Raw genomic sequence first — 72,089 nt, forward strand, 5'->3', positions numbered from 1 at the left:
ACGCTGGTGCTGCATTGCAATGGGGAGATAAAACCCAGGGGATATAAAGCCCTGGGAGGCTGCCCTTCCCCAGAGTGTTGGGCAGTGGGAGTAGGTGGGAACCTTGTGTGCTATTATACTTCTGCCTTAGCCTCAGCGCTGGCTGGGGGCTAAAATGGACACCGGGGAATAGTGGGCGGGGCCAGCCAGTGGTATGTAGCGCGCGGGGTCAGTGCTGGAGGGAGACGCACAGCCCGGCGGAGGGTGTCTGGAGACCTGTGGAGCCCCCCGTGAGTCAGACTGAGGGGGGACGGAGATCCCGGCGCGTGCACCGGAAGGGGGGGAGAAGGATCGCGAGCCGCTGTGTGCCACGAGGCACGCTTGGGGTGGTGCGACTGCTGGGCTGGAAGTGAAGGAGAGGGGATGGAGGTCCCGTTGCGCGCGCCAGAGGGGAGGGATGAGTGGAATAGCAGGCTGCCGGGTGCCGCTAGACAAAACTGGGGAAGGCGCAGCCGCCGGGTGGTGCGCTTATTAAGCAGAGTGGTGGAGGTGAAGGGGGTAGCAGTTACGGGGAATGGTAGAGGGTACACTGGGGTTGTAGGCAGGGAGGGGGGGCACCAAGGTCAGCTGCGCTGGGGCAGGGGGCGGAAGGACACACTGGGGTTTAGGCTGGATGTAGGTGGCCATTCAAGCAATGCTAACAAACACAGTGGACAGCAAAAGATAACCGAGGTTCGGATAGAACATAGGGCACATAAACCCCTAGGCAGGGATGCATGGGGTTAATAAAGTTACAGGAGGTAGGGGAGTGTTAGTGTTTTATGGTCAGATTGACATTAGGTTAGGATTGGTGGAGTGTTGTGTAAGGGGTGTGATTAATAGGAATGTGGGTAGGTCAGCAATGTAATACTGCCTCTTTGAAATCTGATCTGCAAGCTGCACAGTCACAAGGTTGTAATACTCTGGTCTTTGTTTTTGGTATTTTTCCCCCTTTTTCTTCTCATACATGTCTTTCCTGCCTTCATCTTTATCTCTTATTCTTCTTATACTGATCTATTCTTTCCTGCTTTGCTGTTTCTTTATCCTATCCATTCCTCTCTACAGTACACCTTGCCCCTGGCACGCCCGTTTTTTCTCCCTGGATGATGCTGCAGATCTGGGTTTCATAGTCCCCCCCCCCCCCCTTCCCTCCTCACTGTGTGAGCTATAACTGCTTGATCTATCTTTAGATGAGCTAATACTGCATGGGCTATCCCTGTGTGAGCTATTACTGCATGGGCTATCTCTGTGTGAGCTATAACTGCCTGATCTATCTTTAGATGAGCTATTACTGCATGGGCTATCTCTGTGTGAGCTATTACTGCATGGGCTATCTCTGTGTGAGCTATGTTTATGTGAGCTATTACAGCCTTGTACCCCTCACAGCGCAGCAAGGCATGCTTGCTGCCATGGGTTTCCCATTGCCTTCAATTGTAATATAGTTCCAGCTGGTCGCACTGGTGCTGCCGCACTGGATTCTCTGGTCTATTGCCGGACAGTTGGTGGCAGTGGGGGTGCCCTGACACCCCTACGGTCTCCGCAGTCTGGGGGTGTGGGGGTAAGACTTGGCACCTCGGCTGCACCTGCGGCATACGTCACACGGGCTCAGCAGTTAAAAAAAAAAAAGTGTGCGGCCTCTCCCTCCTTTTCTTTTATACAAAGCAATAACTATTAGCAGTGCATGCATATTCAGTAATAACAGGCTGAATTATACGCACAGTGTAAGGACGCTATTAAGTTGGTCCTTTCGGGCATTAGGTATATGGTTATGAATGTTGTAGGTTATGTATCGATAAGCCATCAGTTTAATATATTAAAAAATGACTTTAGGTAGGCAGCTGTATTCATATCTGGTTGCAGGCAAAAAGCAGTTCTCCAGCGCTCATGTCAGCCGCAGCTCCTGGGCTAGGCTGTGGGAATATGTAATGTACAGGGCTGGGAGGTTCCCTCGCTGCTCCGTGTCAGGAGACGGTGGTCTTATGCTCGCTTGTTGTTTGTGTTATTGTGAGGGCTCATTTCATACATAACCCACGACTACAAGGCCGTGGCGTATCTCGTTTCTCGGCCATATGCCGTTTCCTCAGAAGCTTACCAGCCCACCTCCGCACATCTTTTTATTTGGTCTATTCACAGCGGCTGGTCATTGTCAACAAACCAGTTTTTTTTTTTGTTTTTTTTTTATTCATCTAGTCATACAGAACAGTTTTATTAATCAATACTATTGGTAGAGCACTTATTTCATACATAAATGCAGTGCATTTTTTATACATGTTAAATGCGTTACAGCACGTTATCATTATTACCAGTTATTATTATTACCAGTTAGTTATATAGCGCACACATATTCCGCAGCGCTTTACAGAGAATATTTGGCCATTCACATCAGTCCCTGCCCCAGTGGAGCTTACAATCTATGACCCCTACCACAGGCTCACACACATACACACTAGGGTTAATTTATGTTTGGAGCCAATTAACCTACCGGTATGTTTTTGGGGTGCGGGAGGAAACCGGAGTATCCGGAGGAAACCCACGCAAGCACAGGGAGAACATACAAACTCCACACATGTAGGGCCGTAAGCCAGCATGTCAGAAACCACGGTGCCTTTGGCCCTTTGTTCTTCGGTTCTTCTGCATGGTTCCTTATTAGATTATTGCGTTAAGTTTTTGTCATATGACCTACATTTATTACAGCAAACATTCATGTTATAGTCATGCACATAGTTGACATTCGAAAATTATAAATCAGTACGCACAATGAAGTTATATAAAACATTCATGTTTAGTCATGCACATAGATAAGAAAATAAGTGCGGCAGAGAAGTGTGGATAAGGAAAATATGTATCATGGAGTATTCATCAGTTAATCGATCACAAATGTGTTCTTGCACACTATTACTAATATCACGCTATTACATACTTTCTATTTCATAAATGTACTAAATTACATTACATGGGTATCCCTAAGTTTCATAGAGTTTGGGAGTGTCTTGGGACCCTATGACCACTTAGGGACTTGAAGCGTGTGCCGCTCCCCCTCCCACCATGCACTCAAGTTGGAGTCAGCTTGTGAATGGTATCTTGGGCTCATAGTCTAAAATCAAGTATTAGGAGCCTATCATCTCCTATTCTGTTATTCTTCACTTGTTTACTCTTTCTCTGTTATAAAATGTTTGGACCACCCTTTTGGTCATAAGTGTGCATGCATAGGAACACCACGTGTCAGTGCGTAATTTTTCTTTTGTCCATATGATTTACCCTTATACTTTCTGTAGTTGAATTGTATTAATCCCTGTACAGTAATTTATGCTCTTTACATGTAGCCGGTGCTCGTGCATGCATAGGACCACTTCGTTCTGGGATAATTTTTCTTTTGTCCGTATAATTTTCCCTTATACTTTCGGTAGTTTATTGCATTTTATTCACGTAGAGTTTTCTGGCTTTTTCCCTATAGCCGGCGTCTGCGGTTGGTTTTTCTTACCCATGAGTGGGTGCTTTTCCATACCGTTTTAATTTGAGAGCTTTGTCTAATACATTGTGAAGTCATACATAAGGTACATTTATGCGATAACTGCTGGTGTGATTTCAATTATCCCCTCAGTGGTCCAGTTCCTCCTCAGACTCAGTATCTGGCCTTTGGGAATATTTGTTTTATACTTTACTTTTTGGTTTTGAAAATGTTTTATATGCCAAATATGGTTCATATGATTTAGGCAAGCTACACATTTTTGCATGGTAGTCTCATCCCTATTCCAATTGAGACCTATACATATATATTTATTTTATATACAGATACAGGTTCGAACCGAGTCCACCCCCACATGCAACGCTCTTCAAAATACACCATATCTTATACACGCACACCCCCCCCCTTTTTATTTTACAAATACATGTTCATAGGATTTAGGTGAGCTACACAGCTTACATTGCATCTGATCCCCATTCATATATACCTAATCGTATATTTTTATATATAAATCTTACATAGGGAAACAGGTTTGACCCGAGTCCACCACCCCCACATACAACGTTCTTCTAAGCACACCATATCTTATACACAGCCCTATGTAATAACGGGACACGCCCCTGGCTTGGGTTTCCCCGGGCGGTGGGTTGTGGTCTCCTAATGGCTTAGAGAAGCTCGGTCAGTGTTTATGTGGGGTTGTCTATATCGGGGAATACTACATCCCTGGTTTCAGGAGCCATCGCTGTGTTGCTTGTGTCAGTGGGGGTGTTTTTGAGGCCCCTGCTGTCATAACAGTCGGGGGCTTTGTTTACAACAAGGGTTTGCATTGTTTGCTCCCCCAGCATCCGATAAGTCGGCGTGCTGAGTCCACTAATTAAGCAGCAAGGTATGATTTGAGGCTGTTGTTCTTTTTGCTCGTTTGCTCTTTACACTGCTGCGCCTGCGCATACGGTTCATTGCCTAATGCAAAGGACCCTGAATTTCGATACTGCCCATGTTTTTCTTTTGTTTCAGACATCGATGTGGCCGGATCCCCTCCTACCACCACCCCAGGGATCGATATTGTTGCTTCTGTGGTTGCCAGGAATGGAGTCATCAGTGCAGATGATACCCTGTTCAATTCTCAAGCCGCCATGGAGAGTTTTTGCATGTCGGTCTTTGGCTCCTCAGTCCTATGATTGCCTATCAGACTTTGTGGCAGCATTGAGAGTCTTTCTGGCAGTCTCAGCTCGGCAGGAGATACAGGCTCTATGATGATGGAAGTCCTATGCCTATATTCATGTGGACTAATGATGTGTAATGTTTGTTGTGGACTTGAGTGCTCCGGCCAACTTGCCACCTTTCCGGTGGGGGTCTCGAGGGATTTTGCCCTATTTTTTGCCCTGCTTAGGACAACGTTTGGCTAATGCTATAGTTTAACTTCGTGTGAACAAATAACAAAAATATGAGAATGACATTACTAAGCAATATAAAAAGATCCAGCAGGTTTTTTGTAGGTTTTTACCTCGGGTCAAGTCCTCCTTCCCCCCCTTTCCCTCCCCCCCCATCACCTCCCTCTGCAATATGTCATTATCACCATACTCATGTGTATTTCATGTATTGCAGGTGGTTTACAGGATTACAGCTCATTTTGTTTATCGGACACTTGTATATATTTTGGGCGGGTCAATCCAGCTTGGCTAGTATGGGTTGGGAGGCATTAGTGCCCTGTATATGGATGTCAGCGGAGGACTTTGGTTCTCCTTTGGTCTTGGCAATTCACCTGGGAGGGAATGATTTGTGCCAGCAGATGTCGCATTACTTGCGGCGCACTATTTGTCATGATTTGGGTGGGTTGCTTGGCTTTGGCCAGATGTCGTGATAATTTTGTCTGATATTGTGCTAGTCTTTGATGTAGGTGCATGGTTGGGGGGGGTAGATTTGTGGAGCATCACCCTTTAATGGGGTACAAGATGCCTAGCAGGGACAAATTTCATTTATAGTGTTTTTTGTTCGGTGTTGGGAGGTTTTAGAGGGTAGGTTGTATGGTGGCGGGCATGTTCCATCATTGGGAACTTGCGTGGCGGGAAAGAGCGGCAGTATCTATAAAGCGTCCACCTTGCTGCAGTATGAGCGGTGCGCCCCCTTCTATGCATTGGTTAGGCTGATTTTACCCTACTGGGGTCAGAGACACCTCTCGTCGGAGAGGGCTAAAATAGTGCATTGGGATGGGGCTGGATACCATCTCACTTGCCAGAGAGGGATATCGGCCCTTGCAAGTTTTATATCACTATTACACTTGAATTGGGATTTGGCACGTTCAGTGAGTGTTTTACATCCTTGCATAAGTCAAGTGTGGGGCGTCAGGTTACTGGCCGTTCTTTCTTATGCCACCATACTCTGATTGTAAAATAAATAAAGCTGACCATATATTTTTGATCGCATATATACTTGGTCTGTCTTTTTATTTTATTTAAGCTTGGTTTAATAACTTTGTGGTTGCACGCATTATCTGCCGATAGGGAGTTTAAGAAAAGCAACAGTGATACTTAGCCACAGTCTGGTTCCAGAACTGGAAAAGAGGAAGATGTCTCCTCTTCCAGGCTATTTATAATGCATAGTATGGGCCTTGCCCTTTAATGCTGCCATAGGCTATTGTTTTGATGGACACAATCCTGGCTACGCCCCCTCTTTCCTTAACCCCTGGTGAACTAGCAATATTCCATCCTAAACAGGGTACTTATCTTTCCTCAAACTTATTCAAGTATTCGGATCTATGAGTGATGCACTTCATTAGTCTCTGCATACCTTCAACTCTCTGTTCAGATTCAGACATCCTATGTTAGCATTATCTGTGGAATAGCTACAGTACTTTGCATAAAATCGCCTGGTAGTCATAATATTTTGATCACTCTATCCTATCTATCTATCTATCTATCTATCTATCTATCTATCTATCTATCTAGGGGTAGGTTAGGTTCAGGCACTAGGGGGGAGGTTAGGGTTAGACACCAAAAAGGGTTTAGGGTTAGGGTAGGGAGAGGGTGGGGGGTTAGCATAAGACCAACAAGTGTCGGTATGTTAATCCTGTCGGGCTCCCAGAGTCGGAATTTTGACCACCAGGATCACGATATTGCAGAGATCACTGAAGGAGGAACAGAGATTACATCATCTCTGGATCTAGTAGCACTGAGCTGATATTTCAGTAGATTTTATAATCTCCCACTGCCTTCACAAATGTTTAACTGCACTGAATTTGTTATTAGATGATTATGTGGGAAGTAGAGTACTGAGCTGATCTAAAGTGCAGTCATAAAAGTTAAGTGCATCTAGTTTTGTTGAGAGCAGAAATGTTTCCACTAGTACAGTACAAGCTAGTCTGTGTGAGGGGTTATTATATTTTTAGAATTTGAAGAGTAAGATTAGAGATATATTGGGATTGATTGTTCAGACCTAATGCTATGCCTAGTGTGGTTCGACATGGACTAGATCCGGTATTAAAACCTAAATTTAATATATTATATTCTTTATTTTGAATTTTTTACCTGTCTGTTTCACAGAAATGGGAAGGCTCTCCCAAAATGTATCTGCAGGTTAGATGGTAATTGGTATTTAGAATAGAATTTCCATTGGTAGGACACGTCATGATAGTACCCCATGTATCTATAGGCCCATAGCATTCCCATTCTTGCTTATGCATTGAAATGGCCCTGTTCCCTAACCTGCACTTACTGTACTAGCAGCTCCAATCAGTATGGGAAAAATGTTGCTTCCCCAAAATAGACACCATTTTGGCAATTAGCATGTACATGCACACATGGATGCAAATACACAGAATAGACACATGACATTATCAAATAAAATGAAACACCATTCCTGTATTTTTCTAAATTTGTATGGAATCAGTGGGTCAGATACAATAAGCCATGGGATGAGTCTCGTAGTCTGTTCTCCTGGGTAAAGTTCCCAGACCTATTCAATTACAGACCTGTAAGCAGCTCTGAAGTAGTAGTTAGCTTTTATATTTATTGACTAGGATGATGGCTGTGTTATGTTAGTGCCTCTCAGAGTAAATCTGGGTACACACTTGCCCAATATGCATTGAATCCAACCCCAGACCGAACAGTTGGTCCAACATTAGATAAAGTGTGTACTCTCACCGACAGATGCTCTCATCTGAACCTGGTTGCCTGGCCAAATGGTTTTTAAACATGCTTAAAAATCAGGAGACCCAACTTCCAATCAGTGTAGAAGTGAGCAGGCTGCTGAGATCAGAGCTGGTGACCAATCTCCTGACCCAGTGGCTCAGCACACCATTGACAGCAGTTGTCAGCTGGGCAGATACCATCTTAACTAGAGGGTTAACATCTTTTGCAGCCATGTAGCAGAGTCCAGTGGAAGTCCCAGGGCATGGCGATGGGCCCAGATCTCCAGAGTTCCCGGCACCATCTGACAGTGAAGTGGGACCTGGCGGAGGCTGCAGGCATGGCAGCAAGCCTAGATCCTGGAGGATCCAGTCCCCATCAGCCATTACTGCAGAGTTTGGTAGCAGCCATGGGTTCAGTGGTGGTGGGTTTCCATCACTGCCCTAAGTACACAATGGTAGATTGGCCTACTTAAAAAATGGCACTGCGAGCCAGCCAATCACAGCTCACCGGATCATCGCACCATGACAAGGCAGCAGCTAGGAGTCTGTCAGCAGAGAAGAAGCAGAAAAGAGCTCTTGAAGATTGAAGCAGAAAGAACATGCCAGAAGTCCTGGGGGGTGGCAGCCATTACAAAAGAGCTTAAACAGGCCATGGCCCAACAGGTAAAAATGTGTTCAATAAACATTCGGTGTCCTGTCTTTATTATAATATTTTCTTTACAGTCGAAATTATAGGTGCCAGTGGGCGCTTAGTGACTGGGCATGCTGACGCCTGTTGTTTCACAAGTGCCATCATACCGGAGCAGACTTGCTGGGACTTGTAGACCGCTTTTAAAGAACAATATTAGTTAACTATGCAACAGGTCACTAAGGGGGACGAGGGTTTATCATCATTAAGCCCCATCTACTTGCAACGTAATGCCACAAACTGTAGGTCCCTGAAGAGGGGGTGGCGCAAAGATGACACGATTCTTAGGAAGTGGGGGGACATGGGAGGGCCAAATACTCTTCTGGGAGCATATGGGACTCCCTGAAAATTCGGGAATCTCCCAGAGGTTCCGGAAGAGTAGGTAAATATGCTCTTAACTTAAGTATAATGCTGTGCTGGCTGAGTACAGTATGTACATACTGGCAGGTATGAGTCAGATACGTGTTCCTACTTCATATACCCTTCCGTAGTTATACTCACAGCCAAATGTTGGCTGTGTCACAGCTGCTAAAAGCATCAAAGCTCTTTGTCACCATAAAAGCCTTTAGTGAATTTATGAGACAAAAATAAAAGTGCTAGCTAATACACCAGAAAAGGAAGGTAACATTGACTGCATAGACATTTGATATTTATGATGAACCTTTTATTCCTACACACACAAAAAACAGCAAAAAAGGGTCTAATTATGAAAGATTTCAATTATTTTAAAACCATGCATCTTGCAAAAATGTAAGGTTTCTTTATCAGGAACATGACAAAATGATGTAACTGGCCTATATATTAATGCTATAATGCTAGAGATATCACAGATATCTGTAATCTTTTAAATACTGCCTTACCCATAGTTCTCTTTAGGGATGGTGCAACAGGGCTATTTAACAATCTTCACTTATCACACCTTTTGTGGGGAAAGGCAGTCTGGGTAGGGATCTTCTGATCTCTCCATAGCAGGCTGGATGCTCCTCCTCTCACTCCTCCGTGTAAAGTTTATATACACATACGTGACATGATACCTGCATGTGTGCAGTAAGTAAGTTGGCACATAACCTGCAAGTATAGTGGCATGGAAATGACATATAAGAAATCTAAATATTTTAGATGGCAGCAACTTGACATAAAATAGCTGCAATGCTAATAAATGATGTACTGTACTATCAGCTGGCTGAGTCCAATATGCTAAAAGCCTATCAGAAGTGGTTAGATAGTGCTGCTCATATAATCATCATCCGCATCATGTACAATACTTTTACAGTACATCAGGACTTCAGTTCCCAGAAAAGATACAGGCCTATATACTTCAATCTGCAATAAATGAGGGCATGCATCAGTAACTTCCTATTGGTCCTTGCATTCATTTCCCTAGGCTGCGAACACAACACCTGCTTTTTCTGTGGCTGTCTAAAGTTTGGGGGTGCCACTTAGTATCCCTGTATGCAAACCAGAGACATTGATTAGCCTGTAGTTGTCATTTCACTAATGTAGTTTAAAGAAATGAAAACAAACATCTGATTGGTTGGTAGCGGTTTTCATCCAAGTAATAATTACCGTAAGTCCCAGTATAATAAACTAGTGCATATCTTATGTAATTAAATTACAACAATCTTTTAACTATGCAGGGTCAGTACAAATATGTCACTATAGAAGCTCTGTCTAATGTATTATCTGTGTCAACTTAAACATTTTTATGAGTACATGTTTTAAGTCAGGACTTACAGTATACAGTATATCTGAGGATACATAGATATTCATAAATAGCCTGTCACTGTATTGTTATGCTGGGGCACGAGAACTTTCCATCACAACTACGTGTGTAATTTCCAATAATAGCACACTCATGCCAGCTGCTAAAAATAAATGCTTTGCTCTTTATAAAGCAGCTGCACCTTCCAAATGCCAACAGCAGATTGAAGCACAGACACAGCAAAGACAACTTGTCTAATAGACCCACAAGCAGAAAGAACAAGATCATGTCAGAACGTAGAATACCCTTCACTTTCCTCCGCACCCCAAGCTGGGATCCATTCCGGGACTGGTACCAAGGCACAAACCGACTGTTCGATCAATCATTTGGTATGCCACGAATACCTGAAGACTGGCACCAATTCCCTAGCACCAGCTGGCCAGGTTATGTCCGTCTCTTTCCAAGTCAGTCACTGGATGTTGTGCCGGCTGCCACTACTCCAGCTGTTGCCTCACCTGCTGTAACAACTGTACCTGATTTCAATAGGGTCTTGAGCCGGCAACTCAGCAGTGGAATCTCAGAGATCCGTCAAACATCGGACAGCTGGAAGGTCAGTCTGGATGTTAACCACTTTTCTCCAGAGGAGTTGGTTGTGAAAACTAAAGATGGAATTGTCGAAATCACAGGTATGTTAATCTGACAGTGATATAGCCATTTATTTATACACTGGCCAAAAATGCAAGAGTATTCTTAAAGGGAAAATATTAACCTTGGAAATAATGATGAAAAATATTTATTATTTATTTTTCTAAGATATACTTTATACTGGTTATTCATATCCAGGCCTTGTCAGTCACTTTATTTCTTACCAAACTGGTTTAGCAATGCAATGTGTACAAGCAACTAAACATTCATTTTGAAACAGATCCAAATTGTATCTGATCAGATTATATTTAAGGGAATATAGGGAAAATAACTTTTAGCTACTTTCCACATGATTTATGTAACCTGCCTATTTGAGAAGAGCCTAATGCAGAGGATATCTAAATATCTCCTGAGTTAGGCAAACTAAAGTACAATGCTGTCCCCATTTATCTCAGTGGGGATTGTCTCTGGCCCAATTTAAAATGCTTAGCTTTTCCGACCTTGTTTCTGATAGGTAACGCTATCTCCAGACGTTAGCAGCTCTTTCTTATGAAAAGCAATTGGAGTATAAAGGGAAATTCTTAGATCGCCCCACTCCTTCCAGGCCCTTTTTGTTCCTCGGGACTGCTGCTTATTGGAGTTGCTGTAAATTGTCCAAAACCCATGGCAAATGCAAAGGGGGTTTCCGGTTACCTGGAAACCCCCCTCTCAAGCCCACACCATGACCACAATAGAAATAGCAATATAATAGAATTTTACTAGTGCTGCATGTTCTTCTCAGTATCACAAATGAAATAATTAGCAACACCTGTGGATATTTTAATATGTGTCAGCTACTAATAAATACACCTGTGCACCAACTAGGAAATCTGGAAAACATGCACATAGGGTACAATGCTATAGACCATCAATAGGAGTAATTATTAATACCATATTGTAAAATACTATCCAGTGCATAACGAGACCAATATGTACACATACGTCCAGGGCAGTGCTAGGTTCTTCTGCTGCTCCCCCAGACTCCCGGACTTGCTCAAATGCTTTGTAATGGTGCCTACATCTGTAATAAAAACTTTCAGCTCAGGCAGGATGGCCCTACTGCCACATCTAATGGCTTACTGTTATCACTGGTCCTGTATATGCTGGATTTATGACACACAATACACTGTGTATGACGCATATTAGAGCTGGATAAGTGCTAATTATGCCCTCTTCATGGATTGGCCACATTCGCTCTAAAACCAAGCATTTGGAAACCCCCCTCTAGAAATGCTGCATTTGCCACTGAAACCACATCTCTTCTTTCCACAAATAGCGTAGTTAAGAGATGTTATTAGGAAAAATCTGAGGATATAAATATGCCCCATAGTCTGCAGAAGTTTGTTAAACTTATTCCCAAGGACAAACTGATATCATGGCTAATAATATACTTGGGACATTTATGAAAACTGGAGCACAGGGAAATGTGACTATGGTCTACATTCACAGTCTGGCTCACTGGGGATCTGCTGCCAGTTCATGTATTCTGAGACAATGGTTAGAGGTACCTAGCTCTTTGCACCCACTCCCACACATACAATCGGCATTGCTGACGTCACAATCAGCGATGCCAAGTGTAGGTATCTCTATACATTGTCCTGGCATACACTGACTGGCATTGGCTCCCTGGTGAGAGAGTTTATCTGACTACATTACAGCCAATTGTTGCTGCGGTCCAGTGAATGCGCAGTAGCTCTGGTGGATCCAAACCTGGAAGTAAAGTAATGGCGTAATCTATCGCTGTACTAATGTGTCTTTGTAGAGGCAAGCTCCTATCAGAGCTTGTGTCCCGGCAACACAAGTTTAATACATTTCCCAGATAATGTGTTTCTTATTGAGCAATATGCAGCAATAAGAAATTAAATTCTGGGGTTAGAACACAATTTATAATAAATATGCCCCTTAGATTAGGGAAATCTAATTATAATATAATGTTATTTATTACAACTCCAATCCATAAAATGCAGCAGGTTATGTTTTCATTCCTAACAGGTAAATAGACAGTATTAAAATAACTGTGTAATGTTTATAAGTGTAATGTTCATAAAACCTTATTGAGCAACCTTAACAATAACTGTAAATAAGTGAATAATAAAACACTACCAGTACAGTAGTGTTCTGATAACACCCATTACCATCTGTATTTCTGTTGCATATCCTTAGGTGTGTGTCTTTAGATTGCTCCTAACTCAACATTCAATTATTTTGTTTTTTCATTTTACAATACCTACGTAGGCATTCTCTTTTATAAATAAGCATTTGCTTTCTTGTAGGAAAACATGAGGAGAAACAAGATGAGCATGGCTTTATTTCCAGATGCTTTACCAGAAAATACACGTGAGTAGACATTTGAAAAAGCACAGATGAGAAACGTACGTCAGTCAGACTGACGAGCCGGCAGCTCACTCTTCAGTCTGAGCATTTGCAGGAGATACGGTTTTGTTATCTGGTAAATAGCAGTAGTTAATAATAGATACACGTAGACCCGGATGTATAACAAAGTCAGTGTTAAAAACAAATAGAACTGACTTATGGTGAGTACACACGTAGCAGAAATATCTACAGAACGAGTGATCTGCAGATATATCTGTAGATGATGGTCGTTTATATACACTGAACGACCATCATCTTCCAGGCAGCCGAGGAGTCCCGCTGGCCAGGTCCTCCCCCCTCTCGCGGCTGCATGTGTTGATCTGTTGATCGCCCGTACACACTTGCCGATGGACAGATATGGTGGCAGATATATCTGTGCATCGGCTGTACAGCACAGCCGATGCGATATGTCTGTGACCGATGTCATTCACAGACATATCGCTGGTACACTCTGGCTGACGGGCACCTGATATATTATGGCCGATCAATTGATCGGTCAATATATCTGTCAGCGTGTACCCAGTTTAAGACTACTGTATTGTTTATAAGCTAGACAGGTGATCTTTTTTTTACATATTACACTACATGTGCTGTAATGTCCAAGAACGGACTAAATTAAATCATCGGTCATCTGACTAAAAGAATCCTAATATTCATAGGCCTGTGGAAAAGCCGTCACACCTCCTGGCAGGGGTAATACCTATGTTATTACCTGCTTACGTCATTACATTAGCTGTGCCTATCCTTCCAAGTTATTCCTCAGTGCATAACACCAGTGAAAGTCTAAACTAGGGATGTGCAGGCTCGGATAGGTTCGAGTTTGCACGCCGAGTTCGGATTTTTCCCTCCAAAAAAACGGAACTCAGAAAGAGGCAAAACGTCATCTTGCATGGACAAACAACATCGTTCCTACTTTCCAGGAATGATGATGTTTGTCCATGCAAGATGACGTTTTGCCTCTTTCTGAGTTCCGTTTTTTTGGAGGGAAAAATCCGAACTCTGCATGCAAACTCGAACCTATCCGAGCCTGCACATCCCTAGTCTAAACATGACAACTGTCTCTACATGGATTACATTCTATATACTGGTCAACAATATACTGTATTCTGCTTCTTAATTTCCTAATACTTATTAGGGTAATAATTATTTTCCTAGGTTAGGATTTTGAGATCAGAACTTGCTCTTAGCTGCCAATAAGACTTGTCTTTTAACAGTTACACATTTCCATATTATATTTTTTATTTTATATTTCATCACCTATGTTTTTTATATTTCGCAGTTAGTCATTACCAATAAAGGTTATATTTTAAATGTTCATGACAGTTAATGTGTGGACCGTAATTAGAATACTTGTCTTCTCTCACACCTCTTTATGCTAATTACCCCTTATTCTAGAGAGTACCACCCTTACTAATGAAGTGATTATCTCACAATATATTTTTGTTAAATATAGGGGTGTGGTGAATACTAGATACTTTAATATTGTGTAACTATCATTCTCTTTGTGCAGATTTCCCATTCTCCTTTCCCCTATCCCTAATATTACGTACAAGCACAGCTGTCTGCTTGGATTGGTGACTGGCTCACATACCTCTCAACAAGTCATATGATAAATCACAGACACATTATTGTATCACTCATCAGACCAACAACTGTAAATCTAGGCCATTCTGCACACACAACTTAGCATTTCATTTTGAATTGATAGACTATTGTACACATTTACTGCTAACATGTTCTACTTTACAGTTTACAGTACAAATATACTGAAATTCACATGTTCACAAATGTGCACAGAATAAATTCGCATTCAGCTCTGCTTGGAACAACTTGCAGCTAAACACGTGGTCCGGAGTAGGCAAAGAGAGGGATCTAAACGTACTTTCTAGTAGAGATGAGCGGTTTGGTTTTGGTTCAGATCTTCCCGCCAGGTTCTATTTCGGAACTAGGCAAAACGCTATCTTTCATGGACATCTGTGCTGATATGTCCGTGAAAGATGATGTTTTGTCTTGTTCTGATATCCGAACTTAGTGGGAAGATCAGAGTCAAAACGAAACCGCTCATCGACACTTTCTAGCTATTTTGGCCACACAGTCATTTAGGGCCTGATTCAGAGCTGCACATAGTGTTTATGCCACAAGCAAGTGGATGATGTTTTCAGTCTGCCCATACATCTGAGTCATATTGCACATGTGTCCTAATGGTTACCACATACATGCCGACTATCTGGCTGCCCCTTCCGGGAGGGAGCAGCCAGATCGGCATTACTGGGGGGCGTGGCCAGCAAACGGGGGCGGGGCCGGCCAGATGGCAAGTTTTTGCAGGCGGGGCGGGGGCGGAGCCACACGAGCACGTCATTTTGGCCCCGCCCCCGCTACACAATGCCGATATTACAGACAGTGTGAAGCAGGGGGCGGTGCCAAAATGACGCGAATCGCGTCACCGCCCCCCTTCGTTGCCAGGGTTTTTACAAGTTATTGCGGTGGGAAAGGAGGGATCCGCGGCAGCCGGGAGACTTGCCTACCATCCCGGGAGGTCGGGAGCAGCACCCGATTTTCGGGAGGCTCCCGACCAAATCGGGAGGGTAGGCAAGTATGGGTTACCGTTCTAAGGGCCTGATTCAGACTTGGGAATAGAGAGAGATATATCTCTCTCAAGTGATCATCTTGGTGAAACCATGCTGCACTGCAGGTGGGGCAGATTTAAAATGTGCAGAGATTTATACTTGGGAGGGAGATGTCCAAACTGACATCTAAATTCTAGAGTAATAATAAAGATGTGCAGTATTTGTGAGCTACATGCAAAAGCAGCCAGTATTTACATGGTTTGCCCGGGGACACAGTTACTGTAAGTGCTATCTCTCTCTCTATTCCCAACTCTGAATCAGGCCCTAAGGCCCCCATTTACTAACTAGTTTTATCACCAAAATGAGTGATAAATTTCACTGTGTATGATAAATGGTGCTCCAGCCAATCAGCTCCCAACTGTCATTTTTCTAACAGTTGGGAACTGATTGGCTGGAGCACCATTTATCATACACAGTGACATTTATCACTCGTTTTAGTGATAAAGCTCGTTAGTAAATGAAGCCCTAAGATGCAGATTGAAATTGCACACAGGGAGATGGAATTTTGGTGGACATTTCTCGGTGGTAACAGGGGGGTGGCTAGCCAGACACGGGCAAATTGCGGTCAGCAACTAAGGCCCGTATAAAATTTTGTGCGAAAAGTCAGTTTCAGCAGAAAAGTTTCGCCGTATTCAATTTCAAATACTTTTCGCCGATGCGGAAAGTCAATGCAATGGACCTGGCGAAAAAGTTTCGCCTATGAATAGCAGGTAGAAAAAAGTGCAGAATTGGGGTTTGGGGGTGCAACGTTGAGGGAACCCCCATGCAGGCTTAAGACAGCCCCCCAAAGATAAACTGTGTAAAAAAAAGTTTTAAAAAAATACTTCCGTAGACCCCAAGAAAGTACTTCCATTTTGGGGTGAAAAAGACCAAAGTAGGGACACACACTTAAAAACTAAACTTAAATTAATTAAACTTAAAGGTGTTTTTAAGTTTGCAGGTGCTTGCGGCAGGTGGATTTTTTATGATTTTGAATTCTTCACTTTAGCAACTTAAAAATATGCTACCCCCATTTTAGGTACCCAAAATTTGATGGGACTACTTATTTTCACAAAAACAACTTCTAAATGCTATTCTTCACTCCTTATGCAAATACGCAAAACAGCACCTATTGAGACCATTTAAAATCCCCAAATACCTTCAGCAGGCCAACTCGGGGCTATCCATAGCGATCCCCCATGTCAGTGCATCTTTTAGGGGGTTGTCAAGCTGATTACCCCATTTTGAAGAGGACTTTCCGCCTGTTCAAGTTTCGCCGGGTGCCGTTTTAGCTTACTTTCAAATTGAATACGGGGAATTGCAGGGACGCACATGAAAAGTTTTCGCACCCAAAACATGTGATATAGGACAAAAGTTCGGCAGGCGAAAAAGTATCGCGGGTGCGAATCTAATTTAATACGGGCCTGAGTCTTAAGACAGAGAATCTGTGCCTCCATAGGGCTGGTGCAATCGTCAAGTGTGTGACCGATAGTGCGCCTTAATATGCACAGCGATGGATTAGCTCCATAGACGGTGGGCGTCTCAGTAGGTAGACCATCAGCCGCGACATAAGCATAAAGACACAGTCACGGCTGCAGCTTCATCCACTACTGAATGTACATAATGTTTAATGTTCGGTGCCAGGTACAGAGAGAGATAAAGTGACTTGTGTAAGATGAGAAGGAGCCGGCACTGGGATTCCAGCCAAGGAGACTCTTAAAGTTCTTTTCCTCTCTGTTTCACTCTAATTTAACTTTTTATTGAACTTATTTTAAACTTAAGAAGTATGTGGCAGCCAATAATCTTCCCTATTGTAGAACCAAAGGAAAACATACCCAATTTTAATCACACTATATAAATCTATTTTTCAATAAAAAGTATGATGAAAATATGGACACATTTGGGGTGACTCAAAGTTGAGCAGAAAGCAAAAATAGTAGTAACTTAGGCCCTGATTCAGACCCACTCGCAAGCGGCTGTCCGCTCGCAAGTGGGTCGATGGTGTGCACTGCGCATGCGCACGACGGCGGGAGCTCCGTCGTGCGCATGCGCCAGACGCGACGAGCGAAGGACTTTCCTTCGCTCATTGTGTCTGATCAAAGGGGGCGTGCTGTCAATGTTGATTGACAGCACGCCCCCTTTGGTGGGCGTGCCTCCCAGACGGGGGCGTTCCCAAGGGACATCACTAGTGATGTCAGTGGGAGTGATTTTGGCTCTGATAGAGCCAAAATCACTCCGGGCCTTGCAGTTGAGAAATTCAACCGCAGGCTCCGGCTCGCAGTGGCGATGGTCGCGATGGTCAAGACCATCGCGGCCATCAACCTGCACGCTCGTATAGGCTGTAGGTGGTGACCCACAGCTATATGAGCGTCCAGGAGGACGCTCCATAATTATGGAGGACGGCCCTCATTCAGAGCGTGCACTCTGCTCAGAGCGTCCGGCTCTGAATGAGGGCCTTAGCTCCTTGGCAAAACCATGTTGCAATGCAAGGGGGTGGAAATACATTTTCTTTTCTTTATTTGTATGCAGGGTAAATACTGGCTGCTTTTACATGTTGCCCACAAATGCTTTACTTTTACACACCAAATTAAATGTTAGTTAGGACACGCCCCTCCCAACTACAAATCTCTCTCTTCACATTTTAAATCTGCCCTTTCTGCAGTTCAACTTGGTTTTGCTAAGGTGTAAAGTTACTGCTTTTTTTCTCCCAACTGTAAATCAGCTTTTCATCCATCTCCCATACTTGTTTCAGATAGAATTAGTGGTAAAGAGTTTCCTTGTGTGAGGTGCATGTCCTTTCATTGCATTCTAAAAAGACCAAACACAAAATGGAAACAGAATATATAAATACTGCAAAATGTTTTATTTTGATGAATGATGTCCCATTGGTTCCTTTATTCTCATACTATTGTGCTTATCAGTTCCACATCAGACCCAGTACATCAAAAAGGGCTGCATCTGTAATTATTTAGCTCAATTTGGATTAATGGTCGGATTGAGACTCAGAAGCCGTGGCGGAACTCCCGGAGACAATGGAGTCATTTGCCGCCGGGCGCCAGCCTTGAAGGGGGCACCTGGCTCCATTGTTCCCCGGCCGTTCCGGGCACTGCATGGAGAAGGAGCGCCGCTGATCGGTGCTCCACCTCCATTGGCGTAACTACAGGCGGTGCAGGGGGTGCAGTAGCACCCCCTGCACCCTCCATATGCCGGGCGCCCGCTGAGTGTGTTGCCAGCGGGCGCCCGGCTCCTTCTCGTCCCCCCACCGGCGCCAGCGGCAGCCGGATCTCACTCCTGAGCTCTGGCTGCCGGGTCCCGCAATGCACTATGGGAGTGACGTCATGACGTCACACCCATAGTTCCGAGGAGCAGGCCGGACGGCAGCAGCACTGGAGCGGGGTTCAAGGTAAGTATTGTTTTTTTTGTGTGTGTGTGCGCGAGTGGGGTGCTCAGTACAGGGGGCATTACTGGGCTTACTACAGGGGGCATTACTGGGGGTACTACTGGGGCTTACTAAGGGGGCATTACTGGGCGCACTACTGGGGCTTACTACAGGGGGCATTACTGGGGTTTACTACAGGGGGCACTACTGGGGCTTACTACAGGGGGCATTGCTGGGGGCACTACTGGGGCTTATTAAGGGGACATTACTGGGGGCACTACTGGGGCTTACTACTGGGGGCACTACTGGGGCTTACTACAGGGGGCATTACTGGGGCTTACTACAAGGGGACATTACTACAGGGGGACATTACTACTGGGGGACATTACTGGCACTACAGGGGGCATTACTGGTATTACTAGGGGTATTACTATAGGGGGCACTGCTGGGGCTTACTACAGGGGACTACAGGGGGCTTACTACTGGGGGCATTACAGGGGGCTTACTACTGGGGTCAAGACAGGGGCTTACTGCTTGGGGCACTACAGGGGGCATTACAGGAGGCATACTACTGGGGGCATTACAGGGGGCTTACTACTGGGGGCATTAGAGGGGCCTTACTACTGGGGGCACTATTGGGAGCACTAAAACTGGGGGCACTACAGGGACCCTTACTACTGGGGGCACTTCAAGCGGCATTACTATTGGGGCACTGCAGGGAGCATTACTACTGGGGGCACTACAAGGGCATTACAACTGGGGGCACTACAGGGGCCCTTACTACCAGGGGCACTGCATAGGGGCACAACTACTGGAGGTGCTGCATAGGGGGACCATAACTGGGGGGCACTACATAGGCGGGCACTGCATAGGGGTCCTCTACAGAGGGCACTGCACAGGGGGACCACTACTGGGGGAACTGCATAGGGGGGGTGACAGCAGCTGGGGCTGGCATAGGTGCTGGGGGGGATGGTTAATTTTTTTTGGTTAATTTTTTTGGGGGGGCCACCAACATTTATCTTGCCTCCGTGCACCTAGGATGAAGTTACGCCACTGCTCAGAAGATGTATATTTTTAACAAACACCAGTCCTCTTACATTCTTAGGCAAATAATTATAATAATAATGTATTTAGAAGGCCCACAAACTCAGCAGTGACGGACAGACAGGATTACAAATAATAGAAAATACCAATCGCACAAAAAAAAAATATAGAAATAATACATTGGTACATGGTGATTGGTGCCACGGAAATCACCGGGAAAATGTCAGCCGGGTGCTGCTGACATTTTCCCAAAGATCTGTGCAGTAAAGGAGTCATCGGGAACATGGTGCAACCACCATGTTCCTGGAGACCTGCATCTGTGCAGTAGAGTTTACTGTGCAATTGCGCTGGCGAATGGGGAGGCTGCACAGAGACTGAACACGGCCCACCTCCTCTCTTAACAGCCCCTGGGTTGATAAAATGTTACGGGGAGGTAAGCACTCTGATTGCCCCTTTCACCTCTGGACCCGCCACTGCTGCTGGTGACAGCTTAAAGTCTACTTTAAAAAAGGCAGATCTGAGACAATATGAGCTCTATGGACATGGAGCACAAATGAGACTGTAGCTGGTGGAACTTGCAGAGGGACTAGTACCAATTGTGAGTAGGATAGGCTATAGTGAAGATGTGGATTGTAAGAGAGTGCTTGAAAAATTGATGTTTGAGGGAGTCTGATTACAAGGAAGGAAGTTCTAATAGTGGCGAACAGCATGCGAGATGTCTAAGAGGTGAAAGTGATAGGTGAGTATCAGAGAGGAGGTGTAGGTTGAAAATGGAATGAAAAGACAAGTTGGAGTGTATCCCATGATGAGATCAGTGTTGTATGAAGGAAAGGAACAGGTGAGGGCTTTGAAGATGAGAGTGAGAAGCTTGAATTCAGCACTGAAAGTAATAGGGAGCTAGTCTAGGGAATTCAGGAATGGATCAGCAAATGTGGAACAGAAAATCAGTGTCACTGTTATATTTAGGATGGTTTGTTAGGGGATGGGTGGGTGAGGGGAATGGCAGAAAGCAGATTGCAGAAGTCAAGACAGGAGACAGTGAGGGAATAAATAAGCGTTTTGGTAATGTCCTGAACGAGAATGGTACATATTCTGACAAATATGAAGCAACGAAAAATATTTGTAAATGTACTTAAACTTTTCAATATTTTAAGTTTCATTTACTACTATGGCCTAATTTCGGCATGGTATAATAAATTGCAAGTGTCATCCTGGTGTGTCACAAGACCAGTAAGGCTGGGAATCGCTGTGTTACTGTGAGAATGTCGTAATCAAAAAGTACTATACTTATAATATATGGATTTTTTGACTGGGCATGTCAGTTGTTCAGTAAATATAAATAACATTCATTAACAGGGTTTATGTAAATACCACTCTAAAATAAGAGATTACATATATTTGAATAAGATGTGATGTGTCTGCCAAGTGATTTATATGTCATTCAACAAAATGAATTATGATCTCTCTCTTCAGTCTTCCACCAGGTGTAGATATTTCTACTGTGGCATCATCTCTTTCCCCAGACGGTATTCTGACAGTAGAAGCACCTCTCCCCAAGCCAGCAATCCAGTCTGCAGAGATCACTATTCCAGTAACTTTCCAAAGCCGGGCTGAGATTGGTACATCCGAGGCAAAGAAAGCAGAGGTGGCTGCCAAGAAATGAGGGGACCGGATTTATTTCACTGGGTTTCTGTTTAATATCACATCTTTTACACGCATAAAGTAGTTTTGAAATATACATTTTGAAAAATAAAAGTATCTGCCTTCTTTTTATTTATTGCATGTACTACTAACAGTCACTATTACAGAGCACTTAGCGCCAGTCCCTGCTGTCCATGAATAGGGTAGTTTTCATGTATTTGCATTTGAACATGTAAATGAATCACTAGTAGATTATTGACCATTATAGTAGCAGAAGACATGTTTATCTGTGTATCTTCACAAGGCTACGGAACTGAGAGATAAAATCTACATTTAATATACTAGTTGGTACATTATCATAAATATTAAAACCATGTGAATCATACAAATTAATGTACACATTCATATCTTATAAGGGCAAAACTGGGGCTCCCACGTGTGTTGTTCTAACTAGAACACCCCTTTTTTTCTATATAAAATATTAAACACACAATATTTTCTCATTATTCAGGCACTTGAGACACTGAAATTAATAGGTTTCCAATTATTATTATTATTATTATTATTAATAATAATAATAATGATAATAATTATATAGTAATTTGCACTTTTCTCCCAAAAGAACTCAAAGTGCTTTACATTTGCATTTAAAAAAGAAACAAAAAACTTATCTAATAGCCTACAGAAAAGTGAGCTATGCATTGGGATTCATCTATTATTTTTTTATTTGAAAGAACCTAGAGGAAATCCTTGAGTTAACTTGTAAATCTTGAGTCTGTTCTTGAAGGTTTCCTGGAATGGCTGAACCACCATCAAGTGGTTTTTTTTTTCGTTTTTGGTTTTAGATTTTGGTTTTGGATTTTTGATAAAATAGCTAAAATCATGTAACTTGAACCTGTTTTTGTTCCTATAGTATTATTAACATCAATAGCATTCATTTCCAGTCAATTGTGACTACCTCACAGCACCTGAAATCATGAGGAAAACACATAAATGCTATCCATAAGAAGCGTAATCTGGTTTTTATATTTGACTTCCAATCATGACGACACACTGAGGCGATGGAGTGTAGAGGATGCTCCCGGCATCTATGCAGCAGAGCTACTTACTACAGGGCGCCATTCCAAGCACCCTGTATGCCAAATGCAGGTGCCATGGGACAGCAACAATGCCAACTCCCGGGCCCTGCACCATGGGCGATAGCACAGCTCGGCCAGCGCTAGTTATGGCCCTGGCTATACATGCAACCACTGTTCTCTCTTAATACTCTGAGCTGTAACACTGCACAATCTGTAGTTGTTGCATGTAGACTGACTCACATGGCCACACCATATACTGTAGCTTGCAAAACTTTATAGTTTAGCGAGATTGTGACTAGTTAGCAGATTTTTTTATTAGTTTGTAATATATATATATATATATATATATATATATATATACATATATATATATATATATATGTACAGTATATTACACACACACACACACACACACATATATATATATATGTGTATATAATATATACAGTATATATAAATATATATCTATGCAGATTTTTTCATCATATAATATGATAAGAAAACAGTGCCATCTAGTGTAGGATATTAAAAGTCCTTGAACTTCAAAAAAGTTATAAGGTGCATATGTACAATATATAGAGCTATATCTTAATTCTTTGGGTCATCCAGATGATTTTGTGACATAGCAAAATAATAAATATATTCACACAGAAAGAATCTGATTAGTGAAATAATATCAAGAAGAGTAACAGAAATAGAATCCCACACCTGTGCAAATCTCCAGGTGATACCAGATTAACACTTCAAAAAAGTGTATTACAAAAAATTACTGCAAAAAAAGTGCAAAGTTCTTAAAAGTTAATTAGGAGTCACACTACTCCATATGTAAAAAACCCCCCAGTAAAGTGCATGTGCTCGTACCATATATAAAGATGATAAAGGCGCTCTCTTATATATTAAAATAGATCCAGACATCCACAATGCCACTCCAAATTTGTCTTTGTAAAATGGAAACAAATGGTACCAATAAGTGTAATATATTTAAAACACACATTTATTGAACAATAAAATCACATACATTAAAAAAGGGATAAAGATTATCTGAAGAACCAAGTCACATTAAAGGTTCCTGGTGGCAAAGGGTGCAGGTCATGCCCTGGATTGCCTGAATGCATTTCGTCTCTATGCCCAATGGCTGAACTTCTTCAAGAGGGTAAACTACCTGTTTAGGTTATGTTCTTTATCTACCCATAACTAATAATCTAATTGGAATGTAATATTGGTATTTCTTCCCATACTGTGTATGTGCCCCGCATAGTATTCTGGGAATAAGGTCATTTCTGTATCCAAAAGACTTAACTGCGCAAGCATGCCAGAGCCCAAAGCCTCATGAGAATGAGGTCATGTTCTTTCAGCAGTTATATGGGCGCTATTTACATATCTCAAACCTGCGCTGCATAGCAGTTCTGTGTGAGGTGGTGATTGTGGTGCCAATGTAATATTCCACGGCTGTCAATAATTAGTATAGGGCTTAATTTCTTAACAATTGTGGCCCTTATTTCTAGCACTAGAGTATATCCATCAGCCATTTGCAGGAGATCATAGTACTTTATGATAGCCACCATTTTACCTATGATTTACTCATAGTTATACATAATCGTTTCAATGATAGCTAAAAGCAACTCCAAAATATATTTATACACTATACACATATTGGTAGCAGTGATGGGTATATAGTGCAACAGGATACTATGTGGATAACAACATAAGAATTACATAAATATATAAAAAAGATTACAAATAAAATGGTCTCTCCATACATCAAAAATGAAATAGCTAACAGTACTAGATTACAATATTACGCCATTAAAAACTCATAAAAAGGGGGCAATCTCATAATTCTCATTATGAGCCTGAGGTATTAAAATTTTATTTTTTAAAATTCTGCCGCAACCACCCGCAATGAAGAGAACACCTGCCACATACTTGGGGACCCTCCCTGACTCTATTTTGCTAGTTTTTAATTGTGTCCCCCTACTTTTTATTTCACCCCCAAAATTAAAGTACATTTGTTGGGGTGTCCTAAGGAATCTTTCTTTTTTTTTGACACAGATTAAACTAAGGGGACATTCTAAAGGCTGCAGGCTATTTTTTTTAAGCCTGCTCCCCTAAACCCCAATTCTTCACTTATTTTCACCATGTATTACATGATGAAAAGTTATCCCCATTTTTTAACAAAGACTTTTCGCACCGGCGAAAATTCTTTGAAATTGAATATGGAGATAATTGAAACAGGCGATAAATTATCACCGATAACGGACTTTTTGCCTCAAATTGAATATGGCCCTAATTTTTTTTTCATGGTTATTATTAGAAGTAACTAAATGAATATTCTCAGATTTGTTCTTTTCTTTAGTTTTATATTACAAAAGTCTGTTCCTGTCAGTATTCATTTTTATGATACAGTAGCTTCATTTATCAGGTCATTTGGATAACACTCTCCACAAACCTGTCTGCATAAAGATTTAACTGTTTTTTACATGATTCTTCTTAGCTACAATTACATTTTGTCCTACAAAATTGGGATGGTAGATTGATTTTCCATTTATTCATGTGTCCACTTTTATAAGTGGACATAACTGTTTGTATCCACAGGCTTTTTTTTAATAGTTTCTAGTATTGATTTCAATATTTTCAGAGGTTAAAACCAAGTCCAAATATACTATTTAAATTACACTTGTTTTAGATGTAAATTATAAATTATCACAATGAATTCTTCCAAGATCTGAGGTGAGCCTTTCCAGATGATAATTATATAATTGATATTGATGTTTATATAATGTAATATTCTCCATAAAGGGATTGTCACCATAAATATATTTCTGTTCCCAGCTTCACATGTAAAGATTAGCAAAGCTGGGTCCAAAGATAGTACCCATGAGTGTTCCACACACTTGCAAATAATAATTAACCAAAAATGTAAAATAATTATGTTTAAGGATAAAATCAATTAAACTACAGATAAATTCATTATGGGTGTCATTCAAAGTGGGATCATCCATTAAAAAGTCTTTACAGAACATTATACCCTTCTCATGATCAATGGAGGTATAAGACTGTACATCTATTGTAACCCATAGCAAATTATCTTCCATTATGACATTTTTGCAATGTTTGAAGAACTGCAGTAGTGTCCTAAATGTATGATGTTAGTTCCTTTACATACTAATTTAGAAAGACCTCCACATATTCAGACACATTAGTTGTAACAGAGTCTTATCCTGCCACAGTGGGTCTACCAGGAGGATTCTCAATTTGTTTATATATCTTCAGCAGAAAACAAAATACTGGTATAACTGGGTTGTTTTGTATCAGAAATTGAAATTCTTTATTTATTTCTTCCTTCTGTAGGCCTTCTCTAATACTCCTTTCACATTGTAATGCCATGTCGCAACCAGGATTTTGTTCACATGTCCATCCCTGGTGCTACCCGGCTGAGAATCTTTTCAGACTGGCAGCCCGACCCGGTTTATTGCCAGGTCAATGATGTCATTGCCATCACATGCTGAGCTGGTGCTTGGAGATGAGATTACCTCCAAATGCCAGCTCTTCCTATGCTGTGAACAGGACCCGTGTCGCATAGACCCGGGTTACCTGTTCACACTGCATCACGAGCCAGGTTGAACCCGTGTTCAACCCTGCTCATTACCAGGGTAAAAATACCAGGGTTATTTCAACAGGCCCTTTCACACTGCACAGTAACCCGGGTCGTTCACATGCAATAACCCGGGTACCTAACTAGATCTAGATCCCCAAGTAATCAAAGTGCCTCTTTCTCATAATCTGACCGATATATAATTACCAGGCCTCCTCCTATATCTACCTGTTTAAACACCAACTGATCATTTGCCTTTAATTTTTTTTTTATTGGAATTTACTATTGTTTGATATTTTTAAATTATCTTTACACAGATCTTTCTTTACCATTTCATAGAAGGTGTCAGTGTGAGTACTTTTTGATTCCAAAGGGATTTTGAAGTAAGTTTTAAACCTGATTTAGATAAACTGTCATAATTTTTAATAACGCCTGTCTTTTTTCAGAAAGTGCCTGTTAAGGATTAATTTACAAACAAAATTGTTAAGATCTATAAATAATTGGAAGCCATTGAGTTTTACCGTGAAAGCAAAAGATAAACCCTTGTTTAGAAGTGATACAACAGATTCTGATAGAGGTTGATCAGATAAGTTAAAAATACCAAGGGTTTCTGGATCCTTTTCCTTGTTTTCTGTATATATATATATATATATATATATATATATATATATATATATCTCTATATCACACAAAATTAGGCTGCTTTAACAATGACACTAAACGCACACGTGACCCTCTCCCCCTATATGGCCTCAATGATGATTAGGCCCCTAATAGTGATTGTAATAGATGATCTTGGCAGACAAGCTTAGAGAGAAGTTTATTAGAACTCATTTCACTTTCGTTGCTTTGCTTTTTATTTTGACGCAGTGCATAATAAAATACCTACAATAATACTGTAGTACACTAGTCAATTCCCTTATTAAGGCTTCAACAAAGTAGTGTATATGTGAGCAAAATGAGTAATGAGGTGTGTCTGTGAAACTGGGATAACCCTTTCCTCCATTTAATTTGCCAGAGAGAATATTATTACTGCTTACTCCTATCTATAATGAGGGATACCGCAGATAAATCACAGATTTTTCTTGCAGCTCCTCTTTTTTCAGTGATTGCTGTGTCCACCAAAGTTTGCTTTGGGAACTGTGGAGTCTATTCTACTTATCTTATTGAGATGGCGTTACTATATGACAGAGACAGACAAACTTTGGCCCACTCACTGCCGAAATTCAGCCCCCCTTCCACTGTATAGGATTCCTCTGGAAAGCCCTGACTGGAGGTGGTGTATGCTTAGTTGGCCCCCTCTACTGCTTCATCTGCAGAGGAGTGAGGTGAATGGACTCATAGGAGCAAGTTAGAGAAAGATGGTGGCCAGGAGTATGTTTTTCAAAGTTTGCTGGTGATGTAAGTAAGACAAGGTCATGAGGGGTCACTGGGATGGCATGAGGGTGCTCTGCGACTAAGGCGTATAGAGGGCTATGACTGAGGGTGCTCCGTATTTAAAGGACCATGACTGAGGGGGTTCTGAGAACTAAAGGTGCATATCCACTACACAAGAGTGGAACGACTGTACGATTACAACATTGTAATCGGGTAATCGGTCTTCATCCTGTGCAGTGGATAATGTGCGCCCTCCCTTATCTCCGAACATGCACAACCTGCCCATACACTGACATTACCACAACCAAATGCAGGTCCTGTGGGGCAGGGACGGTGCTGCCTCCAGGGTCCTAAACTTTGGGCAAGGGTACCAATCATATACCCTTAGTTATGGCCCTGCTGTGTGGTATAATATCAATTGGAGACATTACCGTGTGGCATATTATCAATTGGGGACACTACTGTGTGGCATTGTATGCATATTGTTTCAGTGAATATAAATAAAATCTAAAATCATTCAAAATATGTTTATTTCAAGATATTTTTGATTAGTTTTCATGTTTCTTAGAATAACATTTACTCAGCAAAGAACCCTTACCTAATATCTGGAAGGCCATATTTTAGAAAAATTATGTGGCCCTTTGTCCAAAACTATTTTCTTTAAACAGCACTCCAAGAAAAAAGTTTGGACACCCCTGCCCTATATTCTCCTAGAGGTCCTTCAAGCCTTAACTTTTCAGGATCCACCCCATGTCATCTCTGTGGCCCCATATTGCCTGGACTGCTCACTGACAGAGTTAGGTTACTTCTGTGGCACCCCTAGTTAACAGGATACCACTATTGAGTGCCTGTAATGTAAAATGCTTTTGTTTAAATAAGATATGTATTTTACTGTATACCTATGTGTAGGTAGTGCCCTAAGGCTGTATTTAGTAATGTATGATTACGGATAACTGATGAAAGCACTTATATGTAAATTATTTTGTCTAGGCCTAAAAATTTTCAAGGCAAGACTGGCCATGGGGGACTGAGGGCAATTATACCCAGTCCTTTCTTTTACAAGATTCACATGGAACTTCCCAAACACTACTGTGAAAACATGTTCCAAGAGGGGGAAGTGTGTATACTAAATAAAGCTTTGTACGAATTAAAGCAAAGTGGTGATTGTTTGTACATTAAAGGTAACACCAATAGCTCCACTCTCCACTAGTTCATGGATGAAGTGGTATCTAATAGCAACAGGGCCGGATTAAGGCCCACATGGGCCTGGAGCTGAAAATGTTCAAGGGCCTATACTGAGAAGGGGAAGTGCTGTGAACGGTGCTGTGTGGCTGTGGTCAGAGTCACCTTGGTATATACACCCCCCTAAACTATGACCACAATGTCTCCCTAACTACATAGAAATAGAAAAATTGCATAATTTTGTTTTTTTGGGGGGGGACGGGGGACTAGAAAAACTATTTAAATACTTAAAATTTATGGCCAGTTAGGTAGCTGGTAATCATGCTGTCATGTTGATGGGCCTATTTTTATTTGGAGGCCTGGAGCTGTAGCTCCATCCGCCCCATTGTTAATCTGGCCCTGAATAGCAATGTGCCTGGACTATCTGTCATGCTTGCTGTTGCAGGACAGATCAATTGCACCTCTGTTGTCACTTTCAACATTGATAATTTCATCCTGTTTTTAAACAGTTAGTTCACACAAGATTGCATGTTCATTGCTTTTTGAAGTTTGAGTGGCAGAAATTCAATAGGTTTTGAGAAATTTCAGATTATGTCTAAGAAGCCTTAATGGGACATGTGAAACCGTAAGGTTTTTTGTCTATGGAATAATTATATATTTTTATTGAAGGAAGTGGGGCACAGAGTTCTGTAAGAGTGGGGAGCAGTGACTGGAGGAAGTGGGGCACAGGATTCTTTGGGGGCAGGGAGCAGTGACTGGAGGAAGTGGGGCACAGGATTCTTTGGGTACAGGGAACAGTGACTGGAGAACGTGGGGCACAGGATTCTTTGGGGCAGGGAGCAGTGACTGGAGGAAGTGGGGCATAGGATTCTTTGGGGGCAGGGAGCAGTGACTGGAGGAAGTGGGGCACAGGATTCTTTGGGGGCAGGGAGCAGTGACTGGAGGAAGTGAGTCACTAAGTTCTGTAAGTGTGGGGTAGCAGGCTAGTGAGGAGTCCTATGGATGTGCAGTGAAGCGTCCTTTAGGAATGGGAATCAATGAATGGAGGAAGTGCAGTGAGAAGTATGTTTTTGACAAGAGTAACTGATGGAAGTATGCCAGATAATTTTGTACAGGATGGATTGTTTATTGGAAGTGGGGTAAGGAGTGCTGTAGAAAGACCAGCAGTAGGGACATAGGGCCTGATTCAGAGATGGACCGCAATGCTGATATTTTCACAGAATAAGCATTTGTTTGGTATTGCACATGTGCAAACGCCACACTGCACACACACTGTGATTGCATTGTGATTACTTTCATACACAGGAACCACCTGCAAAGTGAGTGACAGGTAGTCAGCATTTGGGGGAGGTAACAGGGGGGGTGATTAGAAAAGCACAGGTGTGTCTGACTATTTAAATGCCATTACAGGGGCGTGCATAAATTAGCCATTGCTATCTCCTACGCCACATGAGAGCTGTCTGAGTGTCAGGGGAGCTGCAGTGATTGTGGCTGGTCAGACTTGCCTTACATGCTACGTGACTGCCCGATGTGCCTTGATAGTACCAATGTTAATGCTGTTGCACGGCGTCGGGCAGATATGAGAAGGCAGCAGTTGGCATTCATGTGCTCGGCTATGCTCTGGAAGGCATTAGCATATTTTCGCAGCTATGTTCTGTGCAAAATTGCAGCTGCATTTGCATTAGAATAATTCTCTAAATCAGGCCCATATACCTATGGTAGATTCTTGAAAAAGGGAAGGCAGGATAAACTACTGTACTATCTCACCACTGTGATTCTGGGATTCCCACTGTGCTTTTGGAACTGCTGGCATGTGTGTACTTGATAATGTATGAGGTTTTAAAATTTTTCATATATTTTTTAGTAAATGATAACATGTCTCATTATCTTATGTGGGAGACCTTACTGTTTATCAAGTGCAGCAGTAATGTCACTGCTGCTGCGCTGATTACTTAGCGCCACAGTGCTATATGCATTATGTCCATATTTGAAAAATGGGGGGGCACCAATGCTCTTTCTGGAACAGGTCACCAAAATGTCTAGTTACGGCTCTGTCACACAGCACTATAATTTCCACCTGGTGGTGCTGTATATGGGTGGCACAGATATCCCCAATGATGGAGTTAGACACACACTTTGGGTGAAGCAGGAGAAGCTTGCTTTGGCAGTGTACCTAGTTGCTTCATGCACAATCTCTCTGAAATGATTTTACAAAAGAAGGCAAGTATTGTATGCAGCCTGTTTTCAAAAACACTCCAAAATTCAAATTGGTTGGTATTTCTTTTTATGATAGCAACAAACCTAACGGAACACCACTAAAACTAGTTCAAATCATGTGTGGAATTCCATTGCTATTTGGATCAATGAATCATATAATATATTTCATGGTTATAAGCAGCTTAACAACAACGAGGAGCACATTGTATTTTCATTAATGAAACAACAAAAATGTTAATTTACTCGCAATTTTCCAAATTTGCAAATTTTCTTTGACATTTTGAAACTGTATATGGTATGCAATGATTTACCAGTAGGTGGCACTGCATGAAAATACTTTGAAACAAACAACTGTGATGCTTCGCTGCAGTTGAATTGTGCCACTCCTTGCAGGTTCGCACAAATGTTTTCTAGCAGAGAAGAAAGGACAGTGACCTAGCAAGGGAAATGTATATATGCTGCAATCATATATCAGATTCCTACAACCCAATATTGCATTATAGATATGTCCTCATACACCTAGAATCTATAAGCCATTCAATGTGAGACGCCCGGTGCAATTGAGACACTCTCAGTCATACTTGTCTACTTTTGAAAAAGCATTTCAGGGAGATTGTGAAAGCAGCACCTATGAGAGTGGCAGTAAAGTGGGCATGTACTGCTAAATCTGAGAGGCATGTCATAAAATTGATTTACATCAAAATGTAAATGAGCCCCAAAGCAGTTAGTAAGATCTACTTGGTGATGAAAACACACTGATACTTTTCAGAAATTGCATGTAGCCATAGGGATCACTGTGCCTTATAACCAATGCAGGGAAATTATACTAATAATCCCATTTGGAATTGGTATGTAATGCTGCCAGATCTATGCCTGGCAGATGAAATACCTACGCTGGAAGGCTGAAGCATGAATGCACAATCCCGACTGGGGCAGGTAAGTATTCTAACCCTCCCCTTTAACCCTTACCCTCCCTTAGTGGTGCCTAACCCTAAAACTCCTGGGGTAGTACCTAACCCCCCCTGGGGTGCCTAAACCTAAGATTCTCCCATCTCAAAAAGGTTCTGTCATGTCTGTGTAAGTCTTTGTTAGAGAACCCATGAAGTCTGTGTCAGTATGTGTCAGAGAACCTGTCAAGTCTGTGTAAGTCTGTGTTAGAGAACCAGTACAGTCTTTGTAAGTTTGTGTTAGAGAGCCCATCAAGTCTTTTTTAAAATGTACGGTTTGGGATTCCTGCAATCCCAACACAACCAAACTTAGGGGTAATGAGTCAAATCAAACTGGGCTTGCATCTTCCTGCCTTGTTTGGATCTCAAAACGAGGCAAAACATCATATTCCTGGTGTTGGATCTCACATGTTTTGGCTTGTTTTGGGGGATGTAGTTTAAATCTCGGCTATCAGGATGTCAACATCCAGAATGCCGGTGCCAGAATCCTGACACCAGTCAGAATCCCGTCACCAGCATCCTGACCACTGGCATCCCAATGGTAAGTAGTGGGGTTAGGAGGAGGGTTTGGCAAATGTACTGATCCAATATCAATCCCTTTGGTCCAGGGGAAACGAAAAAGAACTTGATCTACAAGTCCAACATACTTAGCAGAATTGGTTAGTTTCATCTCCTCCTTTAACCTCTCTAGCTGCTTTTCCAGTGGTTTAATTAAGGGTATGACCTGACTCAGACTTGCAGTGTCTGAACTCACTTCATTGGTTACAATTTCAAATGGTTAAAGTAGCTTGCATAAAACAGACAATATTGTCCACTGTGCTGGACTAAGGTAACATGACCCCCCTCTCCCTATCTCATATTTTGATATGTATGCTTGCATAGCTTGTTACTGTTCCTCCAATCGCTGAAGCATATAAAGGATGAAATTCCACCTGAATACTACCTCTTGCTTCAGTTGGTGGCATGGCAATTATACTGTTGTTGCAGCTTCTGCAATATTTTACATGCAGTTGATGCATGCCAAAAATGGGCAGAAATTTTTGGACCACAATCAGTATATCCTGCACACACCTGTCAATTTTTAAGAAATTCTGAACTACCAGGTTTATTGTGTGTGCAAGTTCAAAATCACCCAGTTGTAATGCTCATACAATGTTACTTGCGGTATCAGAAATGACAAATCCTGAGGAAAGTCTTAGTAGTGTAAGCCATTTTGCTATCATATCCCTGAGTTTTTCCAACAGATTGACACCGATATGGCTCTTAGTGAAGCAGATGAGACAGAGAGTAGCCTGTCTGTGAATGAACTGGCATTGTGTGTTAGATAATGCTGCTGTTGATGGTATGGACTGTCACAGTCATGTAATCTTAAATTTGACCAGTACTGCTAGATTTGGTAGAATGGAATTTTCTAGGCCAAAAATAAGGTTTTATAAACATCTCAGAACAGGTGAGGAATTACAGGTCTGGTAAAATGAAATCAAGTTGGAATTTGGTAGCAGGGGCACATTACCTCAACCAACTGTCTAAAACCAGATGTATTGATGGTGGATATTGTACGCAGGTCTAATGCTAACATATCCATTATGGCTTCAGTGATCCGATGCGCAACAGGATGACAGCTGTCATACATAGTTCCTCTTGCAAATGCTTGTTTCACAGTCAATTGTTGTTTGAAACTACTAGTCCACTTGGTCCCCTTCTGTGATAAAGATTCACCCAATGGCGAGCAAGGATTCTTCTTGGCAATCCTGGATAGGGGAAGAGTCAGTCAGCCTTTGCAAATTGGAACCAGGAGTACTACTTCCAATCATTAATTAGGAAGTTGATGATGAAGGTTTTAGCGGTGCAGATGGCATGCACAAGAATTATCACATTACTGCTGATATTTATAAGTTCAACTTATTATTATTATTGATTTATGTACATGTACATGTTTATTGTGAATATTGGTGCCTGATTCAGAGATTTCCGCAATGCCCATATTTACGGAGATTGAGCGAGTTATATCCATTGTGCATGCGTGAAAGCTGTACTGTTCACGTGCTGCAATTAGTTTGCGATTACACTCGCTCAGAGGATTCACTCGCAAAGTAAGTGACAGATGGTAAGCATTTGGGGGGGTAACAGGGGAGTCATTAAGGGAATCCAGGAGTTTCTGACCATTCAAATGCTGTTTCATGGGCTTGCATATATCAGTGCCTTGCAAAAGTTTTCTCCCCCCATTTGCATTTTTCAGGTTTTGTTGCCTCACAACCTGGAATTAAAATGGATTGTTTGAACGTGTGCATCATTTCATTCACAGAACATGCCTACAACTGTGCAGTTGTTTTTTTTTATATTGTGAATCAAACAACATTTAGGACAACATAACAGAAAACTTAAGCGTGCATAACTATTCACCCCCCTAAAATCAGTACTTTGTCGAGCCACCTTTTGCGGCAATTACAGCTGCAAGTCACTTTGGATAAGTCTCTATGAGCTTACCACATCTTGCTCCTGGGATTTTTGCCCATTCCTCATGGCAAAACTGCTCCAGCTCCTTCATGTTGGATGTTTTCCGCTTGTGAACAGCAATCTTCAAGTCTGACCACAGATTCGCAATTGGATTGAGATCTGGGCTTTGACTAGGCTATTCCAACACATTTAAATGTTTCCCCTTAAACCACTCGAGTGTTGCTTTAGCAGTATGCTTCGGGTCATTGTCTTGCTCCAAGGTGAACCTCCGTCCCAGTCTCAAATCACAGGCAGACTGAAACAGGTTTTGCTCAAGAATATTCCTGTAGTTAGCACCATCCATCTTTCCCTCGACTCAAATCAGTTTCCCAGTCCCTGCTGCTGAAAAACATCCCCACAGCATGATGCTGCCACCACCATGTTTCACTGTGGGGATGATGTTCTTGGGGTGATGGGATGTGTTGGATTTGCGCCACACATAGCATTTTCCTTAGTGGCTGAAAAGTTACATTTTAGTCTCATCTGACCAGAGCACCTTCCTCCATACATTTGGAGAGTCGCCCACATGCCTTTTGGCAAACTCATGGCTTTTTTTCCGGCAACTCTTCCATAAAGCCCAGCTCTATGTAGTGTACGGCTTATTGTGGTCACATGCACAGATACACCAGTCTCTGCTGTGGAACTCTGCAGCTCCTTCATGGTTACCTTTGGTCTCTGTGCTGCCTCTCTGATTAATGCCATCCTTGCCTGGTCTGTGAGTTTTGGTTGGCGGCCCTCTCTTGGCAGGTTTGTTGTGGTACCATGTTCTTTCCATATGATGATGATGGATTTGATGGTGCTCCGGGGGATCATCAAAGATTTGAATATTATTATTGTGACACAGTCAGATTAGGGGTCCCTCTCCTGGGTAGAGGTCTCCTTCCTTACACACACAGCAGCTGGGAAACAGTACGACAGTCTGGATTCGAGTACAAGCTGGTCGGCGCCAGTTTTTATTGTGCAAAACAGAAACAACAAAAAGAAACCATAAACATAAATCCTAGCCCTGGCTGGGCTCTAACTTTACAGGTGGTTCCCTCACTACAAGAACCTGGCAGGGCCTAATGCCCTCACCAGCAACAAAGGCACAGCACAGCACTTACAGATAGGTTTTTCCAGTGTCTCTGAGCAAACTCCCTGTCTGCTCTCCCAGGTGAGATACTCAGCCCTAAACAAACTAGGCTTATATTGGCCACTCTCAGGTGGAAACCCTAACAAGCCTGTTACCAGGCTGCAAGGCCCAAAACCTGGAGTGGCCGTGGGTGGAGCCCTCCCTCTCCTCTCACCCACAACCCCCAGGTCCCAAACCGGCTTTTCAAAAAGCCGAGACTCAAGCCTGCTACACTGCAGACTTTCTCCTGGAGGTTTAAAACACATAAGACAGGAATCTGGGACAAATGCACCTGCCACAGACCACTTTACCAGTGAGCCTATCACATATCCCCCCCCTTTGTTTTGACCTATGGGGCGGAACAACTGAAGCCCCCAAACAATGAACGCGTGACAACGCGTCTGCTTTAGACAACAGGCCCCTAACGCCCACTTTATGGCCAACGCCTCCTTCTCCACTGTGGCATCGGGTAGGCATCGAATTTTGAAACCCTGTTCAACTTTCGGAAGTCATTGCAGAAACGCACACTCCCTTCGGGCTTTGGAATCAACACAATGGGACTTGACCATTCACTATGTGATTCTTCAATAACCCCTAACTCTAGCATATTTTCAATTTCTTTCGACACCGATTCTCTTTGTGCTTCTGGTAACCTATAGGGCTTTAGATTAACTTTAACCCCTGGGTCAGTGATTATGTCATGTTTAATGACCGAGGTTTTCCCAGGTACGTCAGAGAACAGCACCCTATTTCTGATCAGAAACTCCTTGACCTCTTGTTGTTGAATTGCCGACAGGGTTTTTGCCATTGTCACTTCGGGAACTAAGGGCCCTGGATTTACTGGAGGGGCTCGGACGGTCGACAGTACCGTTCTATCTTTCCAGGGCTTTAACAGATTTATATGGTATATCTGTTCCAGCTTTCTTTTCCCCGGCTGGTAAACTTTGTAATTGACCTGTCCCACTCTTTCTAAGATTTCAAAGGGCCCTTACCATTTAGCCAAAAGTTTATTTTCCACAGTGGGAACCAACACTAACAATCTGTCCCCAGGAGCAAAGCTGCGTAACCGAGCATTGCGGTTGTATACCCTCTGCTGTGCCTGTTGAGCCTGTTCCAGGTGCCCTCTCACTATCAGCACTACCGCAGCAATTCTCTCCTGCATTTGAGAAACATGCTCAATCACCGTTTTGTAAGGACTAGACTGCCCCTCCCATGTCTCTTTGGCAATGTCTAGTAACCCCCTTGGGTGTCTCCCATACAACAAGTCGAAGGGTGAAAACCCGGTGGAGGACTGGGGAACCTCTCTTATGGCCAACAATAAATACGGCAATAAGTAATCCCAATCCCTACCATCCTTGTCGACCACTTTCCTAAGCATGTGTTTTAACGTCTTGTTAAACCTCTCGACCAGCCCATCAGTTTGGGGGTGATAAACCGAAGTTCTTAACTGTTCAATTTTGAACAGGCGGCATAACTCTTTCATGACTTTTGACATAAACGGTGTACCCTGGTCAGTTAGTATCTCCTTAGGTATACCCAGCCTGCTAAACACATGAACTAGCTCTCTGGCAATTTTCTTGGTTGACGTATTGCGCAACGGGATCGCTTCCGGGTACCTGGTAGCGTAATCCATTATGACCAGAATATACTGGTGTCCCCTGGCAGACTTCATCAAGGGTCCAACCAAATCCATCGCTATTCTTTCAAACGGCACCTCTATAATAGGCAATGGAACTAGTGGACCCTTAAAATGTGGCTTGGGAGTATGATACTGACACTCAGGGCAGGATGTTCAAAAGTCAGATACCTCTTTATGAAGCCTGGGCCAGAAAAACCTCTGCATTATTCGCTCAGTGGTTTTCTCTACCCCTAGATGGCCGGCCGTTATATGACCATGGGCTAGATCCAACACTGTTCTTCTGTAGGCTTTGGGAAATATTAGTTGTTCCACATCTTCCCCCTTCTTAGTTACCTGATATAACAAATCCTGACACATTGCCATGTGGGGATAGGACAAAGGACTATCAGGGTCTACGGGTTTACCATCAACTACTTTTACATTCTCCCTGGCTTTTACCAAAGTAGGGTCTTTCAACTGCTCCACAGCAAAGACCTCTCTTCTGACCTCTAAATCAGGCAGATGATCAACTGGCCCAACAACACTTCCCACCTCAGTGGGAGGCACATCAGTTGGCGGGCCACCGTCACGCTCCGCATTCTCTAGTTCGCCAATCATAGTAGAAAAAGGGAATAACTCTGACTCAGAAGAAACTCCCTCCTCCACTACATCGACAACCTTCTCAAATGGATCGGGGTTGTTCACTTCTGGAACAAAACGGCTTTCCCACAATTTCCAGAAGTGAGCAAAGTCTCTCCCCAATATTGCATCGTGCATCAGACCATGCACCAAACCCACAGAAACTATAGCAGAACCACATGGTGTCACGATGTTCACCTCGGCAGTAACATAATATCGAGTATCCCCATGTATGCAGGTCACACCAACAGTTTTCCCCTTACGCCTCAAGGGGTTCACCAGCTCAGCTTTTATAAGTGTCACCAAGCTACCAGAGTCTAACAGTGCCTCTACTCGGTTGCCATCTACAGTGAGTACACACATGTGCTTATCAGTCTCAGCCTGCCGGTCAGCCGTACAGGCTGTCTGTGCAAAGAAAGACCCCCTGCGGTAGACATGAGCAGTATCACATTGCATAGGTTCAGTTGTAAGTGAACAATTAGTGGCAATATGGCCGAAGCCACCACATCGGAAACACTGAGTCATATTATTGTCTAGTCGTTTACGGGGCAAGAACCTTCCTGGCCTGGCAGGCCTGTCTCCAGGTTCTACACCCTCAGTACATTCCACCGCCCAGCACCCTTCTCCCCTGGAACAGTCTTACCAGTGTCTGTGGGAGTTCGCCGGTGCGCCATTGGGGCTCGGTGGGGCATTCTCATCAGCTCCTCAGCCGCCACGTACCTCTCCACCAGCTCGACCAACTGGTACGCGGACTTAGGGTCTCTATGGCTCACCCACTTGCGCAGAGTCGCAGGTAACGATCGCAGGTACCGGTCCATCACGACCCTTTCCACGATCTGTGGTTCCGTCAGCATCTCGGGCTGTAGCCATTTTGAGGACAGATGGACGAGGTCATGCATCTGCGAACGTGGAGGCTAGTCCATATGGAACTCCCAGCGGTAACCCGTTGGGCACGAACAAAGGTGGTGACTCCCAAGCGAGTTAGGATCTCTTGTTTTAGTTTTTTATAGTCCTTGGCATCAGCCAGGCATAAGTCGAAATAGGCCTTTTGTGGCTCCCCAGACAAGAAAGGTGCCACCAGACTTGCCCACTGCTCCTTGGGCCAACTCTCCCTTTCAGCCGTTCTTTCAAATGCGGTGAGATAGGCCTCCACATCATCGCCCGAAGTCATCTTTTGGAGGAAGTGACTAGCTCGTATGGAGTGAGTGGTGGTGGGAGGACCCGTATTAACATCTCTGGGCCGGGCGACTAGGTGCTGTACCACCTCTTTTATGGCCTGGCTGTTTTCCGCTAAGGCCTGGTGGGTTTCCTCGATGGCAACCTGTTGTTGCCCCTGGGCTGTCTCCAAGGCCAACAGTTGCACCCTGGTGGATTCCTGCAGAGCCCTGGTAGCTTCCTGCTGAGCTGCTGTAGCTTGGAGCAAGGCCTTAATTATGTCCTCCATTTTGTCCTGGGGTGTAGGTTGGAAGCTGAACCTTGCCTCTCTGAGCATTAGCTGACGCCTCCTCTATGAGACTCCAAGGACACAGCGTTATTTCCACACTCACAAATTGGGTGTCTGTCCCTTTAATTTTTAAACGGAAAGTTTTCCTCTCGCTGCAACTTCAGTGTGTGTGGGTGCCCGCATTCTCCACCATATTGTGACACAGTCAGATTAGGGGTCCCTCTCCTGGGTAGAGGTCTCCTTCCTTACACACACAGCAGCTGGGAAACAGTACGCCAGTCTGGATTCGAGCACAAGCTGGTCGGCGCCAGTCTTTATTGTGCAAAACAGAAACAATAAAAAGAAACCATAAACATAAATCCTAGCCCTGGCTGGGCTCTAACTTTACAGGTGGTTCCCTCACTACAAGAACCTGGCAGGGCCTAATGCCCTCACCAGCAACAAAGGCACAGCACAGCACTTACAGATAGGTTTTTCCAGTGTCTCTGAGCAAACTCCCTGTCTGCTCTCCCAGGTGAGACACTCAGCCCTAAACAAACTAGGCTTATATTGGCCACTCTCAGGTGGAAACCCTAACAAGCCTGTTACCAGGCTGCAAGGCCCAAAACCTGGAGTGGCCGTGGGTGGAGCCCTCCCTCTCCTCTCACCCACAACCCCCAGGTCCCAAACCGGGTTTTCAAAAAGCTGAGACTCAAGCCTGCTACACTGCAGACTTTCTCCTGGGGGTTTAAAACACATAAGACAAGAATCTGGGACAAATGCACCTGCCACAGACCACTTTACCAGTGATCCTATCACATTTATAACCCAATCCAGAATTGTACTTCTTAACAACTTTATCCCTGACTTGTTTGGAGAGCTCCTTGTTCTTCATGGTGTGATGCCTCTTGCTTAGTGGTGTTGCAGCCTCTGGGGCCTTTCAGAAAAGGTGTGTTTTTACTGACAGATCATATTACACTTTGATTTCACACAGGTGGACTTCATTTCACTAATTATGTGACTTCTGAAGGTAATTGGTTGCACCAGAACTTTTGAGGGGCTTCATAGCAAAGGGGGTGATTACATATGCACATGCCAATTTTCAGAATTTTATTTTATTTTTCTAATTTCACTTCACCAAATTAGACTATTTTGTGCAGAACCATCACATAACATTCAGATAAAAATAAATAAATAAATAAACTACAGGTTGTAGTGTAACAAAAAAGGTAAAAAGCCAAGGGGAGTGAATACTTCTGCAAGGCACTGTATTAGCCATTGCAATCTCTTTTTCAGAATGAGAGCTCTCAGTGTATCAGGAAAGAAGCATTGTTTGAGACAGGACAGACTTTACTGAGAAGCTGTGTGGCTGACCGATCTGCATCAATGTTCCCGATATTTACGCTGTTGCATGTCGTGGGACGGATATGAGAAGGCAGCAGTGGGCGTCCCTATGCTTGGGTAAGATTTGGAAACATTAGCATATTTGCTAATGAGAGATCACAGTTGTGATAGCATTAGCGTAAATCTCTGTATCAGGCCCATTGTTAATAAATTATGTGCTTAATAATTAATACCTGTGTTTAACTGTTTAGATTTAAATTCATGGTGAATTTATTTTTGAGCTACACAGTTTAGTGATAACTTTGCAATCTCATGATTTTTTTTTCTAAAGGACCAATAATCCTTTGTATGGGTTCACCACACATAATAATGTAAGACAAGTTATCTGTGAGCCTGATTCAGATCTGGGAATAGAGTAAGAAATAACAAGTACCGCATATACTCGAGTATAAGCCGAGTTTTTCAGCACAAAAAATGTGCTGAAAAAGTACCCCCTCAGCTTATACTCGAGTCAAGTGTAGCGTTGACCGGACGGAGTTCGGTCAGCGCTACACACTGCCAAACACACAGCCGCCGGAGCCGGCAGCTGCGTGTTTGGTGTAATCAGCAGCCGCTCAGAGTCTGTCAGACTCTCAGCGGCTGCTGCTGCTCCCACTGCGGGAGCCATCTTCCGGCTCCCGCAGTGGGTGATGGGAGACACGTCGTCATGACGACTTCTCTCCCATGCAAAGCGGCAGGAGGAGCGGACAGTGGCGGGACCAGGAGCGGGAGTTTAAGGTAAGTGTTTATTTTTTTTTATTCTTTTCACGTCTCTCTCTACTAGGGGGGGGGACTACAGGGGGCACTACCAGGGGGCGATGACTACAGGGGGCACTACCAGGGGGCATTATCAGGGGGGCACTACCAGGGGGCGATTACTACAGGGGGCACTACCAAGGGGCATTATCAGGGGGCGATTACTACAGTGGACACTAAAAGGGGGGATTACCACTGGGGGAACTACAAGGGGGGGATTACTACAGGGGGCACTACCAGGGGGGGATTACTACAGGGGGCACTACCAGTGGGGGATTACTACAGGGGGCACTAAAAGGGGGGATTACTACTGGGGGTACTACCAGGGGGGGATTACTACTGGAGGCACTGAAAGGGGGGATTACCACTGGGGGCACTACCAGGAGGGATTACTACTGGGGGCACAACCAGGGGGAATTACTACTGGGGGCACTACCAGCTGCTGCCATTTCCCACACTAGGCTTATACTCGAGTCAGTAAGTTTTCCCAGTTTTTTTGGGTAAAAGTAGGTACCTCGGCTTATATTTGGGTCGACTTATACGCAAGTATATACGGTAACTGTGCATCTTGGTAAAAGTATGTAATGCCAGCTGTCGTGATGCCTCCTATCAAAATACTGACAGTGGTATCCCGATGGTTGGTATCCCGACAGGGGTTGGGTTTGTATACTCACCTTTCCCCCTTCTCCCCCTAACCCTCCCTTCTTGTAGCCTAACCCTAACCCTCCCCACCCCGAACCTTAAGTCTCCCCCCTTCATGCCTAAATCTAACCCTCCCCCCTTAGTGCCTAACCCTAAATGCCCCAGTAGTGCCTAACCCTAACCCTCCCCTCTATGGGTGCCTAACCCTAACCTCCCCCCCAAAAAACCTAACCCTAACCCAGCTACGCTGCCTAAACCTAACCCCCGCGCGCAGCTAATGCTAAGGGCACCCCGGATTTACCTCATTCAGGCTGCCATCCTTCTGGATTCTGGCATTGGGATTGAGATATGCATCTTAATCCCAAATGTAATGTTGACATTTGCATTAGAGACTGTTGGCATGGAGACTCGGGAGCCACAAGACATTTCAATTGCAGTAAAGAGTGGTTTAGATCACTGAGCACAAGTTTACCCATAACAGTCGAAGGAATCATAGGCAAAACCCTTATAGTCAGAAAAGTCATGATAATCACAGAGTGGCTGAAGAAAAATGGTGAAATCCTAGTCACAGACATCCAAAATGTGTTATGTGCACCAGATATGGGGACAAACCTCATTGCCATAGGTGTCCTTGACAAGAAAGGATACAGAGTCAGGTTCGCAGAGGGCAACTGTGCTGTGCAGAATGAAAGAGGGGCTGTGACAGTGACAGCAATCTGTTGCCAGGGGCCATATGTCCGAGACACAGAGGAGTGTGCAATGATGCATGGCGATTTGATGGCCTCTGAGAGCAAGAAACACAGACTATGGAACTGTAAGAATTAAAAGTTAATTTCATCGGCTATGCCTAGAACTGAAAGCGTGTCTGAGTTAGAGACTGCCAGTGTGGATGTCCAATTGCAGAACAGGAGTTCTGTGAGAGTAAACAGAAGAAAACCTCCTTGGAGAAATTGCAATGAGTTTGCAGGTATCTTTTTTTGTGAACCACAAAATGCTCAAGGAAAAATGTTGACAATTAAACTGTCTGCATTGTGCATGGCATTTTCAGAGACCGCTAAAGACATCTCATGCTTAAAGGGAACTTTGAGTGAGTTAAGTTTTCTTTGCTGGGATTAGACTGCCAACATTGTATGTAACGAGACAGGAGTAATATATTTACCTTCTAGCATAGAATGTTATGATCGGTTTAAGTATGTCGCTAACAAATATCATTCTGTCGGGGAGCTAGTAGTACAGTAGCAAAAGCATTTCATATGACTAGTGAGAGTAACATTATTAACATGTCAGCTACAGTAAGTGTCAGGAATTTTGTGTTTCCTTGACAAGAGATAACCTTGAGTGAAAGGGCCGTTGGGAGCTTTCTGTGCTGTCTCCATCTGTTAGCCCAGAACCCAGATGGGCACTAGGACTCACCACGGCTCTTACAACAGGTCTGTCCAGCTGAATGCGCTAGTGTGCATGTGTGGACATGCCGCACCTCATCGTCCTCCAGCATCCTGGACATGCCCCACATGCTCTAGACCCTTGCACAGCCACAAGGGCTGTAGAATCACCACCACTTACTGTAGGTGCCCAAGTACTCTGCTGGCCCCACAGTGAGTAAGCAGCCTGATGGTGCATTCGGCAGCAAGTGCACTACAATGCCCAGCAACCCATTGTTTGCCTCAAGCTGATACTGTGACACGACTGCTGAAAGCACTGCGTTTATACCACTGTTTAACCCCTGAATTACTTCTTACCCTGCCGTTGTCCTAAACCTGCAAACCTGGCTAAGGACAAATTGTCTGGCCTAAACTGCATTTCACAATTTCTCTGGTGCATATTGTTCTAGTCCAATAGCACATATACGCATTACTAACATCGCTAAAAGGTCCAGTCTGTATAAAAAACTATAGCAATCAATAATTAGTTTTTTCTGTCTAGTGCACTTAGGGCCTCATTCAGAGGCGGTCGGAGGATGCAAGCGGTCGCTCAGCTCCTGACCGCTTGCCTCTGTTGCAGTCGTTAGGTTGTGGGTTAACACCCACAGCTCTAACGACCGCTCCGGTGATGGTCGCGATGGTCAGAGACCATCGCGACCATCGGGGCTTACGACGAGACCCTAGGGTAGGGTCTCCCTTGTCGTAAGCCCCGGAGAGCTTCTGGCTCTGTCTGAGCCGGAAGCTCTCCACTGACATCACTAGTGATGTCGGTGGGGCCTCCCCCAAACAGTAGGCGTTCCCATGGGAACGCCCCCGTTTGGGCTGCAACCCCCCCGGCCCGCCTTCCAAATGGGGCGAGCTGTCAATCAACATCGACAGCTCGCCCTCTTTGGATCGAGACCCGCTACGACCGGCGCTGTCGGTCATAGCGGGTCTCACGCATGCGCACGACGGCGCCGGCGTGCGCATGCTCTGTGGGGGGCCATCGACCCGGTCCGAGCGCATCGGCGCTAACGACCGGGTCTGAATGACCCCCTTAATGTGGGGTAGACTTACCCGATGGCTTTGGTAAGTATGCAGCTGTGCATAAACTCTTACCAAATGGCCGACCAATTTGCCTGACTGCTGGAACCAGTTGTGACGTCATTGTTGCTGGCTCGTGTGGCCAGCATATGGGTTGGTTGGTCGGTCGCCCGTACACACAGGCACATGAACACAATATATCTTTCAGATATATCACATCTGTCATGCTGTGTGGCCAACACGATATACAGTATCTGTGAAACGATCTGATTCACAGATATATTGTGTGCACACACTGAATGACGGTTGGGGCAATATATCTTTCGACGACTGTACGAACGATACCGATCATCCAGTGTGTACCCAGCATTAGACAATATGGCTATTTTAGTAGCATTGGAGTTAGGTGCAAATTTTGCAGTAAACCACAGTAACCAACTAGACACTGTTTTTTATTGTCTTGTACTAGGTAGATAAAAGCTAAACACTGATCAGCTGCTGAGGTTCATGACATAATGTGCACCTACATGCAATATTAGTAAATGAGCCCTAGTGAAAGCAATGGATACCCTAGCTGAGTTTATTTTATTTCTTTAAAGACACTCTATTAGAAACAGATGTTTTCCATGCACATACTGTATTGGGATGGTGCACAGATGTTTCCATGCAGGGTTGTCTTAACAGCAGTGTGGGCCCTGGGCAAAGCAATGCACTGGGGCCCCTATCCACCCATTCACAGGAAAAAATGTAAATGGTCAATAAAATTAAACCCTCCTCCATGCCCATCAGCCCTCCCACACATGCAGAGAGCCGGCGGATGGAGTGAAACTGGGACTGAGGTGAGTACTCATCACCGGGGGGGATGGGTTGGGGGAGGTTAGATCGGAATACAGTGCTCCGGCGGCCGTCTTATAAAAATATCACAAATTTACCAACTGGCCGTGGGGGGATGGATTGGTGGGCCCCTACAAGCTTCGGGCCCTTGGGCAACTGCCCAACAAGCCCAATGAAAGAGATGGCCCTGTTTCCATGCACATACTGTATTGGGTGGTGCACAGATGTTATCATGTGTCAGGAAACATCAAAATCAGACTAAAGTATGCAGCTGGAGGAGCAAATGACAGTATATGCTGCTGTTTAAGAGGTGATTTCAAACCTTATTAGCTAAAAGGGTGATTTAATATTTTTATTTGAAACATAGAAATTTGCATCTATCCTGGCACATAATAAAGTTTTAGAAACAAATGTACAAAAGCTGCGTGCCACGTTTGTATAGTGTACGAGCAGCGGTGGCTCCTACCCTCTTTGACAAGGGAGGCTGCCACTGCTGCGAGGAAGAGGGGAACTGGAGAGATACTCACCTCCCAGTTGGGTCCCGACACCTGCATTTTAGATCGGACAGGCGCCGGGACTAGCGCATTCGCACTAGCGCTGGGAAGCCGTGAATGCGCATATCACCAACTACTAGGTGCCGCATCGGTTGCAGCCCCTAGTAGCTGGGTAGGGCTGGCTGAAATGCAAAGGAAGCAGCTTTCTGCTAATAGCAATGAAGAATTAAAAAGTGATGTCCTGGTCTTGCGCAGAAAAAACACTAGCACAAATCAACCATAAGTGTGTCACCTAAAACTCAAGAGTAATCAAATGAAGTAATAGGATGACTCATATGAAGTATCAGTGTTGCTAAGGATGCCCGCCGATTTCTGGGGAATGTAGTTTCTATCCCACCTGTGGACCGGAAGTGTTGCTACACACTGCTTAAAGGCCGGCCGGGTATGAGAGACTACACTTGTGATGTATAAGCTTCATTATCGCCCCCTATTGACCTAATTAAGAATTGCATTCTCTGCCTAATAACATCAATGTCATTCTGTATAGAATGGGATAGGGAGCCATATTTAATGTGGGCAAATCGGCAATGACAGCCCTATTGTAAATAATATAAATGAACAGTTGAAAATGTGTTTAAAAAATGATAAAAACATTATAGAAATGCCGGTCTTAATCAGATTTAAAATGGTCAAACCAAAGTGTGATGAATAATTTAATAAAAAAGTTATAAAAACCATTTCAACTAAAAAACCTGGTTAAGACTAGTAGGGCACATAGTATTAAAACAATAAATTAATTTCATCTCAATTCTGGCTAATAGTTCCGGTATATCTTGTCAGCTATCTTGTTTCTTTATTGCACATATCCCATAAAAATTAGTTATTCTGACTCCGAACATTTATGTTTTTTTTTTAAATGCATAGATAAAGAATGAGTCTCAAGACCTTTTCTGATGTTCCTGAGATGTTCACCAATACGGATCTTTAACGGTCTCGATGTGCGCCCGATGTAAAATTTGCCACATGAACACTCAATAGCATAGACAATATTCTTGGAATTGCACGTAATGAAGTCTTTGACTACACAGGTTTTCCCGTTAATCTAAATTTTATAAATTTTTTGTGTGGTCGTCTTTTTAACAGTTCTACATCCCACACAATTTTCACTCCAGTAAAAACCCGTTGATTTTACATAATTAATTTTATTTGGGGCCAGAAAACTCCTCACTAGTTGATTACTAAAAAAATTTGATTGGCCTTTTATAATAGATTTTAGCTCTCATCCCAAATTTTTAGAAAAATCTCTCAAGAAACATTGGTCTATCTTACAAAATGATCCATTTTATTATGTGATGTTGTCCAAATCCATCCAGTGGAAGGCCCAGAACAGGCTCCCTGGGTCAAAGTAATTCCCGGCGCACTCCACTGTGAGGTCCGACCGGGACCCCAACCACTCCATTAGGCATCCCAGACTAATTGCCACTCCTCTGGGAAGTTTTCATCCAAATCCATCCAGCATTCCCGGGTCAAAGTTCTGCCGAGCATACATAAAAACAAGAGGTCCGACTGGGACCTCAACCCCCTAGTATGTCTACTGGGATCCAATGTCACCACTCTATGAAGTTTTTATCCAAATCCATCCAGTGAAGGCTCAGAACAGACTCCCCGGGTCAAAGTTCTGCCCAGCGTACGTCAATGGGAGGTCTGACTGGGACCTGAACCCCCTAGTATGTCTTCTAGGATCCATTGTTACCACTCTGTGAAGTTTTTGTCCAATTATGTGATGTCGTCAAAATCCATCAACAGGAAGGCCTAGGACAGGCTCTCAGGGTCAAAGTTCTATCTGGCACACTCCACTGTGAGATCTGACCGGGACCCCAACCACTCCATTAGGCATCCCAAACCAATTGCCACCCTTCTGTGAAGTTTTCATCCAAACCCATCCAGTGGAAGTACCAGAACAGATCAGTTCTGTCCAGCATCCCTAGGTCAAAGTTCTGCCCAGCAAACATCAATGAGGTCCAACTAGGACCTAGGACCAACTAGGACCTCAACCTGCTAGTATGTCTTCTGGGATCCAATGTTACCACTCTGTGAAGTTTTTGACCAAATCCATCCAGCAGAAAGCTCACAACATGCTCCCCGGGTCAAAGTTCTGCCCAGCATACACCAACGGAGATCCGACCAGAACGCTAAACCCCCTAAAACCAGGCCAGAATGCAACTGGACCACCTTGCATTGGTTTCTATAACTGGACAGACAAACTCACAAACAAACAGACCAATGAATTTTCTATATAAGATTTGAATAGAAATATATCACAACTTACAATTAATGAAAGTGCAAATATACAATATGGGGGAGATGGATCAAAGCCTAGAGAGAGATAAAGTGGAGAAAGATAAAAGTACCAACAACTCAGCTCCTAATTTTCATTTTTCAAACACAGGGGGATATTTATCAAATCTTGAAAACAGATAAAGTGGAGAGTTATAAAGTGCCAACCAATTAGCCCCTAACTGGCATTTTTCAAACCCAGCATGTAAAATGTCAGTTAGGAGCTGATTGGTTGGTACTTTATCTCTCTCCACAGTTTGATACATCTCTCCCATAGCCTCTAAACTGACAGAAGTTAATTGGTTGGTATATCTCCCCCATAGAATGAAGTGTAGAGCTAAGCAATACAGTTCTACTGAGTTTGGTTTTCCCTAGTTTCCACTGTCCCTCTCTGCAGAGGCCTCCACAACGTGCGGCATTAGGCAAAGACCACACTGTACGATACTGCTATTGCTTGCAGAGTAATTCCCAAGGAATTCCCAAGGAATTCCCAACACTGTCATATCCAAGGTGACCCAATATTTTGTGCCAGAGTTCCGTAGACTGTAGGTCAGATGTCATCATCTTATAACACTGTTGGTGGTCAAGAACATATAATTGATGGCACTCAATTCCTGTAGCTTTCACTGTCCCTCTTTTGTTCTTTACAAGCACATTCCTTTTACTAACTGGACTCTGTAGCCTCTTTGTTCCAGAATACTTATTGCTATTAGGTTTTTCCCCCATAATTGGTACATAAAGCACATCTTGGATCTCTGTGCCTATTTTCAAGTGGGTAGTGAGTGTCCCAACTTATGTAGCTATAAGCACTTTATATCCAATTCCTTTGATTGTTATAGGATCACACATGCTCAATGCAGAGAACCACTCTTTATTACAAGTGAAATGTCTTGTAGTACCTGAGTCAAAAGACCAGCAATCCTTTCTGTGACTAGCTGTGACACTCTAGCTGACTCAACTTTCCGCTGCACTTGCTTTGTGAAGCATTCACATTTTCAGTTTATATTTAGTTGCTTTGTATCTTATTTTATGACATACATAACACTTTTTGGGCTTCTAACTTTTAGTGTGTAATGGACTGTTCTCAGCATTTAACTCAAATAGTACAAGTAGCAGTTGTGTCCTGACAATTTCTGTAGTTAGTTTGGCTGTGTAAGCTTCTAACACTATTACCAGCAAATCAAATTCATGTGTTAAGTTCTGTGGCATTGCTACTGCAATTTCCTCATCATCAACTTGAACTCCCACAGACATTAAGAGCTGGAATATATACATAATTTTGTCAATGTAGTTACTCATACTTGTGCATTCATTCAGCTTGGTATTATATAATAAACGCCTCAGACCAATTCTTCTCATTAGACCCCCATCTTTATATACTGCCTGCAGCGCTATCCACATGTCTTTAGCTGACATTTTCCCATGTACAGATGTGTCCTCAGTCTTTGTTGCTTCAGTCTCGTTAAACAGCCCTTGTAGTCGTGCCTAGTCCTGTGCGAGTTTACTCATGCCGAGCGCCTTTTCATGCATCTTTTTTGCAACGTATGCATCTTATTCGCAATGTGATGCAAATAAGATGCACAAGACTTTGCTGATTAAAATGATATGTGGTATGTGTACGTTCTGTGTGCGACTGCAGGTGTATCTGTCTACGAAATGCTACAGTGGCAGCAAGTTTTTTTTAACACTACATTCCATAGTGATGATTATACAGACTCGGCTGCACACAAGAACATATACATGTTCAATTTAATCAGCGAAGTCTCCTTATGCGTGTTATTTGCATTGCATTGTGAATAAGACGCATTTGGGGTGAAAAAAAGTCAGACACCAGGCGAGTCGCGCGGAGCTGGAGGCTCTCATGCGCCCTGTGTAATGCGACTCATAATGCATGGAGAATAGATGAGGAATTACAAAACTGTATTATAGAAAAATGCTGTTCAACACTTAAGCCTTTTGTTCTTATTGCTCTTTCTATATCCTCTGGGCTTGGATTGTCACCTCGGTCAGCTTAATGAACCCCATGATGGATGCAGCTTCTATACCCATGATGTGCGCTGAAAACAGTTTTGCTGACACACTGTGCTGACACTCTGTTTTCACATGTCTTCTGGCATTTAGGTGCATTGCATTTGTGTGCCTGGGCCCTTAATGTAGCAAGTATATGCAGCAGTGCCAGATTAAGATCCACATGGGCCTGAAGCTGAAATTTATGAAGAGCCTATAGTGTGATCAGCACCACAGAGAAGTTTTCCCATGTCCAGCAAGTGTGGTGGCACACTAAATCCCTGCACTATCTCCCCATACTACATCACTATGCTACTTCCCCACACTGCATTCCTGCACTATATCTACCTACCCACACTACCTCACCGCACTATGGGTCTGATTCAGCAAGGATCGCAACTGCAATCTCAGCGGCTTAACTGCACGCAATGAATCTGAAAAAATATGCTAATGACTGCCATCGCTCAGCCAGCACAGAGACGCCCACTACTGCCTTCTCACGTTCGTTATACCTCGCAGTCCTGCGTATACATCGGTAACATAAGCCCCTCACACACAATTACAGTAGCTATGAACTGTCTCAGAAATTGCAAGTGTCGACGCATGCAGTAAGTACTCAAGCTGTGTAGGCGAATCGCGGTGGATAAATTTATGCACGCAAATGCAACGGCGGTCAAACGGACAGGCATGCCTGCATTTCTGCAACCACTACCCGTCACCTGTCACTATTTCTGCGATGGATTCCACAGTGCATTTGTAATTGCAGTGCGATCACTGTGCACGCGCAGTGCGGTGCATACACATGCGCAGTATGCAACAATCAGCGAATCTGCATTCACTGTTGCAATTGCGATCCATGCTGAATAAGGCCCTATATCACTAAACTACATCCCCACACTATATCACTACACTACCTCCCCACACTACATCACTATGCTACCTCTCCACACTACATCTCCTCACTATATCACTATGCTACCTCTCTGCATTACATCACATTACTACCTCTCCTCACTACATCCCCTCAATATATCACTATGCTACATCCCCGCACAAACACGCAGCTGTTGTCGCAGATCCTTCGATAATCGACCATCTGACCAACCTGAGTAACCCTATGGTAGCATAGAATGGCCGCTAGAACTGAGACCCTGGCTCCATGTTTTCTGTAGGCAGAATTGAAGTGTGTGCTGAGACACACCCAAAAACAGCCCAACATGCTATACCCACCTCCAGATGGTCCCTGAATGTCAATTACTTTGCAGAGAAATCCTCACTGTGAGTGGCATCGCTAAGGTATCTTGGCGCGTGCACAGTGCGATTGTGACACATGCAAAGTCACCCAATAATTGCTCAACTACGCAAATATCAGCATTGTGTCCAAATCTGAATCAGGCCCTATGTCACTGCACTACCTCCCCTCACTATATAACTGCACTATCTCTCCACGCGGGATGTAGTTATGAGGCCAGTGGGTGCTATGGAGGGGGGGAGGGGGAGGGATAGGGTACTTACCTGCCCTGTCGGGATCTTCTAACTTCAGGCTGCTGACGTCGGGATATGAACCGGCTATTCAGCCACCGGGACTTCATACCCATTCCCTCCACACAACATCACTACACTACATAACTGCACGTCCTCTCCACACAACATCATTACACTACATAACTGTACTTCCTCTCCACACAACATCACTACACTACATAACTGTACTTCCTCTCCACACAACACCACTACACTACATAACTGCATTTCCTGTCCACACAACACCACTACTTCCTCTCCACACATCACTACACTACATAACTGCACTTCCTCTCCACACAACATCATTACACTACATAACTGTACTTCCTCTCCACACAACATCACTACACTACATAACTGCACTTCCTCTCCACACAACACCACTACTTCCTCTCCACACATCACTACACTACATAACTGAACTTCCTTTCCACACAACATCACTACATTACATAACTGTACTTCCTCTCCACACAACACCACTACTTCCTCTCCACACATCACTACACTACATAACTGTACTTCCTCTCCACACAACATCACTACACTACATAACTGCACCTCCTCTCCACACAACACCACTACTTCCTCTCCATACTACATAACTGCACTTCCTCTCCACACATCACTACACTACATAACTGCACTTCCTCTCCACACATCACTACACTACATAACTTTACTTCCTTTCCACACAATATCATTACACACTACATAACTGCACTTCCTCTCGACACAACACCACTACTTCCTCTCCACACATCACTACACTACATAACTGTACTTCCTCTCCACACAACATCACTACACTACATAACTGCACCTCCTCTCCACACAACACCACTACTTCCTCTCCACACTACATAACTGCACTTCCTCTCCACACATCACTACACTACATAACTACACTTCCTCTCCACACATCACTACACTACATAACTGCACTTCCTTTCCACACAATATCATTACACACTACATAACTGCACTTCCTCTCCACACAACATCACTACACTGCATAACTGCACTTCCTCTCCACACTACATCACTACACTACATAACTGCACTTGCTCTCCACACAACATCACTACACTATATAACTGTACTTCCTCTCCACACAACATTACTTCCTCTCCACACTACATAACTGCACTTCCTCTCCACACTACACTATATAACTGCACTTCCTCTCCACACTACATCACTACACTATATAACTGCACTTCCTCTCCACACTACATCACTGCACTATATAACTGCACTTCCTCTCCACACAACATTACTTCCTCTCCACACAACATTACTTCCTCTCCACACTACATAACTGCACTATATAACTGCACTTCCTCTCCACACAACATTACTTCCTCTCCACACTACATAACTGCACTTCCTCTCCACACTACACTATATAACTGCACTTCCTCTCCACACTACATCACTGCACTATATAACTGCACTTCCTCTCCACACAACATTACTTCCTCTCCACACTACATAACTGCACTATATAACTGCACTTCCTCTCCACACTACATCACTGCACTATATAACTGCACTTCCTCTCCACACAACATTACTTCCTCTCCACACTACATAACTGCACTTTCTCTCCACACTACATCACTACACAACATCACTTCCTCTCCACACAACACCACTACTTCCTCTCCACACAACATGACTACACTACAAAACTGCACTTCCTCTCCACATTACATAATGGCAGTGCCTCCACACACTACTGTACATTTTTCTCTGCCTTTTTGTACCAGTCTCTGGGCCTTATTCAGCATTGCATGTATGTGCAATGCTGAACACAGATTCACGACAGTTATGAATCTGAGTGTGCGCAGGACACGTTCTGCACATATGCAAAACGGGACCTGCGTGATCGTACTCAGAGCGGCAGCAGACTGTCAGTTATTTACATTCTGCTACCATTTGGGGATGGGGAGGGGGTGGCGACAGCCTTCGTTTCCAAAACGACAGAGATTTCCTAACCTCTTTGTTGTATCTGTGGCTGCTGGCTGCGTGACCTCATGGATCACTCAGCCAGATGATGGGATCGTAGATTATCCAATGGTGTGTTCTTGGACGCAGCTCGGATAAGTAATGCATGCAGGAGACGTGACGCCTCCTGCTGCATTACCATATTACAGCTATCGCAGCTGCTAACATGTTAGCTACTGCGCCGTCTGCTGAATCACCCATCTGTTTGCACAGCAGCTCTGAAAGAGGATTATAAAGGGAGGCAGTCTCAGACAGGATAGTGGGTGTCACGTTGCGGTCCTCTGAACCTGATTACCTGATTACCGCCTCCAAGATTTTGCCCGTGCTGCTCCCCACCTTTGGAACTCTCTACCGCTTCCCATCAGACTCTCCACCTCTCTACAATCCTTCAAACGGGCTCTCAAGACCCACTATTTCATCAAAGCCTTCCAGCTCTCATCTTAACTTGCTGCTACATACGCCTTCCTCCCTGCCTACCCCATCTGTGTCATCCCTGTTTGTCTGTCCCTCCCCCTTAGAATGTAAGCTCCTATGAGCAGGGCCCTCTATCCTCTTGTGCATCTCCTTACTATACCTTCATCTACTTCTTACTCTCTACCAGGGCACCTAACACTTGATTGCTTTGCATTGTTGCTTATCTGGGTGTTATGATCGTGAATGTAGCAATGTACATTATCCATGTCCTGTAATGTATTGTACTGTACTGTAAGTCACTGTATATCAATCTATTTGTTTATGTACTTTGTAAGGCGCTGCGGAAAACTTGTGGCGCCATATAAATAAATTATAATAATAATAATAATACCTTACCAAGCGCTGTCAGTTTTGCTTCATGACATGTTCCCGTTGCTCTGCTTCACATCATTCCCAATCTGGGTTCTGAGTACAACGGTTCCAAATCACCAGTGTGGCATGAGCACCACCAGATTGCTTCTGATCACATGACCACTTTGCTCCTATCCAGTACTACATTCATTCCACGTGATCACTGCAGCCTATCCGCTCCCAGGACTGCCTGTTTGAACCCTTTCCTCCCATTACCACATTGCCAGATCAACTTGTAATCACTGCTAGTTCCTGTCTACAGTTGTCTGCAGACGTGTCCTGTGATTATGACTCAGGGCTGCTGGGATTATGCTTCTAGCTCTCAGCACTGCTGGGATTCCTGTGTCTCAGCACTGCTGGGATTCCATCTTCTATCTGCAGCCTCACCTGTGCGCCAATGACTCAGTGCTGCTGTGAGGTCTAGCTCATCATCTGTAGACTTCCCTGTGTTTCTGTGTTCTCATTGTGATACTTATCTGTGGTGTCTCAGTAATTCCAAAACACCAATGTGCTCCTAGCTACTTCTCTCAAGATCTGCGGGAAGCTTGTCTCATTACTAATCAACCCGCTGCATTTGTTCTCCTGGGACAATTGTATGTATTTCTTCTGCAGACATCCTGATATCTTGCATGCATTTAACCCTTGATATTCCTGGAAGCAAGTTACCTAGTTTTCTACGTGTACAAGTTTCACCTTCATTACAAAGTGCTCAATTTAGCTGGACATTATCATCACAAGTCTTGTTCTACAATTATTCCTGAACTCTCCCCAGGTGCACATATAATAGTGTGTTCTTTATTATACAGTAATATTCTACCACAGTATCAAGCACCATACACACACATTCTGTCAGTGTCCTAGGATTGGGATGTAGTTTCACTCCCGGTTATCGGGATGCCAGCACTCAGAATGCCGGCACCAGATTCCCAACATCAGTCAGAATCCTGGCACCGGCATCCCAACAATAAGTACTGGGGTTAGAGGGGGGTGGTGGGGTGTTAGGTTTAGGGGATAGAGTTAGGCACTAGGGGGGAGGGTTAGGATTATGCTGCGGGGAAGGAGGGTTAAGGGTAGCGTTAGAATACTTACCGACAGGTGTCGGTATCCTAACCCTGTTGAGATGCTGATGTTGGGAGTCTGACTGCCAGGATCCCAAGCGCTGGCATCCTGTACCCAACCCCTAGGATTAGTCTGCAAACTAACACTGCCAGATATTTCATCTTGCCTCATCCTTGTGTTTCTGTCCTGCCTCATATTCTCAGAGTCTTCATCCAAGGAGTAAAAGAATCATTAGTGCACCTTGTTTCACTCATATCAGCTTTTCACCAGTATAGCCAGTGGTCCCAGTAACTGTGCCCACAAACTAATACAGAATCTGACAATGGGTAAGGGGGGATGGGAAGAGTAGAAAAAAAGAGAGAGACAGCTGGGTATAGGAGCAAGAAGGGGGATGGGAGGGACTACTCTGGTCATCTGCCTACTTGCTACAGTGCAGCAGGCCAATGGTGACTGGCATAGGTATGCACAGGATGTGGTCAATATTCCAACCACTGGGATTCCGACACTCAGAATACCGGCGCCGGAATCCAGACACTTGTCAGAATCCCTGCCCTGGCATCCCGACTCCCAGGATCCCGAAGGTAAGTAGCGGGGTTGGGGGGAGGGTTAGCATTAGGGTTAGGCACTAAGGAGGGAAGGTTAGGTTTAGGGTTCTGGGAGGGGGAGGTTAGATTTAGGCACTAGGGAGGAGGTTAGGGTCAAGTACCAGGGAGAGAGGGTTACGGTAAGGAGAGGGGGAGGGTTAGAATACTGACCGACAAGTGTCGGTACTCTAACCCTGTCGGGATGTCGGCATTGAAATTCTGACCGCTGGCATCCCGTACCCATCCTGTGTGTGCCATATCTCTGTGGGACGTACTAACCATCCCCATTCTCCAACACACCACTGACCGCATCCTGTTCAGGGCTCATCTGCACTGCTCATCTGTCTTGTTCTTTAACAGGCAGTCTGATATGAGTGGGCAGAGAAACAGATGGGGAGGGAGGCAGAGATTAAGGTGGAAAGGGAGCAGAGGCTCAAGTGAGGAGGGAGACAGAGGCACAGGTAGTAAAAGAGGCAGTGACACAGGTGGGGAAGGGGCAGAGGCACAAGAGGGGAGTGGGGCAGAGGCACAAGAAGGGAGGCATAGGTGGCAAGAGGGGTGGAAGCACAGGTGGGGAGGGAGTCAGAGACACAGGTGGAGAGGGAGCAAAGGCACAAGTGAGACAAAGGTAGTAAAATAAGCAGTGGCACAGGTGGAGATGGGCAGAGGCACAGATGAGGAGGGGGCAAAGACACCAGTGATATAAGGTGCAGTGGAGCAGATTCTAAGGGGGTAAAGGCACCTGATCTAAATCCAGTGCTGCATTGATGGACCAGCACCAGGCCATTTAGGGGTAAACTCAACTCACTACCTGGCCCATTGCTGTCTGAGTGGTGCACATCAAGAGAGCATCGGGCGAGGAGAGGAACAGCAGAAGACAGGGGGAAGAGCAGAACACGTGGGGTCAAGGGGCGTAGAAATATGAGAGACTGAGCTGCGCCCCGTGTTAACTGAGAAGCCACATACTGCTTCTATGGCATTGTGAGTCTCCTGACAACTGAATAATAAATTGTTGTCCCAGTGGTCTATTACTGTTAATACAAAGAAAAATGCAGATGGTCACCTTCCAGTGCCCACACTGGCCACCAGAGCTAACCCCGCTGCTTTAAAATTTTTTAATTGGGACTGCCTAAGTGGTGTGCAGGCTGTGCATGAATATGATGGCTGGTTCTGGAGGAGGGACCAGCCACAGTATCAGCATGTCAGACTCTCTCTGAGCACCAACAGGGTGGGCAAGAGGTGGGCGCACTGCCAGCTGGCATCTCCACCCCTGGATTGACACTAGTCCCGCTGTGCTTCCCGATGAGTGACAATCTGCAACGGATACTTTTCTTGGGGGCCTGGAGCTGCAGCTCCAGCCGCCATATTGGTAATCCGGCCCTGATATGCAGGATACGCAGTATATACAGGCCAATATGCAAGATAATGTAGCAGGGTCTCTAGAGCTAAGTAGAACACACTCATGTTCCAGTGTGGCAATCATACACAGTGATAAAATGGTGTCGTGCTCACATAGAAGACCAAATGGTGGCCATCTTGACTAGGTAGAATGCTTAATGGAGGCAGCGCAGTAGCGTTCTCCATATTTCAGCTATATATATATATATATTGAAAACAAAAGAGGTACCAACTTAAGTGAATAGATAAAATGAATGTGGATAAATCTGTGCAAAATTATGAGTGCTACGCTCTCCTTTTATATCAAGGGTGTCAGCTGGCCCAAATGGAATGGAGCCTTTGGGATTGCACCTAAGAACAGTGGCCCTCATTCAGAGGCGCTCGCAAGAAGCGAACACTCTCTCTGAATGAGGGCAGCCGCTTGATTTTTAAAGTGCGGCCTCCTGGTCGCTAGCTAAGCTGTGGGTTACCACCCACAGCTTTAGCGACCGACCAGGGTGATGGTCGCGATGGTCAAGACCATCGCGACCATCGGGGCTTGCGACGAGACCCTAAGGTTGGGTCTCGGCAACGGCAAGCCCAGGGAGCATCCTGCTCTGATCGAGCAGGAAGCTCCCCACTGACATCACTGCTGATGTCAGTGCGGCTGCCCACAAAACGGCAGGCGTTCCTCCATTTGTATAGCCACTCCCCCGCCCCGCCTACAAAACGGGGCGAGCTGCCGATCACCATCGACAGCCGCCCCTTTTGCAGTGGGCTCCGGAGCGAGAGAATTTCTCTCTTGCTCCAGGGCTTGCGCACGCGCAGTGCGGCCGCTGCGCGTGCGCAGGGCCTTAACATCAACCCAGTTGTGAGCGCTCAGTGCTTGCGACTGGGTCTGAAGGTCTTAGCAACTGACGTATATAAATAGTGAAAATCAATAATTCACAAGAGATAAATAAATGTTATAAGAGTGCTATATAAATCATATAAAACAAAGTGTGTGGAGCTAATAACAATTTATTACATTAATATAGACTAGTAAAGTAACATGCCAGGTCACCTCAGTCTGCCTCCTGCTCTGCGCTTCGGCCTTGCCCTCTCCTAGCCCCATATCATCCCATCCCCACTGTATACTAACACTTCTTATTTCCACATAGATTTGTCACAGTGGGAGCCTTTGGGGGGTGTAGGGGGAGGTCTCACTGGTAGTCCAGTTGCCCGGAAACCCTCACACCCACCCTGGCCACCATCTCAAATCATGACCACAAAGACAGCAGCATTTCATATTCTGATCATTGGCCATTTACTATACATGCACTGCACTTTGTATAAGGCAGACTATAGCTTGTTATGTGCTAATTATGCTCTCTTCATGAGCTAACCTAATATTAAGTCAAGCATTTGGAAACCCCCCTCTAGAAATGCTGCATTTACCCCTGACTACAGGCTGAACATAGTTTTTCAGGAGATGATAACGAGCAGCTCCGGCAAAATATGGTGGCACTGTGGCAGCTGGGGGCAGAGAGATGGCCTATGCTAAACAGGGAGTTATAAAATCAGTGTGGCTGACATTTTTTACCTGAAAGAAATAAAGGAATAATACTCATAACAAATTTGGAAATAAAAACAAAATGATAGTCTGTCCTGTTTATACTGCTTTGTCCCCTGTAGTTATTAAATATTAGGATACATGTATTGTGCAAGATATTCTCTTTGTGAAATTATTTTAAATTAGAAAAGTTGAACACATATTATTACATATAGTAAACAATGCCAAAGGTGCCATGAATAAAAAGATGGTCCATAGTCAAAATGATTATTTTATAAAGTATACAGAGCTGCATTATATTGCATTGTGTTCCTATGACAACTTGGATTTTGGAGAGAGAAGGTTCATTATTTGCAGGGATACTGTACTTGGCAATATGAAAGCTATAACAAATGTACTCTGTGAACCCATTCCTTACAAATGTTACTGCCTTTTTTTATTGTTTAATCTACTAGCTGCTACCCCCAGCAGACGTATCATTATTTTTATTACACTATGCAAAATTTCCAGCGATACACAACATAGCCACACTTTTAATAGTCTTGAAAATGTAATGTCATCTCCAGCTGCTTTTATACAAGATATGCTATAGCCTCATATGTAAATGATGTTTATCTGCAAGCTAAAAACTAGATGTATTGTGCATGTGTTTGCTTTGAACGTCTCATTGGCTTGCATATATCGATATGCCTTCTTAGTTGTGTGTAGAAGCCTCTTGGGGTGGCAGGATCAGTACATCTCTCGCTTGCTTGACAACTCAAAGGCAACCAGAGACACACCTCCTTGCAAAAAGGAATATTGTTTCCATAGAAACCAGGGAAGAGGCCAATAAAGCAGTTTCTTTTATCTGTACGCCCTGTGGTTTGAGAATGGCATCGAGCGAGATGTTATGTTAGACTAGTGTCAGGAGCTATAGCATCTGGTGTCTGGCATTGGGATATTCCATGTAGAATTTGAAAAAGAACATTATTACATATATTAACACATTGTACATCACACCAGTTTATTTATTATATACCATGCACTGTCAGTGACTTTCAGCCAGTGTTACTGAGCTCAAAAACATAAATGTGAAGCATGTTTTGTTGCTATGCTGTGACATTCTCAAGTGCTGACAAATCTATTGTATAGTCTGAAGTGCCGTACAAATCACCTCCATTCAGTCACTATCATCCAGCTGCTCCAGCACTTTAATGCTTCAGGGTAATCTATTAAAATAGTTTAAATCATGATCTATACATTTACATTAAACCTACTGATTGATTTGATGCAAATATAGGGCCTAATTCAGACCCGTTTGCTATTTGTGTGCGCTCTGTTCTGCGTACGCACATGCGCACGCTTCGTTCTGCGCGTGCGCATGCTACTCACTGCGATCAGGGTTGTCTTAACAACAGTGTGGGCCCTGGGCAAAGCAATGCACTGGGTCCCTACCCACCCATTCATGGGAAAAAAATGTAAATGGTCAGTAAAATTAAACCCTCCTGCATGCCCATCAGATCTCCCACACATACAGAGAGACTCTGTCTGACTGGTCTGAAGCCGGCGGATGAAGTGAAACTGGGACTGAGGTCAGATTATAGTGCACCGGCGGCCGGCCTATAAAAATATCACAAATTTACCAACTGACCGTGGCTGCAGGGGGGCGAGTTGGCAGGCCCCTACAAGCTTCGGGCCCTTGGGCAACTGCCCAACAAGCCCAATGGAAGAGATGGCCCTGACTGCGATCGCATACCGCTCGCTCGCTCACCCTGCAAAGACAGCCCAGTGTAATGAGTGACAGGAGAGACCGTTTGTAGGTGGTAACAGGGGTAGTCCAGTAAAAACGGGGGGTTGGAGATGCGAATGCAGGTGTGCCCGAGTGTTTCAACGCCGTTTCAGAGGCGTGCATAATAACAGGCAGCGTCATAGTACACGTCACTTGGCTTTTTTTTACACTGAAATGTTCGCAGAGCTTGCGGTAGGGTAAGGCTACCACAAGCACTACTTTTGCATCCGATGGTCCTCGATGTACCAATGTTTTCATACACTTCCTGGAGATGACGTGTGCCAGTGGGCGTTTCTACATCCGTTCAGGGGTGTCTGCATACGCAGAGCGATCGATCGCACAACCAAAGTGGGTGTGTTTATGCCTTGGCGAGCGATCGCATCCCTTGACGTCAATTTGGAAAATTTGCATTCGCTGTGCGAGCGTACGCATCTAGCGACCGGGTCTGAATCAGGCCCATAGTCTGAGAAATCAACAACAGAATTCTATGGTGATTATATGTAACTAGCAATCTGGACCAGGCCTATTTTAGGTCCCCTCAGTCGTCCCTCATACCATCCTGTACCGCCCCCTCCCCACTATACTTATTGGTCCTTCCATCCTCTCCTGGTGATCTATCCCGTCTCCATCTCTGTGGTGGGAACCTTGTAGGGTCACTGTGCATGAGGGAGACAGAAAAGACCAAATACAGATTATAATTTCAGATTCATTTGAAAGAAGCTGTATTACGGGGATTATGAATATTGATTAACACAGTGCAAAGAAAGGTGAACAAGAGAAGCATCCATATACCTACTAATAGATTAACAAACTTTTATGAAACTGTTGTGTGAATTTTTGCACATTTTCTTGCTGGTAATACACCAACATACCAGCATTGACTGTCCCTGTCCTAGCACTATTTATAGGCCACAATTTCAGCAAAATGTAAAATACCATTACACAGAATAATGGGGGTAGCGCATAACTGATTGCATTGTCAGAACATTGCACTTGTGCAGAATGGCCTCTTCCACCACAAACATTCATTTGCATGAAGTTTTAACACCATTTCCTTGTTAATATCTAACTGACACTGCAGTGTTTTTTTTTAACCAGTGTGCCAGGGTGTGCATGCATCACAATACCAAGTCCAATGGGTCACAAGGAAGATGTCATAGGCAGTGCCAGATTAAGGTCCACAAGGGCCAAGAGCGGAAAGTCTTGATGGGCCAACTGTGTGCCACCCACTGGCGTCACAAGGGGGGTGCGGGGGGTGCGGGCTGCACCGGGTGACACCATCCGAGGGGATGACACCAAAATAGCAGAGCTGCTCTGCTATTTTGGTGTCACCCCCTCGGAAGGTGTCACCGAGTAGCCACAGTCGTGAGAAGAGGGAGAGGCCGTTGCTGGCTGTCCAGCAGCTGCTGCTGCTGCGCTGAGTCGGGTTTGCTCAGCAGAGCAGCACAGCAGTCCCTAGCCTCTCCCCTGCCCATTGACTGCAAACGACGGGGGGCACGTCACGCCCACAAGATTGTCAACAAGTGGGCATGGCTTAGCAGGATGAAGCCACGCCCCCTTCTGCGTGCGCGCCTCCGATGCTCGAAAATATGGACCCCATATCGATCACTGCATCGGGTGCAATGAAGATAAGTGACGCCACTGGTGCCACCGCAGGGGGTGTGACCAGTGTGGTGGAAGTGTGGCTAGTGTTTTGGAGTGTGTGGCCAATATTGTGAGGGTGTGGTCTGCACAGGGGTGTTGCTTGTGCTGAGGGGGATGACTAGTACCTACTTTAAAAACCTCAATCTCCTTCCCCTATTCGCATACAGGTAACTTAGTGATGTCATGAATGGGAAATCTTTCTATATAAACAAGAGACACCTTACCTTAGGGGCATATCTATTAAAATATGTGGTCTGTCCCTGAAAATTAAGAATCCTAATCGCCGCAAATCACAGCAAGAAGGATTCTTGTTCTGCTTGGATGTATCCATTTTAAACGCTGGGACAAGTGCTCCTACAAGAGCCCATCCCAGCAATCAGGAATAAGTAAAGTGAACGTATCCGCGATCACTTTACTTCTATCTACCTAACCCCTTGTGGCTACTGAAAAGCTGCACATGCGCAGTAGCTGCAAGGGTGCCGTAGATAGAAATTGTGGATGCAAATTGTTTCGGGACATCCTGCAGCCTACCATAGGCCCGTATTCAATTTGAGGCAAAAAGTCAGAGCTCAGACTTTTGCCATCATCGCTGTTTTTTTCAGGGATAAAGTATCGGGCGCGTGCCCGCTTATCCCCGTATTCAATTAGGATCTGCTGAAAACGGGACTCGGCGGAAAGGTAAGTAGCGAAAAGTCCTGTCAATTTCGGGAAATCATCCTGATACCCCCCTAAAGATGTCCTGACATGGGGGATCACTATGGGTACCCCTGGTTTGGCCTGCTGAAGGAAAGTCGGGTTTTTAAATAGCAGCGGCAGGTGCATAAATGCGCCTGTGAAGAAGGGGTGAAGAATAGCACTTAGGTTTTTTTTTTTAAATAACTATGCCCATCAAAGTTGGGGTACATATAAAATGGGTGCAAGTATATTTTTAAGTCCGTAAAGTAATTTTTAAAAATACTTCCAAAATGCACCTGCCGCTACCAGCCGCATTCTAGAAAACACCCGCTGCATACTTGGGAACCCCCCTGAATCAATTTTGCTAGTTTAAAACTTTGTTCCCCAATATATTTTTTTTCGCCCCCAAAATGAAAGCACATTTTTCGGGGGTTCTGAGGATTTTTACATTTTTTTTTTGACACAGATTACTTATAGGGGACCCTCCCACTGCTGCAGTCTATTTTTATTAAGCCTGCACCCCTAAACCCCAATTCTCCACTTTTTTTCGACATGTAATACATGGAGAAAAGTTATCCCCGTTTTTTAACAAAGACTTTTCGCACCGGCGAAAAGTCTTTGAAATTGAATATGGGGATAACTGAAATAGACGAAAATTACGTCATTGGCGATAAATTATCGCCGATAACGGACTTTTCGCCTCTAATTGAATATGGCCCATAGATTGATTGTAAAATCCCTTTCCAGCAGGGCAGTCCCATAGCAGCTGAAGATGGTGTTAGCCAACCAGCCTCATAGAAAACTATGGGGATGGATGCTCCATGAGCAGGAGGATGGAAAGCTGGTTATACAGACGTCTTTACAAACTGTTTCCGGGGTTCGAAACCTGGAAGGTTACACTTTTTTTTTTTATTATTATTATTATTATTATTATTATTATTATTACACAGTCAATGTTACACTTTTTATTTTTTATTATTATTATTACACAGTAAGTGTGTAATACGGAAATCCCATTTTCACTGTGTGTGAATCATGACCCGCTACTGTATGATCTTCAATACTGTACGCCATGGCATGGCGCTACATAGGTATGGCTATGGCGTGTCGCCACTGGCAATGCATTGCAACCCCTCCACTGGGCATGCGCCAGAGATCCCATTTGTAACCCCTCGGAGCTGGCTAACAGCCACCACAGCGCCAACAGTGCTGACATCGACGCAATTTTGAGGTTTAAACGCACAGTCAGTTTGTAATGCAGAGACCTTTCTCTCAAACAGAGCCCACTACCAGTTACCGAATTCATAAAATCACTAAAGTGTCCAAGTCTGGGACAGCATCGACATTGAACCAAGTTTACACTCTAAACGCACAGTCAGTTTGTAATACAGAGGCTTCCCTCTCAAACAGAGGGCCTGATTCAGAGCCGGACACTCTGACAGAGCGCTCGCTCTGAATCAGGGCTGGCCTTCTGTTTTTTTAGAGCGGCCTCCTGGCCGCTCGCATAGCTGTGGGTGACCACCCACAGCTATAGCAAGCGGCCAGGAAGATGGTCGCAATGGTCAAGACAATCGCAACCATCAGGCTTGCGACAAGACCCTTGTGGTAGGGTCTCATTGCCGCAAGCCCTAGAGTGCTTTCTGCTCTAACAGAGCCGAAAGCACTCTCACTGACATCACTTGTGATGTCAGTGGGGCTGGCCCCAGACGGTAGGCGTTCCCATGGGAACGCCTCCATTTGAGCAGCCACTCCCCCAGCCTGCCCACCAAAGGGGGCGTGCTGTCACTCAACATCGACCTCACGCCCCCTTTGGTATAAGACCTGGAGTGACGGTTTGCCCGTCGCTATCCAGGTCTCGCACATGTGCACGACGGAGCCGGCTCCATCGTGCGCATCTGCACTGGGCCACCATCGACCCATTTGTGAGTGCACAGCGCTCATGAGCGGGTCTGAATCAGGCCCTGAGCCCACTACTGTAGCACTTTCTGAAGTCATGAAATTACTATTGTGTACAAGTAAGTCTGGGACAGCGCAGAATGGCACAAGTGTGAAAATTCAGAAGCATACTGTAGGAATGCAGACAACTGGGCATGCGCAGTGATGATCTTCCATACGCCATGGCATAGCACTACTTGGTTTATGGCTTGGCTCCACTGGGCATGCGCCACACATTCCATTGTCAATGTAACCCCTCAACTGGGCCTGCGCCAACCGTGCTGACATTGATGTAAGTTTGTGGTTTAAATGCACAGTCAGCTTGTAATGCAGAGACCTCTCTCTCAAACAGAGCCCACTACCAGTTACTGAACTCAGAAAATCACTAAAGTGTCCAAGTCTGGGACAGCATCGTCATTGACGCAAGTTTGCGCTCTAAATGCACAGTCACTTTGTAATACAAACAGAGCCCACTTCCAGTTGCTGGTCATGAAAAATCACTATAGTGTCCAAGTCTGGGACAGCGCCGGCATTGACGCAAGTTTGTGCTCTAAGGTACAGTATGTAATAAAAATCCCACTTTCGCTGTTTGACTCCGGAAGCACTGGGCATGCGCTCCACATGTACTGTATTGAATACAGAATATTGTAAGTGAAGATTTTAAAAATAATAAAAAAAATATATATATATTTTCAAGGTTTCTAACCCACGGGACAAGAAGAAGGGAGAAGTGGTGAGACTAGGCATTAGACCGCTAGGCTACACGCTTCACCCATTACTACAGTTCTGTAGTTTGTAAAGTAATGATATCACTACAATGTCTAAGTCTGGGACAGTACCGACAGTATTTACATTGGCGCAAGTGTGCAATTTCAACCGCACAGTCAGTGTGTAATACAGAGCTTAATGATTTCAAACTTTATTAGACATTCTTCTACCGCTTTATTATACATTCCTGATTCCATGTGGAAAATGCTGTAATACTGTACAGTGTACCAATTCACCGCTTCTGTCAGCCAATCATTGGGCGGTGATACAGAACATGCATTGGAAATCAGACGCATGCGCTATGAAGTTTAGGAAAAGTGACACCTGGCAGGCAAAAAGTTGTATTACACGTAATGACTTTTTCCAGCATTATGCTACGCTACATTACTAAACTTTCTGTGTGGCGCGACTCATGGCGTGGTGTGTGGCGCAACTTGCTTGGCGCAATAGATACGCCTATGGAGCAACAAACTAGCTGGGAACTTCTGTATCTATGATATCTCCTGCTTTCCTCTTTCGGCAAAAGCCTCAAAGCATTTTTGGAAAACTTGCAGCACACCAGAGAGGGAATGCAAGATCCCTCTATGGCAGTGTAGCCCATAGCAGGTGGGGACGGCTGCTGCGGGAACTGGTGGATGGGGATATCTCCTGCTTTTTTCTTTGGTACATCTGAGGCATACTTAATTTTGGCCTTAAACTGCAGTTGCCACATATTTTAAGGGCAGAATTGATTAAGAAATATCCCCATAGTGAGAAGACATAAGATCTAGACTCCATGTACATATATATATATATATTTTTTTTTTTGAGAGCCATAACAGGGCACAATTGCACCCGGCAGCTCCAGTAAGTGCAGCGCTGACCAGGTGTCCACAGGACGTCTGATCGGCTGCATATACTGTGCAGGGTGCATGTCTGGAGCGTCGCACACAGGGCGCTCTGCGGGTACTGCAGCAGTAATCCTGGATGCAAGGTGCCATTCCAAACACCCTGCTAGCCAAGGAGCAATGGCTGTGGTGTGGTGACGGTGCAGCCCACAGACCCTCTGTGCTCTGTGCGTCGGCACCGGTCGCCCATAGTTAGTTACAGCGCAATGTATGTATATGTGTGTGTGTGTATATATATTAGGGGTGAGCGGGTTCGGATTTCTGAAATCCGAGCCCCCCCGATCCGAGGCCGATCTGAAATCGAGGCAAAACTTCATCATCCCGCCTTCCGAATCTCGCGGGTTTTGGATCCTATATAAGGTACCCGCGTCGGCGCCATTTTCTCACTCGGCTGTGGACAGTGAAGAGGGAGGGTGGGAGTTAGGGCTGGCTGGGCTGTGTAGTGTAGTGTAGTGTAGTGCAGAGTAGTGTTGTGCTGCGCTGGGCTGCTGTTGTCCATAGGGGCTGTGTCCACTACTTCAAAGTCCATAGGGGCTGGCTGTGTTGTGCTGTGCTGCTGTTGTCCATAGGGGCTGTGTCCACTACTTCAAAGTCCATAGGGGCTGGCTGGACTGTGTTGTGCAGTCAGTTGTCCATAGGGGCTGTGTCCACTCCAAAGTCCTGTGCAGTGTCCCAGTCCTAAAGGGGTGCTGTAGTGTTGTCCAGGGGGTGCTCTGTCCATCAGGGGTGCTCCCCCCAAGTACTAAAAATATTTTTTTTTTGTCTGTGTTTGTGAATTGTGTGCGCAGTAGCCGCACGTGCATCAACAAAGTAGTGCCAAGCGTGCGCCTGTGTCATAAGTAAAGGGCCGGCTGGCTTGATCGTTAAAGGGTGCTGTAACCCCCAAAGTACACTCCAAACCAAATAAAAAAATATTTTCTGTGTTTGTGAATTGTGTGCGCAGTAGCCGCACATGCATCAACAAAGTAGTGCCAAGCGTGCGCCTGTGTCATAAGTAAAGGGCCAGCTGGCTTGACCGTTAAAGGGTGCTGTAACCCCCAAAGTACACTCCAAACCAAATAAAAAAATATTTTCTGTGTTTGTGAATTGTGGGCGCAGTAGCCGCACGTGCATCAACAAAGCAGTGCCAAGCGTGCGCCTGTGTCATAAGGAAAGGGCCGGCTGGCTTGACCGTTAAAGGGTGCTGTAACCCCCAAAGTACACTCCAAACCAAATAAAAAAATTTTTTCTGTGTTTGTGAATTGTGTGCGCAGCAGCCGCACGTGCATCAACAAAGTAGTGCCAAGCGTGCGCCAGTGTCATAAGTAAAGAGCCGGCTGGCTCATTTCTTAAAGGGTGGTGTAACCCACAAAGTGCACTACTCTCCAGCAAAAATGAAAAAATATTTTCTGTGTTTGTGTGCGCCTTAGCCGCACGTATATATCAATATAACATAAATGGAGGACCAAACTTTCTCCGATAAAAATAAAATAGGGAAAGATCAAGAACCACTTCCTCCTAGTGCTGTTGCTGCTGCTGGGAGTTGTTCATCATCCCAGAGAGGAAGTAGGAACACCACTACTTTTACTAAACAATTGACCCTCCAACAGTCCCTAGCGATGAGGATGAAGTACGACAGCAGTCATCCTGAAGCAAAACGTATAACTGAGGCCTTGACTGCTATGTTGGTGTTAGACGTGCATCCGGTATCTGCCATTAGTGCAGTGGGATTTAGACAATTGATGGAGGTAGTGTGTCCCCGATTCCAAATCCCGTCTAGATTCCACCTGCATCCTCAAAGCAGCAGCGACAAGCGTGCGTCTGTCTGTTAAAGGGTAGTGTAACCCTCAAAGTGCGCTCCAAAAACAATAAAAAAATTCTTCTTTTTTTTTCTCCTTGTGAAATGTGTGGGCTGTAGCCGCACCTGCATCCTCAAAGCAGCAGCGACAAGCGTGCGTCTGTCTGTTAAAGGGTGGTGTAACCCTCAAAGTGCGCTCCACAAACAATAAAAAAATTATTCTTTTTTTTTCTGTCTTTGTGAATTGTGTGGGCTGTAGCCGCACTTGCATCCTCAAAGCAGCAGCAACAAGCGTGCGTCTGTCTGTTAAAGGGTGGTGTAACCCTCAAAGTGCGCTCCACAAACAATAAAAAATATTCTTCTTTTTTTTTTCTGTCTTTGTGAAATGTGTGGGCTGTAGCCGCACGTGCATCCTTAAAGCAGCAGCGACAAGCGTGCGTCTGTCTGTTAAAGGGTGGTGTAACCCTCAAAGTGCGCTCCACAAACAATAAAAAAATTCTTCTTTTTTTTTCTGTCTTTGTGAATTGTGTGGGCTGTAGCCGCACTTGCATCCTCAAAGCAGCAGCGACAAGCGTGCGTCTGTCTGTTAAAGGGTGGTGTAACCCTCAAAGTGCGCTCCACAAACAATAAAAAAATTATTCTTTTTTTTTCTGTCTTTGTGAAATGTGTGGGCTGTAGCCGCACGTGCATCCTTAAAGCAGCAGCGACAAGCGTGCGTCTGTCTGTTAAAGGATTACATCGGTGACAGCATCCAAGTAGGCATGTCAGACAGTCCGTACCTGTACTGGCAGGAAAAAGAAGCAATTTGGAGGTCCCTGTACAAACTGGCTCTATTTTACCTGAGTTGCCCCCCCTCCAGTGTGTACTCCGAAAGAGTGTTTAGTGCAGCCGGGAACCTTGTCAGCGAAAGGCGTAGGAGGTTGCTTCCACAAAATGTGGAGAAGATGATGTTCATAAAATGAATTATCAACTCTTCCAGGGAGACCAGCCTCCAGAACGTACAGAGGGACCTGTGGTTGTGGATTCCAGCGGGGACGAATTAATACTCTGTGAGGATGAGGATGTACACAACACTGAAGAGGGTGAGGAATCGGTGGATGAGGAGGATGAGGACAACATCTTGCCTCCGTAGAGCCAGTTTGTGCAGGGACAGATTAATTGCCAGCTTGTTTTGTGGGGGCCCAAACGAACCAATCATTTCAGCCACAGTCGTGTGGCAGACCCTGGCGCTGAAATGTTTGGTTTGTTAAAGTGTGCATGTCCTGTTTATACAACATAAGGGTGGGTGGGAGGGCCCAAGGACAATTCCATCTTGCACCTCTTTTTTTTCTTTGAATTATGTACTGTTTGGGGCCTAGTTTTTCAAACTGCCATCCTGTCTGCCACTGCTGTGTCACTCCTAGATGGACCAAGTGTTTGTGCCGCCCACTTGTATCTCTTAGCATAGTCATCCAGCTACCTCGGTGCAACCTTTTGGATATAAAAACACTATTGTGAGGTGTTCAGAATAGACTGGAAATTAGTGGAAATTAAGGTTATTGAGGTTAATAATAGCATAGGAGCAGAAAAACCCACAAATTCTGTGATTGTAGCTGTTTTTATGCTTTTTAAAAAAAAAAAATCCAGATCCAAAACACAAAACCCAGAACCCAAAACACGGAAGGGTGGTTTTGGCAAAACCAATCCAGATCCAAAACACGAAGAAAGATCCAGATCCGAAACCAAAACACAAAACACGAAAAGTGGCCAGTGCACACCCCTAATAGTAAATTTATATATATTTATATATAACAGTAAATATATATATATTAGGGGTGAGCGGGTTCGGATTTCTGAAATCCGAACCCCCCTGAGCCCCCCCGTTCCGAGGCCGATCCGAGTTAGGCTCGACTTTTCCCGCCTGACTCGGATCTGAAATCGAGGCAAAACGTCATCATCCCGCCTTCCGGGTTTCGCGGGTTTTGGATCCTATATAAGGTACCCGCGTTGGCACCATTTTCTCACTCGGCTGTGGACAGTGAAGAGGGAGGGTGGGAGTTAGGGCTGGCTGGGCTGTGTAGTGTAGTGTAGTGTAGTGCAGAGTAGTGTTGTGCTGTGCTGTGCTGCTGTTGTCCATAGGGGCTGTGTCCACTACTTCAAAGTCCATAGGGGCTGGCTGTGTTGTGCTGTGCTGCTGTTGTCCATAGGGGCTGTGTCCACTACTTCAAAGTCCATAGGGGCTGGCTGGACTGTGTTGTGCAGTCAGTTGTCCATAGGGGCTGTGTCCACTCCAAAGTCCTGTGCAGTGTCCCAGTCCTAAAGGGGTGCTGTAGTGTTGTCCAGGGGGTGCTCTGTCCATCAGGGGTGCTCCCCCCAAGTACTAAAAATATTTTTTTTTTGTCTGTGTTTGTGAATTGTGTGCGCAGTAGCCGCACGTGCATCAACAAAGTAGTGCCAAGCGTGCGCCTGTGTCATAAGTAAAGGGCCGGCTGGCTTGATCGTTAAAGGGTGCTATAACCCCCAAAGTACACTCCAAACCAAATAAAAAAATATTTTCTGTGTTTGTGAATTGTGTGCGCAGTAGCCGCACATGCATCAACAAAGTAGTGCCAAGCGTGCGCCTGTGTCATAAGTAAAGGGCCAGCTGGCTTGACCGTTAAAGGGTGCTGTAACCCCCAAAGTACACTCCAAACCAAATAAAAAAATATTTTCTGTGTTTGTGAATTGTGGGCGCAGTAGCCGCACGTGCATCAACAAAGCAGTGCCAAGCGTGCGCCTGTGTCATAAGGAAAGGGCCGGCTGGCTTGACCGTTAAAGGGTGCTGTAACCCCCAAAGTACACTCCAAACCAAATAAAAAAAATTTTTCTGTGTTTGTGAATTGTGTGCGCAGCAGCCGCACGTGCATCAACAAAGTAGTGCCAAGCGTGCGCCAGTGTCATAAGTAAAGAGCCGGCTGGCTCATTTCTTAAAGGGTGGTGTAACCCACAAAGTGCACTACTCTCCAGCAAAAATGAAAAAATATTTTCTGTGTTTGTGTGCGCCTTAGCCGCACGTATATATCAATATAACATAAATGGAGGACCAAACTTTCTCCGATAAAAATAAAATAGGGAAAGATCAAGAACCACTTCCTCCTAGTGCTGTTGCTGCTGCTGGGAGTTGTTCATCATCCCAGAGAGGAAGTAGGAACACCACTACTTTTACTAAACAATTGACCCTCCAACAGTCCCTAGCGATGAGGATGAAGTACGACAGCAGTCATCCTGAAGCAAAACGTATAACTGAGGCCTTGACTGCTATGTTGGTGTTAGACGTGCATCCGGTATCTGCCATTAGTGCAGTGGGATTTAGACAATTGATGGAGGTAGTGTGTCCCCGATTCCAAATCCCATCTAGATTCCACCTGCATCCTC

The 72,089-nt window shown here is 44.4% G+C and overlaps 1 protein-coding gene across 1 annotated transcript; it reads left to right on the forward strand.

The window, feature by feature from the left end:
* Positions 1–10,203: 10,203 nt before the first annotated feature.
* On the forward strand, positions 10,204–21,841 carry HSPB1 (heat shock protein family B (small) member 1). Its single transcript, XM_088446329.1, has 3 exons — positions 10,204–10,686; positions 12,958–13,021; positions 21,560–21,841. The coding sequence occupies exons 1-3, from the start codon at positions 10,287–10,289 to the stop codon at positions 21,747–21,749; spliced, it is 654 nt and encodes a 217-aa protein (XP_088302455.1). The 5' UTR covers positions 10,204–10,286; the 3' UTR covers positions 21,750–21,841.
* Positions 21,842–72,089: the final 50,248 nt, after the last annotated feature.

This window comes from Taudactylus pleione, unplaced genomic scaffold (assembly GCF_031769625.1).
Source record: "Taudactylus pleione unplaced genomic scaffold, aTauple2 ptg000397bl, whole genome shotgun sequence".
NCBI classification, from domain to species: domain Eukaryota; kingdom Metazoa; phylum Chordata; class Amphibia; order Anura; family Myobatrachidae; genus Taudactylus; species Taudactylus pleione.

Coding starts and splice junctions, on each gene's coding strand:
- HSPB1 (XM_088446329.1), top strand. CDS start 10,287: ATGTCAGAACGTAGAATACCCTTCACTTTCCTCCGCACCCCAAGCTGG. Junction 10,687..12,957: donor TGGAATTGTCGAAATCACAG/GTATGTTAATCT, acceptor GCTTTCTTGTAG/GAAAACATGAGGAGAAACAA. Junction 13,022..21,559: donor TGCTTTACCAGAAAATACAC/GTGAGTAGACAT, acceptor CTCTCTCTTCAG/TCTTCCACCAGGTGTAGATA.